Below are 63821 nucleotides of genomic sequence, written 5' to 3'. Positions count from 1 at the left end.
ACATAGAAAGCAGGCCCCGGTGTGAGAAGCAGACCCTCAAATTGCAATTGAAAAATGACCAATTGTCGATATTATTTGAAGTAGACCACGACCAAAGCAAAACCGAGATCAGCTTTTCGGTTCTGCGTTGGTGATACACGTAAGTCTTGTCTGTTTGGTGCTTTGAAATTCCGTGTAAATCAATCAAAAATGAATTAAAATTAGTGCATGGGGTTGCATTGAGTGGATTTTTTTTTCATTTTACGTAAACAAATATTATTTGTGTAAAATATTCATTCCATAATGCATCATTCCCAGAAAAAAAAATAAAATTGGTGCAGAGGATTGCAATGAAATATTATCACTGGATTTTTAAGTTAATATTGTTGCGTAAATTATTTATTTCATGATGTAATATTCCAAGTATGAAATAAATATACAGTAAACCAATCTAAATAAACTATAAATTCTTCTGGGAACTGCATTTAGAGAATTCTCTGAATGATACTTTAACAAATATCATTATGTGTAAAATATTCATTTTTATTGCACCATTTCCAGTATAAAATAAATATACAGTAAACCAATCTAAATAAACTATAAATTCTTCTTGGAACTGCATTTAGAGAATTCTCTGAATGATACTTTAACAAATATCATTATGTGTAAAATATTCATTTTTATTGCACCATTTCCAGCATAAAATAAATATGCAGTAAATCAATCTTGTCAAATACTTCAGAAGAGTGCGATTAAAGAATTCGCTGGACTAAAAGTAAAATACTGTGTTCTCTGTATAAACATCTGTAAATCAATCGGAAAAAACGCATATCGTGCAAATAAAGAAAGATCAGAGTTTTAAACCAATTGATATGCTCCCTTTTTTGTAAAATATTACCACCTATAATTAAAAGATTTCTGTAGGTGGATATTTTGGTTTTTTTTTTAATTTGATGGTTACTAATATAATGAATAGAGGTGGAAAAATTATTAATAGCTTCGTGGTTTATAATGCGTAAACTGTCCTAACCCAGTTTACATATTCATACTGGTATAAAAGAATTTTACAAATGTACCTGTAGTTGTATGTAATTGAAATATTTCAATTATGGAAGGTATATCGTTATTAGAACCATTTCATGGTGTTGAATTGTACATTTTTTTTTAGTTTTTTTTAGCTCTAAACTTTTTCATTATTTGTTAATGCAATTATTTACGAAAACGGTTATGAAAATGTTTACATATAATAATTGTAAAGGTTAACATCATTGAAACTTTACTTAACATCATTGAAACTTTACTTACTTGTTTCTGGTTGTAATGCGCTTTCTAACTAGCTAACAAACCAGAAAAAAAAGATGCCTTTTTCGTAATCACAGTTTTCTACTAGATTATTCAATAATTACCTTTAGTCTGTTTATTGTGTTGTATTTTCAAATTCGTACAAATAAGTTAAGTTCAATTTAAAGAACAGTATTGTATATCTCATGAAATAATTCACCTATACCTTATAGGTGACTGCACCATTACAGAGTGTACCAATAATTCACCTATATCTTTTGTGTTTCACTAGGTTTTACATATTACTAGTATATGCATGCAATAATTGGTGATTTGACGTTAAAAGATTTTTTTTTGGCTTTAAATTTCCAATATATAAAATCCGCTTTTTCTACTCCAGAGAAAAGGAAGTCAATGTAATTAATATAAAACAATGACATAAGGTAATAGCTATAGTGGCTGCTTGATCAAATAAATACATATACAAAGATGTACTTATTGCCTGACGTCATGACGTCAGCATTTACATTCACAATTGATGAAAATGTTATATTGGATGTACTATAACAACAGCGAGCAAGAGTTTTCAAGTAAAAGGGGTGCTCACCATGCAGTGCACGGCTGTAATCCTAATTTAAAAATAGATCACCATTCTACTATATTAGAACGGTGAATAAGGGGGAGGGGGTCATCGCAACAAGTTGTGACATATTGCCTATTACGATTCAATGTAAGTAATAATTGGTGTTGGATTATCATTATTACAAGTGTGTCATCAGTCTGGATTAAAACAAATATATATTTATACAACAAGAATGTTTACTGTAGGAACTAAATCACCAAAGCGGGTTGTGACCCGATTTTTGTTCCGTTGGGCGATTTCATTAATCTTGAACAGGGGTTAAAACTCGCAGGTCTTACTAAATGTACATTACTACATTTAACTACTACTATTCATGTGTGTTTAATAATTCTATAGATCTCCTCCAAAACATCCGATCCAAAGTATAAAATACATGTATGTAGCGGTTATAAAACAAATGTCAAAAATTCATCTGTCCCCCTCCCCATTGATCTCTGCCAATGGATGAGTTCATCAAGATCTCAGCCGTTGCGTGAATGGTGAAGCAGGTCTTCGCGCCATATTGTCTTATTTATAGTTATTGCGCGCCGATTAATGGACGAGTCCGTTGGTATCATGCGAATACCACAGAGCACACCGTGCTCTGTATATATCACAGGCACGTAACATCGGGGGTTGGGGTGGAGGTGGGGGACTGCTTTCCCCCTCCCTACTTTTTTTTGCAGCAGGCACTTTTCTTAACTTTTATATAATAAATTGAAATATCATGGTTTTGCCCCCCCCCCCCTTCACTTTTGTAGGAGCATGTAATAAATGAAACTGCAAATAAGGAATTGAAGTTACGGTAGGTTTTTTTTTCATGAATTTGAGAATTCACCCTTTTTATGGCGTCGAGCGAAGCTCGAAAGCCATCTAGGGACCGTACGTCCACCGGAAGTGTAAGGAGCTGAACAACGCATACTATCGATAAATCCGCGAAAATGAGTGCAAAGTTTTCTTTTGTATTTGAGGAATAAAAGAAGACTTGCTTCCATTTAGAACAGAACTGTACGTCAATATAACAAGTTGGCAGATAAAAAAAAATAGTTGATGTCTTTGACAATGTTCATATTTTATTGTTAACAATATGTCTTGGTTTCAGCGGATGAATATACTTCACACACTTGCGATAGTTAGGCCTACATACTCAATTTGTTTATAAATATACCTGCCTGCAAAACAGATTATTTTGAATCCATATCGAATGTTGACTATGTACAAAATTCATGCTTGATCTTTTAGAAACAAAAAACTTCCTGCACAGAGCTATATCTACAACCAAAAGTGGGTATATCCCTCTAACTATTTTTAGAATCGGTAGGACAACAAAGAAGTGCCTTTAAGCAAAATAGTCCCTATACTTGCAGAGTGTATATACATTTATTGGGACATTTTAAATCAGAATGCGTGACACATGTCAGAAAAGAGGATTTGCAATTTTTAAAACAAGTGTCAAAATTGAATTATCATTTGAAGAAAAGAATTGAAATTGTTTGATGTACACCCTTTCCAAAACTGAGAAATTCCCTACTTTTACTTTCATTTTCAGAGTTTTTCAATACAGACGCATTTTGCCGGAAAACGAATCTGACTTCAAACCAAGAAATTTTAACGGGAAAGAGACAATTTGATGAGCTTTCATTCAAGAGGTCCCTCGTTGCTGAACGAAAATTAGGGCCGGAGCTATGAACCAAAACGTTAACATTACCGCCTATGGAAAATGCATTAGTGGACTATACCCATATTGAGCTCCATGCTGGTAAGGCATATTTCTTGTTTATTTGCAATTATTATGATAAACTTGCATTTTTCTTTTGTACATCTTCTCATTTATGTGAATAAACTAAATTTCCAACAAGTTCAACAAGTTTAATCATTTTAATTGCATATTTTCGAAGAAAATATCCATCACAACACCCCCCCCCCCGGGATTTTCAAAAAACCAATTTAAATTAAAGAAATTGTGATTTTAACTTGAATGTAATTTATTTTGAGTTTTTACATAAAAAAAATGAAAATGTAGGTGTGTTTCTAATTATATGAGTTTAGAAGACATTTTTATAAATTTTGAGACCAAATATCACTTCGGGTTTTTAGTGCGATCATTTCAAGCGAGCAAAAGTGAAAGTAGAAAAGCAGAAAGTTTCCGGTAAGGAAAAATACTTAATGCTAGCAGTGTCCAGCTATCTAAGATTAGTTTGCATTGTAAGGGAATTGTATTGGTGTCCAGTAGGTTCCAATTCTATATTTATGATGATAGATTTGCATTAAATTGGAGTAAATTAATTTGTCATGCATGTGACATGACTATGTACCGAAGATGTAGGTATGCACTCTTTAACATGTAGAAACCTACCTTGTTGGTTAGTACTTAATCCACAAAATCTATCTTTGTTTATCATAATCAAAATTGAATGAAATTATCAGTAATCATTCTAAGTAGATATTTACTAGTGTTTATTTACTCATACTATTTGTTGATATTGAATGTTATGGGGGGGGGGGGTGTTGGTCTTTAGGCTGTATAGATGTGTTGTGCATGAAGATGTAGTTATTGTTGCCTATCTGTTCTCTCTTTCTGTATCTTTCCCCCTCTCTCTAATTCTCTCTGTCTCTCTCTCTCTGTCTGTCTGTCTGTCTCTCTCTCTTTCTCTCTCTCTCAACATATGGCTGCTTTTGATATGGAATTGCAAATGTTGGGAATAGATTTGGATAATGTAGAGTTTAATTCAAAACATTTCATTTTAGATCACATGTAAATTGAAATGGAAGTCTTCTTCAAAGAATAAAACACAACAATGAGCCACACTTGATGTAAGTAAAATTTATTTTTGTAACTTCACTCGTCCAAGTTTAAAAGAAGGAACCTATAAAAACTATATACCCTGCATGGCCAGTATTTTACATGCAGATAATTTAGAATATTATAGATACTGGGAAACTTTACATTGATTATACATATTTCACAGACTTTGTGGGTATTTCTTGTTCTTCTGGATTTTGAACTTTAGTTAAATGTAGACTCTCTTCCACAGGATATGTCTTTTGATAATTTTTGTTAAATTTGGTACCATGGTAACAATATACAAGAGTATAAAAGAAAAAATCCTTATTAGCAAGTTTCATTTCCCTATAACATATATTTAATGAGTTAAGTCATGGTGCATTTGTTCCGAAATTAGGCTTAAATAAAAGTTCAGCAAATATTACACTTATATGAGTAAAATCAACTCATCACTATGACGTCATTATGACGTCATAGGTGAGGTAATCTCAAGCTAGCATCAAAATGGAGCAAAAACTGAATTGAGGGCCTCACATTATAGAGTCATATAACTTTATTATTTATAAACCAATACCTACATGTAATACCTTGATGGGTAGGGAAATTCCTATACTTTTCTATTTTACCTTTTTCGCGGTGTTTGAAAACAATTCTTTTTTGTAATTAAAAAAAAACTCATGATTTTTACGACAACAATTTTATAAAATCAGACATAATTGAGCTTTTTCATAAGAATATGAACAAAATAAATTTGGTAAAATATTGAATGTTTATGTTTTACATGTATTTTAATCCTTGAGATTAAAGTTTCCTCAATTTATGCAATTTGAAGAGCATCGAGTGCCAATGAGCTATATGTTGTTTAGGTAAATTATGACTGGACTGTTTCTTCAAATTTCATGCATGTGTATCAATGCTGCAAAATCCATAGTTATGTATTGAATTTTTCCAAATTTGGAATCATGGTTCTTTATAGTGTCTAGTGTGAATATATAAGCTAAGAATTGTAAATAACCACAATGACTGTTTTATATTGGGTATATCCCTCTAACTATTTTTAGAATCGGTAGGACAACAAAGAAGTGCCTTTAAGCAAAATAGTCCCTATACTTGCAGAGTGTATATACATTTATTGGGACATTTTAAATCAGAATGCTTGACACATGTCAAAAAAGAGGATTTGCAATTTTTAAAACAAGTGTCAAAATTGAATTATCTTTGAAGAAAAGAATTGAAATTGTTTGATGTACACCCTTTCCAAAACTGAGAAATTCCCTACTTTTACTTTCATTTTCAGAGTTTTTCAATACAGACGCATTTTGCCGGAAAACGAATCTGACTTCAAACCACGAAATTTTAACGGGAAAGAGACAATTTGATGAGCTTTCATTCAAGAGGTCCCTCGTTGCTGAACGAAAATTAGGGCCGGAGCTATAAACCAAAACGTTAACATTACCGCCTATGGAAAATGCATTAGTGGACTATACCAAAGTAACTTTAAACCAACTAGCCTACTTTCACTTTTAACTGTAAACGATATGAATGGGTGCCTCTTATATGTACCCCTGATCTTTTCGGTCCGGTCATTTGGACCCATGTGATTTTTAAATCAATTGATAATAAGAGACAGAGTTTTTATCAGCAATGTACAATATATAGAATTAAATACAATCATACTTTTAATACTTATTAATTCTATTTGAATAGAGAAAAAAAAATATCTACAATGTTTTAACTCCAAGGATATTTCTATTAAAATTTTTAAGTAACATTCAAAACTTTTTAGGAATAAGGTGAGTCAATTTGTAATGAATTGAAATTTGATTAATTTTGTGATAAAAACATAATTTTTATTTATCTGAAAGTAGTCGACAGATGTATTTTGTCTAATATATTTGTTTTTGAAAAGGAAGTATAATTGATACAAATTTTTAAATGAATGGTCAATATGAAACCAAATTAAAATGGTTTTTGATATTAAAAGATATCGCAGTTCATTTTGATATTTTTATTATTTTAGTTGACTGCATAAAATCCGTATTAAATTTTTTTGTGTGTTAAATTGACCGCCCGACTCAATTTAATTTAAAAAAAAATTAATCTCCAGCAAAACAATAAGAAAAGTTGGTCTCATGGTATTGTACATACATTTCTTAATAAGAGTTACAGAATCATAATTTGTTTAAGGATTTTTTTAATTAAGTGTATGTGTGATCAATGATGGAATACCATAAATTATTTTGACTTTTTAAAAAAAAAAAGGTTTGTACTCTTCAAATTAACTTCACCTCGACGCCATTGTCGCCCTTCAGGCCTTTGATTTAATTGCTTGTCAAGATGATTTTGATGAAGCTGCCCACACACATTCAGAAACAAAACGTGTTTGTATACTCTTTCATATTTTATATGGCTGGAAAATTTTAAAAACGCCTTTCGTTGATTTTGCATCTTAATATAACAAATACAATTTTAAAAAATGACTATTTAATCTCCAGCTTTCAAGCTGCACTTATATGATATGTGTACATTCCTTAAAAAAATAATTGATAAAACAATTGAATTTCAAGCGATACTAGTGTATATGTAAATGTTCAAGATCGAAAAAAGACTGACATTTCGTCTTAAATTTGCACGTTCCGTTTATAAATTTATGATCAGCGAAAATTAAAATTCATTACTGATAAGATAGCCTAATTGATACATGCATGCTTCCATTGAATAGTTTTGTTTAGTCAGGCAAGATTTTTTGAAAGCTATTACTTGTATAATTCTAAACAAATGTACGACTAAGTGTTAAGGTTGACATTTTTACGTTATCGATTTTTCCTATAATTATTATATCCGCTTGCGTCCAACAGTATACGTTATAAATTTGATTCGTAATGTTATCACAGAAAAGGCACTTGGAAAATGTCAATATTTAAACGTATCAATGTGAATAGGGCAAACATTTACTGACTGATCGGTCCTGAAGGATAAAGGAAGGTATTCCGGGATATAATCAAAGTTTAAGTCAGAATATAGTTGAAACGTGGTTACGTATTAAGGACTTGTAGATGAAAAGAATCTAAAATGAATTTCTGGGCAGCGGTCTTTTATTTACATGGTTTTATGATAGTACATTCTTCTGAACAATTCTTCATTAAACGAGGCCATGTTTTGAAAACTACGGATCTGAGTGTTTTTGCTGTCCACACCCTGGAAATCAAGTCTATTGTAGAATGTGCATTGCATTGTGCCATGAATGTACTTTGTAACGCTTTTGACCTTTGCTTTCTTGACGGTTTGTACACTTGTCGATTCCGCAGTGGACACACAAACCTTTCCAATACCACTACACAATGTGAACATTTTGAAATCAGAGCTGTAAGTATTATTCTCTTATTAAGACCTTAATCTTGGAACAAATATAAATGTAATTGAGATGGAGTTCAATTCACCTCATTATTTGAACGTGGCCTAATATTGTGTATCGAATTATATGTAGACCGTACCTTAAAGACTTCAATTTAAAGACTAAACTTTGACAGCACGGATAAGTTATACCGAGTAAGGATGAATGCCGATGAACTTTAATTCTTTACCTCTAGAAAAAAGACAATCAAGTACTGTTAGTTTGTTTAGAGCGAATTTACTTGTGCTCTGTAAAGAGACATTAAATTATGGTGTTTAAAATAGGGTATTACTATATTCAGTTTCAGATCCGCTCCTGAGTTTTCATGGGATGACGTAAATAAAATTGATTAAGGTCAATTGCATTTTCTTGGGCCTTTCTGGTTTTTTATGACCACCCCAATTCATAAATCAAGAAGGAATATTCATGATAGTCTTATAGTGATATAAATTAAAAAGGAGTATGTTCGCATTTTGAGTTTTGAATTAAATTTAAAATTTGGCTAAAATAAACCACAGAAGAGACAATGAAGGCATGCTATTGTTTGTATTTCATATATATGATAACCAGAGCTACCAATATGAAATGATAAAGTAGTACATGAAAGGCGGTGGAGAACTTATGTAAATGGGCGAGCGATCGGAATAATTTAATTCTGGTTCTTATCAAACTCAGAAATATTCCTACTATACGATCAAATTAATCAGATGAGTGTATGTTGAATGGTTTTTATTAATAAATAGTTTCTATTATATATATATATATATATATATATATATATATATATATATATATATATATATATATATATATATATATATACCATATAAATTAGGGATGTAAATTTAACTCGGTTGGCGTAGTCGCTTAATCGGATCCCTAAGTCGAACGATGGTCGATTACTCGTTAATTTCTTTGAAACTGTTTAATGCTACTATTACATACACCTTATCCTAAACTTGAAAACATTTAAAATAAAGTTACATGAACTAAATGTATTTGATTTAAAATATATTGAAAAATATGTTAGCTAAATAACCGTTAGAAATGTCTTAGCTCTTCTTCTTTTTTCTTGTGACGTTTGCACAAAACTAATCTCCATATCATATTAGACAAATCAAATGGGACCTGTTCCACACGAATTAAGTCATTGCCCCAACTTAATCATAAAGATTAATGATTATACAAACAAACGCTTTGAGATGATTAAAGTGTTTTAATCATACAAACATCTAATCCAATGAAAAACTAATTAGATGAATTGCCAATTGTTCTTTTTAAGTAAATATCTGTCCTAGTACTTCTGTTTAAAATGGTTATTTGATCAACAAAATCGAAAGAGATAGTTGTTAGCCACTTATATAAAAGTCAGAGATACCGATAGAACAGAGTGTTAGTAACGTTACAAAAAGACAACCAGAAAACTGTTGGTTTTTTTCCTCACACGAAAAATGCCACGTTAAGCAGAAAAAAAGTTTGAGATTTTTATACCGTTTTTATACTGTTTTACCCTTGTGTGTCTGTCTGTCTGTCCGTCCGTCCGTAACAAAAATTTCTGTCGCATTTATCTCAGCAACTATTTATCGCAGATGCTTGAAATTACACAGTGTTTGTTAAGGCATGCCATATCGTGGGATATATTTTTGTACCAATCGGACGTCAACTTCCTGTGAAATGACGACTTTGCTTTTTTTTAGCCAAAATTTTCAAACAAATTTTTCTCAAAGATTTCTCAGCAGCTATTTATCGCAGATGCTTGACATTTTAACACACTATTTGTTTAGGCATACCATATTGTGGGATATACTTCTGTACCAATAGGATGCCAGCTTTCTGTTAAATGTCGACTTTGCTTATTTTGCATATTCACATCAGAGCGGGGGTATCACTAGTGAGCATTGGCTCTCAGATATCTTGTTTACTTTATAACGATTAATCGACTTAAAAATTCTCTCTTTCTCTGTCTGTCTCTCTCTTTCTCTCTCAAAATCAGCTTCACCTCATTTGAAATATACAAAATTGTACTGTTAAGTAGAAATAGCTTAAGGATTATGTAATGTGTTTATACAAATGCACCAATCACCTCTTAGGCCATATAGGTACATATGTTGTGAAATGAAAACCCATTAAAATTACATTAGTCGCTGATCGTCTTGACCTAGCGATAGTCTAGTACTCGTTGATATCCCTAATATTATTGTATACAAAGTTTTATGTCGGGAAACATGTAAGGAAAGTCTTTTGTGGCATAGTCTGCAATATTTATTTCAAGAGTGTGTTCAATAATAAAGAACGTAAATTAAAACGATGAAATCATGAAACGATGAAATCAGAATGCTTATTTTTAGGCATTCTGATTTCATCGTTTCATCGTTTTAATTAACAAGGGCCCTTCGTGTGGGGTCAACCCAACAAACCACACACTTGGCATAAAAACATTCTATATTTCCGATTTTGTAGTTCTTTTTATTTTTGAACCCATTGTGCGTTCGTTTCCAGGGAGTATTATTTTTTTCATTGTCACTGGCTTTCCGTTTCAAAGCTTTAGACGACTGAGACGTTTTCTTTTCATTTACTTTAACACATTGACAATAATAAGATTGCTTTAAAAACATAAGCGACAATACGAGCAAATGCTGTTAAAATCATAAATATTTAATCATAACAGTCAATACTGTACATAATCAGCTATACATATTGTGGTATTTCAAACTTTGATCGAGCGAAATTGAAATGGGAAGAATACAAAGAGAAATCATAAGACGTATTTTAGACGCTCAATTCGTAAGTATTACTCGAACATCGCAAAAGTTGGCAGCTCTGTGTGATTTATTAATTCCTAGTTATGTAATCGGAAGTTTCTAAAAGGCTACGATTGGTTTTATAATTATGTATATCGTCCGATGAAATATAGCTTTATTTTATTTTTTCTCTGCTGTGGCTTTAAACTTAAGGGTGATGAAGTTCTTCTTTGCTTCATATTTTTTAATTCTAAATATATCTACTCTGTATCAATTTCTCTCAAAGTCATATAATAAAACAATTATTGTTTGTTGTTTCTATCATTTTGGTGATTTGGCTACACGAAAAGTACATCTCCTTCGCCTCGGTAAATATTGTACGTCTCGGGAATGTATTCCATTTTGTTTAATATCATTACACTCAGTAATGTTAATATATTGAGGTGTTGTAAAAGCACGAGGTGCAGTTCATTTAACGTGGCGTACAAATTAAATTTGTGATGCTGATGAACGTTAAATACTGTCTGCTGTTGATATATGTTACACAACCACACTGATGGAGCTCATATAATAAACTAAAAGGTCCATGTCTTATAAGCAATATCAAACACCCTCGCAGCTGCACTGTTACGGGTATCGGGTTAATGTTTCTTACAGTTAAATACATGTAGTTATCAATTATTTTTTATTATCTTGTGATTTTACTGTTCTAGATTATTTCAATTTCTTTTTAACGACTTTCAATATATTTGAAAATCATAACTAAAATTTCTTTGAGAAAGCTGTAGTAGTTTTGAAAATTTATGCCAAATCCTCATGTTCATAAACAGTGATCATTTATTTTATTTATATTTAAACTACAAATATAATGCATAAAAAGCTTAATATATCATTGCAGAAATTGTATACGTCATTGAATTTTGAAGTAATTTGTCGCAAACTCAGACATTACGGCATTATTAATAGTGCATGTACTTATTGAATAAAGCAGAAGCAACTGTACAGTTCAAGTTGGTATGTTGCAAAAAAAAGTTCTCTTTTTGCAAGATTATTCTTGAATGTCACCCCACATAATCTTAGACTAATGTGTGTCTTTCAGTGTAAAACAGACCGAAAAAAGCAAATTCTCAAAGTAAATACTGTATATTCATTTTTTGTACATGAGTACATGTACATAAAGGGGGCATGGCCACAATTTTGGTCATAAATTGTTATTTCTATTTTAATGTTCATAATGCTCCAGTAAGGCATTTTTAATAGGCAGCCACAATTTGTTGAGTTATAAGCGAGTTATAGAGCTTACAATTCTTCCCTATGTAAACAAATATTTTGTTTAAATTTTGAATATTGAAGGAAAATTCCAGTTTTAGCCCTAAAATGAATGTGTTAATCGTTTATTTATGCTTAAAATGAATAAAAAGAGAGCCGTATCAGCTTGAAAAAGATCTTTACTGGTAAATTGAACCTATGTAAACAAAAAGAGGGCACGAGCCTTGTTTACATGACGAAGAATTGTGAGCCCTGTATCTTGCTTAAAACTTATCGACTGGCACCCAAATTTCATTTGATTGATAAAAATGCATTCCTAAAGCATTGTAAATAATAAAAACCGAAAAATAAAATTTGACCAAAATCGTGACCATGCCCCTTTATTTCTGCGTTTCAAGTTTTGCATCAAATCGCGAGAATATACATTTTCTGAATTTTTATCAAAATTCCAAATATCCAAATAGTTTAAATCTTTTTGAAAAAAAAGTCTTACCCGGTCGCGATGACATTATCAAGTGTTACGCACTTTTTTCAAGTCAGAAGAATACATCAATGAAACTGGTCAAAATATAATTAACAAACAGAATATGCACATAAAAAAGAATAAAATGCATAAATTTTTAAGACCACGAAAGGAATACTACACGTTGGTACAGTTTCAGGTGTGCAATCGGGTGTAACGAAATCGAACGGTTTAAATACAAGGTATCTGTGTGACAGTGGCTATTTACGAGGGGTTTTCAGCTTTAAAGCTGACATGAATTCATAAATACGCATTATTTCCCTTTTATCTCCGACTACCGCCATATTAGTTGTCGATTTCTATTGTTCTGCTCATCGCTACACACCCCCTATATAAGGCCGAGAGCACTATTCATGCTTCACCGCATTCAGGAATTTCATACACCTTGGACGAAAAGACTTGTAAAAACGCGTTTTGAACAAAAATAAAATGACAACCACTGCACTGGCAAGATATATCCAATAAACGACGAAACAAGACAGGCTGAAATCCAGGCGCAGATACTTCGAAAATTCCTCGATAATTGTAGACCGTTTTCCTGTGTATGTTATAACATCGCACATGCGCAAACCACACACTGTGGCAGATCGTGCAATGTCAATTATCGCATGGATTTTATCAACGGGAAGGTTTTGTAGGAACGGATGGAAACGTTGTTACTTTCTTGGATTAACTATCATTTAGCTACTGTGTTGGATGTTGTGTCGCCGGGGTTTTCAAGAAGATGCAGACGTTATGCACTCTGTATGAATTACACACGTGTTCGATGTGCATGCGAAGTAAGACAGCACTGTCTGTGCAAAATGATACGGATACCTTGGACATCCTTTCAAAGAATAAATATATTTTGTATTTCATTGATTGTTGTTTTCTTTATTCTTTATTACTACATTTTACTACAATGTGTAGTTCATGCATTTAGAAGTCCGTGCAACGTGAATGCCTCGATCGGAAAGCAACCGACCGTAACTTTCTCAACCGGTATATATACCCCAGTGGCAGTAGAGCAGCGATCGAAACTAATATGGCGACCAAATGCTTTTATGAATTCATGTCAGCTTTAAGTATTATCAGTTGTAGATGGCTTTCGCGAAACACAATATCATTTAATATGGCTTTATCCAATCGATTTCTAATACTTCATTTTCATGAACTCGTTTGTTAGTCCACTGCCGGTTTCACCGGAGGGGACTATAGCTTTCCTCTACGTCCGTCTGTCTGTCTGTCCCACTTCAGTTTTTCACACTTTTTATTCTTTATGCGTTTGATGAATAAAATGAAATTTGCTGAACAGCTTCAAAATGTCAAACTACAGGTCAAGTTTATACTTTTGTAACGTCTGGTTGACATTTTTCGTTATCGGGTTCAGTGTGTACTGAATGAACGAGGAAAGTATGTAGTCAGTAATAATATCGTGATCTTTTTGTACCATTCCTTTGATTGTTTCTAACAAACAAATAGGTTCAATCTGTAAAATAGTGTCAAACATTGTGTTGTAAATTTAATCGGTGTTTTTTTTTGCATTATTACAATCGGGTTCGCTATCGGGTTAGTCTGTTGATTCAGGGAACAGAAGACGGTAAGAAATGATAATCTGCATTACAGTGCATTGTTTTCACAAATTTTTACCAGCAAATACTTTATCGACTTGGCGAAATTACTGGAGATAAAATAAAGAGTATTATTTATCCCTTTTTTTATTTAATTTCTCTATCAACTATGTAGTTTGAATTTCCTCTGTTCATTTATCTGTGATTAAAGCAATCGCAACTTCTCGGGCCTTTCCGGCAGGCTCGGAAAAACACCTCGAATGTATTAACATCACCGGATGTTAGAATTTCATACAAAATGGAGTCGCTTTCCATTAAAATATATATCGGTTAGACAGCCTTATAAGTCGCTTCTGTGTTATATTTTAGGGTATATTATTTACTTTAATGAAGTCTAGCTTACATCTCAACAGATCGTAAAATGTGTTGTATTTATATCAAGTTTTTTAAAAAGGGGGGTTGTCATGGACACCTAGGCAATACATTCGAGGTGTTTTTCCCATCTTGCCGGAAAGGCCCGAGAAGTTACGATTATGATTAAAGCATAATATCTCGTTTATAATAGTTTTTAAATAGATGTATCGATTAAAAAACAAATTATATGTAGGCAATTCATATCTGGAAAGTTTAGGTAGATCTGACCATCCAGCATCCTTAAAATCTCGTTTCGAATTTTACAGAACAAGGACTGCCCCAATGGATTCTTCTCAAGATCTCGGGGGATATGCAAGAACAGTAGGTTTTTACTTAAAAGATCTACGTTATTTATTTTTTATTTATGGTTAGTACCTCTTGTTCGTTTAATAATAACTTTTTGTTATTCCGTAATTCGAAAGACGACTTTGAGGTAAAGGTGCTTTGTATTTTACTTCTCTCTGATTTTAATATACCGAAAGAAATTTGTATCAAAATCATAAAATTTTTACGCCTTCACCTAGAGCTATTGTTTTCGGGGGGGGGGGGGGGGTTATTTTGAAAGAGAAGACTTAAATCGTTAAAGAAATTGCCCTTATTTCCCCTATTGTACATGGAACATTACAATCAATACTGATGCACGGCAGTTAAAGTTAACATGTATTCATTTAAAGATACTGATGAGTGTTTGTCAAAAATAAGTATTACCCAAAATGATGAAAGAATGGCATTAGCGCCCACTTTTTATACATTGATTCATAAAACAGTCTACCATGATTTAATTTTTTATTCAAATACTCTTTCATGTGATTGTTTCAACTCAGATACAAAGAAAATATTTGAGGGTTCATATATCAACGATTAAAAAATTGCAATAAAAACAAAGATTTCAAGATATATTTTTGTTCATCATCATTCTTTTTACTCTTTAATCATTTTCGTTTCATTTTTTTAAAAATCTTTATTACTTTATAATATGTACACATGTATTAATAAATAAACAAATTACATAACTTACTTTAAGCTCATCTGAGCTGAAAGCCTAAAGGTAGCAAGGGACTGTTTCGAATAAAGTACCCGGTCAATAATTTTGTAAAATTGATTGCTGTACTTGAAGGCTTATGCGTGTTGCTAAAACTCATGAAATGATTTTTAATGATTATCATTAGTTAGAGGAGTGTCTCTTGTTGAAATTGATATGCAATATGTAGGCCCTTTATGTTAGGTACATGAGAATCAGAAGTAAAATGCGAAACCTGCGGCTATGACTGTTATGCTGACTTTACACAGTGAAATTGCAAGTTACAGACGGGAGGTTAAAAAACACGAAAAGTAGGTGGATGGGACATTGTAAACTATACACCGGTAAGTTTGTGACATGTGATAGTGCAACGTGCACGCGGTACGGAAGGTCAACCCTCTGCAGGGAATTAGCTGGGGGAGGTCTAAAAAGCTGAAAAATCATGAAAAATTAGCAAAATATGAAAGGGTCAAAATCTCATAAAACCAGTTTGTTGAGAATTTTACAGGTTTTGATTAGTAATTTTCTTCAGAAATTGGGGATTGGCCTAATAAAGAGTGAATTAAAGGTATTTGTGCTGAATGGGAACTGAGAAAATTCTAGTTACAGAGTTCCGAAGACATGCATTCCTTGGCTACAATGAATTGTATAAAAAAAATGTCCCCTGCCACCTAAGTGAGCTTTTGTTATCACTTTTTGTTATGCTCATTTTCTTGAGTTCTTCTCTAGAACCTCAAAGCTAATCCTTACCAGAGATGTAACAAAGCACTACTGGGTTAAGGGGAATCAATTCTAAACAAAGGTTAACGGCCTATGCAGGGACAATATTAACAATTTGTTAGTATTTTCCGAAAGTTTTCTCCAATCGGCCAAAGAAGCATTCTATGGAATGTATATATTTCTAAATATGTATGTTTGTTCAAATCATGATCCCTGAGGAATTCGTTGTGGTCACGATGAAGAGGGAATCAATTTTTGTCCCCCGCCGCAACGCGGTGCGGGGACATAGAAATGCCGGGCGTCCGTCCGTGTGTCCGTGCGTCCGTCCGTCACACTTTTTTGTAAGCGCTCTCATGCCTACAAATTTTGACGGATTTTCATTAAATTTATACCAAATGTTTATACCACTATTATCTTGGTCAAGTTCGAAAATCAGCATTGGTCGATACTTTTTGTTGGAGTTATGGGACTTTGACCACAATAATGACTCCGTTTAATAAAAAAATTGACCTTGTAAGCGTTCTCATGCCTACAAACTTTGCCGGATTTTCATTAAATTTATACCAAACGTTTATACCACTAATACCTTGGTCAAGTTCGAAAATCAGCATTGGTTGATACTTTTTGTTGGAGTTATGGGACTTTGACCACAATAATGACTCTGTTTTATCCAAAAATTGACCTTGTAAGCGCTCTCATGCCTACAAATTTTGACGGATTTTCATTAAATTTATACCAAATGTTTATACCACTAATACCTTGGTCAAGTTCGAAAATCAGCCTTGGTCGATAGACTCGATACTAGCATACTGCTTGACCGGCGGGGGACCCAGGAATTCTATTCTTGTTTAAATTGAAAATATAGATGAAAAATTTACACATCTATAATAACTTTACATATCTTCCTCCGAAATTAGGCAAAGAAGGTGCAACTTGTTTGCTAAAATTATGATTCCCGGGGATACGATGCCAAAATGGCAGAGACAGTCGATTTTTTTTTTACTTAAGAATAAATTTTATAAACTCAAATATAACCATTTAAAAAAAAATCGTGTTTGTTCTCGACATCTGAAAGAAAGACTGAATTCAAAGTTATACAAATGTAATCAAGGCATTCATTATACCCCCCGCAAACAAAGTTTGGGGGGGTATATAGGAATCACCTTGTCCGTCAGTCCGTCCGTCTGTCTGTCCGTCTGTCTGTGCAATCGTATCCGGTCCATATCTTTCTTATGGAGAAACATTGGAAGTTCTTACTTCACACAAAAATTGCTTATGACCTAAGGGTGTGTCATGACCTTGAACAAGGTCATTCGGGCAAGGTCAAGGTCACTGGCAGAAAAAGTGCAAAATTCGTGTCCGGTCCATATCTTTCTTATGAAGAAACATTGGAAGTTCTTACTTCACACAAAGATTGCTTATGACCTAAGGGTGTGTCATGACCTTGACCCAAGGTCATTCGGGCAAGGTCAAGGGCAGAAAAAGTGCAAAATTCGTGTCCGGTCCATATCTTTCTTATGGGGAAACATTGGAAGTTCTTACTTCACACAAAGATTGCTCATGACCTAAGGGTGTGTCATGACCTTGACCCAAGGTCATTTGGGCAAGGTCAAGGTCACTGGCAGAAAAAATGCAAAATTCGTGTCTGGTCCAAATTTTTCTTATGGGGAAATATTGGAAGTTCTTACTTCACACAAAGATTGCTTATGACCTAAGGGTGTGTCATGACCTTGACCCAAGGTCATTCGGTCAAGGTCAAGGTCACTGGCAGAAAAAGTGCAAAATTCGTGTCCGGTCCATATCTTTCTTGTGGGGGAAACATTGGAAGTTCTTACTTCACACAAAGATTGCTTATGACCTAAGGGTGTGTCATGACCTTGACCCAAGGTCATTTGGGCATGGTCAAGGTCACTGACAGAAAAAATGCAAAATTCGTGTCCGGTCCATATCTTTCTTATGGGGAAACATTGGAAGTTCTTACTTCACACAAAGATTGCTTATGATTAAAGGGCTTGTCATGACCTTGGCCTAAGGTCAATTGAGAAAGTTTAAGGTCATTGTTTCAAAAAAGCTAAATTCTGTCTGTGTGTCATGTCTTGTATTAATGGAAATATTAGAAGCTTAAAATTAACAGTTTTCAAAAATAAAGCAGTTGTTATTTATAGAAAATGGACAGTGAAATAGATTCATCCAATATTTTCTATAATAGCAAAAATACATCCGTTATGATTTTTTTCTTAGCGGGGGGTATCAATTGTGAGCTTGCTCACAGTACCTCTAGTTTACTTTTGTTTTGTTTCATTACAAAGGTCTCTAAATTGACTTTTCTTTCAAGTTTGGTTCATTTTCCTTTCGTTTGATTTCCACTTAATGAATATTTTAGTTTCGTGTACCGTAATTTCTCACATTTTAACATGTCTCAAATCTGATTTTTTACAGACCGGGGGCTACATATCTGTAGCTAGTTTACTCCAGGCTATAGATTGAGGAAAAATTTCAGTAAATAAAACATAACCCGCGAACATTGGTTTTGTATTTTCCAACAATGACAGCGACTTTATTTCCATATTAGATACCAAGGAAAGTAGTTTGTTTAAAAGATACTTTCTTGTTAACATACCTGGACATAGATCATCAACATGAATCATATTAGTTTGAATAACTCAAGATATTTTGGCACCTATGAATATCATTGTACATTTTTTATGTGTACATTTTCAAATCATGACTATAGTTTATACTTTTTCTCTTTAATATACATGTTATTAATATGCACAGAATTTTAACAAATTTCTGGACTTTTATTATAAAATTTTAACACTTTCCATTAAACAATTAAATAAAAAATATATATACACGTTAATGTTTGGGGGATCCGGAATAATTCCTTATCATGTAAAACAAATGAATATAAACATCTAGATGCTGTCATAAGACAGGAATACCCGCACCAAGTTTTTGCCCCTAAATAACACTGGTTTTTTTTTAAAGCACCAGTTTTAGTAAAAATGAAGGCCTCATACAATTTCTAGTATTTTTTAAAAATAATTATTTTTATTAAGGATGAGATTCCATCCAATAATACACACGGGAAGCCTTTTATGTAAGATTTTGGGTTGAACTGTTTGCATGTGAATCATTTTTTTAAGTTAATCATTAATCTTAACATTTCATGCCAAAGAAATTATGTTCTATATAATAATTACAAACAAATACAATAATGCTCCGTCCCTCGGCGGTTGCCGACTTTAGATTAATTTTGCTTACGTGTGCCAACATTGTTGTGTGCATGGATTTAGAGAAGGTGTGGAAGTGATGGATTCAGACCATCTCCCCCCCCCCCCCCCCCTAGAAAATTTCTTTAAATAACATAAATAGTAAAATTACCAAAAATAAACCTCGGACCCTAACCCCTCCTTTCAAACACAATTACATGAATTACTCTGAATCCCCCCACCCCCCCCCACCCACACTCCTCATGGATATAAAGAAAATTACACTGTTGTTATGATCTCGGCCCTGGAATCTGAGCCCGAACGGTTGGTATCGGTCGATACCATCCGAGGGCTGATACAAAATGTACCAGGGACGAGATCAGAACAACAGTGTGATGTTGTTTATATCATATATCTAAAATTAAAGACTTTTATTCAAATTCCAAATAAGGAATATAATTTATTATGAAGAAGCTATAGATTTTTTGTTCGGATTTACAAAACTTGTTCGTTCGTTGTCAGATTTGTCGACAAACCATTTTCGTTTAAAATACAGTAGAAGAGAGTCTATCGTCTGAAATGAAGCACTATCTTCTTGAATTCAAAATTATCGAGAGAGAAACTTCCATCCTTCACAACGTCGTAATGGGTCAAATTCCTTCAATGGGATTTCGTAAGTTTCCTTTAAGATTCCATTCATAAAAATTCCATACTATTATAGCAATTTGTTTGAGAACGTTCCTAAGCGCGTCCATTACTTAAATCACTAAATTTTTACAGTATAATCTCTGGTTTTCTAATATTAAGTATCGTTCCATCCTTCTCTATATCCTCCATAATCAAAATGACGTTTGATATTAAACAAGGGCATCGCTATGCGGAGTATCCCCTCGCGACCTGAGTTATTAGAGAGGTTTAGCGGAGCAACGGGTACGCGTACTTGTACATGTAGGTTACAAGTTTGAACTACGCGTACCAATTCACATTACTTTTCTTGTTTATTAGTTGTAACATGTACCTGTACGTGTAAATGTTTTATGTAATTCTAGATATCCTCTTCTACGTAGCTGAGAAATCTATTCACATTCGAAAATGGAGAATGTGTTAATTTTATTATATATCATTGTTTATATATATATGTATATTTTTGTTTATCACAGATGAATAACATAACAGAGCCATTGCATGTTTCGGAGTAAGAGATAGATGCATAAAATTCCAATAACATATTAATTTGAAATGAAAATTGGTGCATAAAACTCCAATAACATATTAATTTTAAATGAAAATTTATGTTTTTTTCTTATCAATATTCGCATTAAATATTCAGGCTTACGAAAAATAAACATAATGGTTAAAATAAAAAGCCAACAGGGAAACGGAAGCTACAAGTTTGACCTTATGGGTACTTTTGCAATTTACACGTATTTTCATTTGGGAACATACGTGTAGAAATTCGTCATTACACAAACTGATGACGTAATGCACATATTTTCCTTTCTACATGTACACGTACACGTTGGTTTGCTTAACCTCTCTATTGTGTGGGGAATGCATTATTTAGTAAGATGTAGTTATGTAAATGAGGAGATCACATTCTATTAACCCTCCATTACTACAAAAACTACTATTTCTTTACCTGAACTAGATCTAAATCAAAAAAAATCATTTCTTTACATGTACTAGATCTATATAAAAAAATATTGATTTGAACTGCTTACTTTCACTTTGTTTTTACAGAAGTGAAGCGGAAATAGTTATTGTCAAGTCGTACATAAATTTCTGTATAAAACTGTGTTATTTTTACTATATATAAGAAAGTACTGAACTAATTGACTTGAAAATTATCAGGCTTTATCCTTTTACCATGCCAAATACGTATACGAAGTTTGATAATTATCTGTGCAAAAGTTTTTCTTTAAACTTGCTTCAAAGCTGAACGCACACACATACATGCACAGCAGCAATGCTATATCCCCTTCGCAACAAGTTGCGCGAGGGGATAATAACAAACATTCAAACACACATCAAGCTATTAACTCTATTAACTCACCGTAACGTTGTTCTGTCACGCTACTTTCGCTCTAGGTGATTGATAACTCGTATACAAAGTTGTTTATGACATGAATTTAATGAAATAACAATTTGTAATAGTATTAATTGTTTAGAAAGGCACATTCATTTTTTTTTTGTTATTTTACAGAAGTGTGCAATCTATGATAAATATTTTTAGTTTTGAACGATTTTTGTCGTAATGTATGCCCCCTCCTTTACAATGGTATCTAAGTTTGTGCATAAAAATTTGAACATTTAATATGACATATCATTTGTTTTAATCTTTTATAAAAAGGCATATTTGTTCAAAGGTTGAGGAAAATTTATTGGAATTTTTTTTTTAATTTACTAGAAAATTGATTGAAATAGTGCACACACACATACATATAGATACACACATGCACAGTAGCGATGGGATAATAAAGCGTACTATTGTTCTGAATACACAACCGTCTTGTAGGTTACCTCCCTTTGCTTAGATACATATCACTCTTTGGCGTTATGTTTGATGTATTGTTTTTCAATTTTCAGCAATAAATAAAAATATTCAGACGTGTAAGGTGATGCTTTGTATTATTTATTTGTTATTCTATCGTTATTTTACAAACTAGTCTTTATTGAAAGCAAAGATATTTGGGAATTAGCGATTTTTAAATTTGAGGGATATACATCCTCTTGACGACGGGCTGAGACAAAAAAATATTAGCCCGAGGGCAATACAGCCCTAGCTTTCTGTTGCTGTCTCACCTAGTCCAAAACCCGTGTATCAGGGATGATACACTACTAGGTATATGATATAAATAAATATACATCAGAATATTATGATAACTATGGAAGCCTGTACATGTAGTTGTAACAAAGAAGACAGTTATCAGTGCAAAATAAATGACATGTAATTATATTGCTCAATGGTTTTCAATGCAGAACTGCCAGGACAGAAGATATAATTACTGATTTAAGACACATGGTAATATTTATGTAGATAAAAGTGTGTTATAATCATAATTCTGTCATGATGATGTTTTAGAACTTAAATTTTACAATAGATGGTGTGCTTTACATAGTTATTTATCTAATCAAATAGTGCAACAGGTTTTGAGGAATGAATTCATAAAAACACATGCATGTTAAAATAGAACCATTTCAACAAGAGCTTCGACTTTGGGTAGTTGTGTGAAACAGCGATGTGACGTAGGCATGTCTATTTAATTGCTGGCCACTCAGTCATGGCGTTTTGAAATCAACAAGATTTGTCTGGCTTTTGAGCTAAAGACTACGAAGAAGGTGCATATTTCTCTTGAAACCGCGTCATTTATAACTTGTTTTGACGCAAGAAATAGAAGGCTTCGTCCAACCGAAAGTCCAAGGTCTTGTTAAAATAGTTCTAACTCATCTTTGTTTACGTACAAAACGTTAAAATTATTGGTGTCTTTTTCAATAGAAATCTATTAGGAACATTAGTATATAAGAATGTGGAGATTATAAATGAATGAGAGAAAAATCTAAAAATGGTTTAATACTGTGAAATATGGTTGTTTGTTGTGTTCGTTATAATACAATTTTACGTTTTTTGGTCATCAAACTTCATGTTATTTTTATATAATGCTTAATACCACTAGAAATCAGCTTTATTTTTTCTCGAGAGCATTGGGGAGAGGGAAGCACAAGCAGCTGGATGATGTTAAAAATATTGTTTGCGATAATGAGACAATTCTCTGTACAATAATAATTATTATTGTAGTATAGAAAACTATCATATTTCTAAAATAAATATTACAATGTCTGACATCTGTGCCCTGGACTACCATCCACGCGGTGAAATCGTACCCTGCGCATGGATAAGAACTTTGGATAAGTATTCATTGATCATGTAATAAGGTACGGCTTCAAGGCTGAGAGGAAACATAATATTGCATTGTATTTGGTTATCCTGTGCGCATATGTATAGTATTCTCTAAAAAAAAATCATACTTCCTACGAAAGGTTGTTATCCAGAGATGATACGATTTTAGGACTACCTAATATATATTTTTTAATTTATTCCGTCCCCATTCCGGCGATTTCGGCATGTCTTTACCTGCAGCTAGCATTTTCTATCGTTCACGCTACTGTTTTAATATATGGTCATGTCAAAATTCGACAAACTTGTAGATTTTACATTTGTTGATTTGTAACATGTCAGCCGTGCTATTTCGGAAAACTGATATACAAATGCTGAGACTACAGATAGAAAGTGTGTATTATAGTGGCAGGTTACATGTAAATAACAGACAGCATTTACAGCTGCAATTAAGCATTTGTAGGAAAAATTCGATTGAAGGCCTGCGGGGTCAACTCTAAAGTGTTTATTTCTGTGTTTTATAGGTTACACGATCAAAATAACACTCATTCATACTCATGCTCACATACCTACATGATTGCATATACGGATTTACAAGTTTACATGTCTGGATTTTTGAACACGATTACCCTCCATAAAAAAAGATTCATAAATGTTTCACTCTAATGCCAGTAAATTTTAGAATAGATGTTGACATAGTTTGGATGCAAAATAATTTTGTGTGTGTACTTTAATAATGTCTAAAGTCATATTTAATATGAAGTCATTTAAGAAAGTCTCTATAGTCTATAGCTTTATATTTCCAAAGAAATGAAATGAAACAAAATTTTGCAAATCGGCTTCATTTTTGATTAACAAACATTGAAGTCAATACTAGACATTGGCATTTTTCTCTGTATTATTGCCGATAGTTCTGCCGACCTTCGCATTAGTTAAACCTGCCGAACAGTCGTCATCTTACTATTAAATATATATGCCCATTGCGGCAGTTAATGGCATATATATTACATTTAAGTTCAGTTTAATAACAATATCACGGCTATTTCTCTATTGAGTTAATTTTATCCTCATATCCTTACCACGCAAATATTATTATTTATTGTAATATCGTTGACAGTTCTATCGAACCTCGCAATAGATAAACCTGCCACACAGTCAACAACGTATAGAGACTATAACGCCACGAATGCAGTGGATGGCAACAGAGGAACAAACGTTGGTGTAGACAAGTGTGCATACACAGATCATGGCGACAGTAATCCGTGGTGGAGGGTGGATCTGCAGGCTGTGTATAACATCACATCTGTCAGAATACTCAACAGAGGAATAGATCAATACGGAGGTAGGTGTAAACAGTAACAATATTGCAAGTTTTGATTTTGCTTTTTATATCCAAACTTTAAATATGTATAACATCACAACTGTAAGGATACTTAACAAAGAAATAGACATTTAAACAGGTAAGCGTATCTAACAACAACATTACAGAATCGAAGTATAGCAAATGTAGAGGAGAATGTTGTTTAAATTCTAGTTAATTGGTTCATAGCTTCGATCGAATGAAGCCCCCAAAATATTGATTTACTATTTTGTTATATCCAAAACTCTTTAAATTCCTCTTTTATTTTACACAGTATCTATCTTAATCATGATTAGGGTGGCCTATAGATGTGCAATAAGGTTTCGGAAATTTAATTTTCGGCCAAGGGGTTAATTAAATGCTGAAAAGTGACGTTTATTTTGTTTTCAAAAAAATGTGGTGTAAATAAATTAACTAGTTTATGCATAGGCCAAACCAACTCCTGGCATATAATTGGAGGCGTCATGTTGATGTATAAGGTCATTGAAATTTTATTTTAACCCTTGGGGTAAAAAAGGTGGGTCTATTTTTTTTTTTTACAAAAGAAATGGTTCCAAAAACTCCTAGAACTGAATTTTCTTTGGAATTATGAAATGGGATATCGGTTAGATGCACAAAAACCTTCTGAAAAATTGTCATATTGATAAGTAAATGATAGTTGAAATGACATTAGTTCCCCCAAGATAAATTCTCTTTTTCAACACACAAATAAAAACAAGAGGCCCACGGGGCCACATCGCTCACCTGAGTAACAGTGGCTTTATATAGGTGTTCAAAGGATATTGTGCCATATGGCCCCTCGGTAGAAAAACAAAAACAGAATACCATAAAATAAACTGTATCCAAATTTTACACTTATTTTCCTACACTTATTCTAAGACAATGAACCCTTTTTTTTTCTTTTTTCTTTTTTTACCAAAAATAAGATTCTATGCAAGATAGAAAACAACATTTTGGTAGGGGTACACTCTTAACTTCCAATTCTCTTTATTTCAGTTCTGCCCCCTCACTTTATAAAACGATCAAATTATATATGAGAATATGCACATAGGTACATATTCATCTTCAACTAAATTGTACTAGCTAGTTATTGTATTTTATTAAAAAAGATTCCTATATGTGAAAGAGGAAAAGTGTACCTCAAGGTGCTCAATTAAAAACATTGAAATATTCAATTGGTCTTCCACATTATAAACGATTGTTGTTTACAAGGCGTGAACTCGTGCTATGTTTTATAACCTTACTCACTTGATCGATAAATACACTCGAATGAAAAATGTTGTCATGTAATATGTTAAAGAGCTATTACATGTATAATCAATGCATAGGCGTCGGAACTGGGTGGAGGGGTAAGGGGTTCTCCCCCCCCCCCCCTACCCACCCCCACACACTTTGTTTTGCAAAGTTAGACATAGCCACACTCAAATTCTTTTTTTTTTGCTTGTCAAGATTTCTGATAAGGTCTAACCCCCCCCCCCCCTCAATGAGCCTCAGACTGCAATGTATTGACAGGCATATCGCTTTATTTAACTAAGGCCCACACTTTATTTTCATCTTTATTCAAGATTACATTAAAAAATGGCCACAAATCAAGATGATTTTCCGCTGTAATTTTTTCTTAAGAATAGCGATAATAGATTTATCCCCGTAACAGAAATGTTTTAAACTGTTTTAAAGAGATCGTTTTAATTTAATTGTGTCTGAATAACCACAAACGTTGGTGTAGATTCATCGCATAAGAAGGTGGCCCCAAAAAGTTGTAATAGCATATTATCCTTTTAATTTTTTCTGTACAAGTATTTAACGTTTAGTGAGACATTTCTAGTGATAAATCAAAATTTCAGTGTCAATCGTAGAATTATAACCAAGATACAGAACTCACAATTCTGTTTGGTTTGAGTCAATTTTTTGTTCACATGAGTTAATTACATTCAACTTAAGATTTTTAAACTTGGTATTTCCTATTCAGAATGAACAAAAGCATGACCTCAGTTCTGGGAGCAAAGCTCTGTATCTTGCTTAAAATTCGAAACTTGACTCAGCTGAAAATAAGTAAAGAGAAAATTGTAAATAAACAATTAAAACAGAAGAAACATGCACTTAACAAAGAAAGAGCACAATTCATTTTTCATAATATATATATATATATATATATATATATATATATATATATATATATATATATATATATATATATATATATATATATACCTATATATTTCTAGCAGCAAAAACAATCTCCGTTTAGACTAAAAATGCAGAGCATCTTAACAAAACACGTTGTATTATAATCAACCATAACGTAGAGATCGTACCGAATTACCAATAAAATGTATAGTATTTATAATATGATATGCTGTTAGTGCATCAAATTATGCTAGTTTTGCGCAGGTTAAATATTAACTGTCTAATTTACCGAAGTCTATATTTGATTTAATACATAAAATCCCAAAATACAGGCACTATTTCCTCTCAAGTCAAAAAGCATAAACGAAATTCAAAACAACGTAAAACCACGGTCATGAGTGAAATGGTCAACGCATCGAAAGATTGAATCTCAATTGACTTCACTAAATTGGCACAAATATATTTAGCTTGTTTCACGTATTCCTTCGCATGTAAACTGTTGCACAACAAGCAAATACATCTTTGTCAGTTTGACCCGTTTACGATGCGTCAACATTCAAACTTGGCTGCCTTACACAATGAACTTTCGTTTTCGATATGGAATACCGAACCCGAAGTTATAAACTGATTGACAGCGATTATCTCTTTATTTTTATTTTCGTTAATTACTCAAAATTGAAACAGAGTTCGCCAATAATTTTTTGCAATTTATGATTTCCTTTCCATAAGGCTTTTTTTTTCCAAAATTACGTTGAATTTGCTTCAATAGTTCTTGAGAAGAAGATTTTTTTAAAATGCACCCCCTTTTTCTACAGTTTCGAGGTTTTCTCCGTTTTAAATAAAGATCGGTCTTTCATTTCTGCAATTTATAATCACCTTTCTAAAGGGATGCTTTGTGCCAACTTTGGTTACATGTATAATTGACGAAGTGGTTTTAAAGAAGAAGTTTAAAATGTGAAAAGACGGACGGACGGACAGACGGACGACGGACAAAGGTCATTAGAAAAGCTCACTTGAGCCTTCAGCTCAGGTGAGCTAAAAACAAGAAAAAAACAACAACAAAAAATCCGAACATTCATAATTAACATAATGGTCAAAATTCTAATGAAATATAAATGGTGGTTTTAATATTAACTGGTAAAAATAACAATTTTTCTTTTAAAAAAATATAAACAATATCAATTTTTCTGACTTTAAAGAATTTATAAACGATTTATCCAGATACGATTGTTGGTGTCTGTTAGAGTTCCCGAATTTTTTAAGGGGGGATCAATAACATATACTCAAGTTAAATTTATTGACTATATACGGTTAGAATGATACACCTTTATTCCCATCCTACAGTATCGATCAGACCAAACCAAACAGAAGGTAAACCCCAACTAAACCCTGGGTTTACTTTCTGGGATTACTCCGGGTTTATTAGAGTAAACCAAAAGTAAACCCATAGTGGACACAAAAAGTAAACCCCGATCAGAAAGCAGACGGTACATGTGTATTCAAAATATACATGTACAAGGGGCGGGAATTACAGGCAGTAGGATAGTAAGATAAATCAAAGTACTGACGGGAGTTGATTTTATCGATTATCATTTATCTTAAAATTAACTTATCTTGCGTGGCAATTAGTTTCTAGTTTTTTTTAAAATTACGCACTTTTTTTATAATTAGACTTTTCAGACAAGAATTAAGAGAAACCCCATATGAATCATGTTGTGTAATATTTAAAGATAGATTTTAAACTATGTATTAACAATCGAAACAATTCTAAAAAGTGTATGGATCAAAGCAATATTGATATTGAACTCCAGTCTCGTTCAACCAGACGCTTAGCTGTCTCCGTTAATCTCCGACAAGCAAGAGAGCCTCTCTGTTTGTCGAAGATTTACGGAGACAGCCGAGCTTTTGGTTGAACGAAGTTAAACTTTGGCGTAGGAATACAAGAGAGTACATGGATATCTAAATTGTTCGTATTATATAAAATCTTACTATTTTCAAAGTGTTTATATACAAGTACCACTGACGAAATCCATGATCATCTTTACGAAGTCTTGTTGCATCTTCTATTTGCAAACATGTCCCGCTATTGTAAATATCATTTTACCAAAAAGTGTCATCTTTTAATTGGACCAATAACGTTGTGGATTTTATGTAATGTTTTATTTTTCCTCTAATATCGGCGTTGTTTTCTACATTTTGTACCGTTAATAATACCCGGTACTTAGTGAAATTAGTATTTTAAGCAGTGCAATTTTTTAATACGTTTGCATTACTTGACAGTTGTTCATTCCTGCAGCTATATACATAAGATCTGAATATAGAGATCTAGACGTTGCCTGGTTTGATTTTCCGTTTATGAATTGGGACTATGGTGTGCTGATCCCAAAATATTAATAGTTATACAACACATTTGGACGATTTTTAAAAACAAAATATACATACCTGTGAAAGATGCAATTAATTCAGATGAAACGGGAAATACCCAAGAAAACTTCATTGACACATTATCATTTTTTTAATCGAAAAAATTCAGAGGATCGAAAACAGATTTCTTACGGAGATTTATAATGGGAAATGTTGACATCTTTTCTCCATTCGTAGGTCACTCAGAATACCTCGCACAATTTTTCAACGTTATCATTCGGGTCAGTTGAAATGCAAAACCCTGTAGACTTCTTTATTTTCAGCTGTGTATTGAAGCTAATGAGCTAGAAAGGACGTTTTAAAGAAGAAATCATGAAAAATGTTCATGCTTCTGAGAGAACATCGCTTGAACCCTGAGGTACATAAAAATATCGAGCTATTAAGCAAAATGTGAATCGATGATATTTTAGGACAGGGTATGGTGGTCAATGCATGTACTGTTGATTTTGGGGAAATAATTATTCTTGAATAAATAATCTCGGATTGATAATCTTTCAAAAAAAATAAATATTAGACAAAGGATATCTGTTTTAGCATGATACACAAATCTATAAAGTAAATAACATTAGATAAGATTTTCCGTTTTCTGTTCTGTTCCGCTCTCCGTTCCGTTTTCCGTTCCGCGTTTTAGCAACACCCCGTTTAGTTGACCCCAATCGCAAATCCCGAGTAAACCCAAAGTGGACACAAATTCTTAAGAAGTAAACCTATAGTTAATCCAAGGAAAACCTCAAATGTTAGCCCAGGGTTCAGATGGTGTTTACTCTGGTGTTAGGTTGGGTATAATCAATACTGTAGGGTTTTTTTCTTCAAAAACAAAATATATTTCAGTTGCAAAACCATCTCTTGGAATAGGATTGGAATTGTCATACCCCCGCTTCAAATGAGATTGGGAGTATACGTCATATACTCGTCTGTCTGTGTGTTTGAATGTATTTGTGTTTGTCTGTCTATAACACATTAATGTTCCATTTTCCCCGGAATTTAATGCTTGACATTTTAATTTTTTGATTAGGTATGTCATGTGGTGGGATTCATTTTTATCATTGTCAATCTGAAGAATCAATATTGAAATAGGAGTAAAAATAGATTAATAGACATGTGGATCTTCATAATCATTAAAATATTTTATCATTTTCTATTTGGCAACTCCTCGGGATTACACCATTTGATGCCCCCGACATAAAAACACATGAATATATATGGCTACAGTGTAGGCGGTAAGATGAATCTCAACTGTTTTCAAGATAGTCAGCCTTTTTTCCGTTTCATGAGGGTCAAAACCATTCAAAGGATCATGATATACATAGTATTTGATATGCCATAAAACATAAAAACAGAAAAAAAAATATAATTGATGAAGAATGCATGTTTTCAAGATACTTAGTCTTTTTGAGTTTGTTGGAGTGTGGGGTGAAGGGTGAGGTGATGACCCCAGGTTTAGGGGCTATGTCTGAATTGCGTCTTGACATGATCAACGGGAATATATATGGGTAAGGGATATCAAAAAGTTATATGGTTAAGGGATAAGGATTAAACCATATACAAGACATTTCAATAATTTGTAAATAGTTGATAAAGAGGGGGTGGATATAGCCCCTGAGCTTTGATAAATGTTATAAACATAAATCAATTTCAAGTCAGTTCCACAGCCTTTTTATTTGGCAATATTTGGAGGGGAGTTATCCATAACTGTTTGTTCTGCAGACAGTTTACACATTTGTATACAGAAATTACTATTGCGCGATTGTTTAGTGTAAAGTTACTGATAAAAAATTTATTGGCTACTACGCAATGCAAGTAAAAAAAGTTAAAATTTCTCAGTAGAATTTCAACACATTGTCATAATATATAAGAACTTTTAAATGGCGGTGGGTTTGTAGCAAACATACAGTTAGATTCATAAAGTAGAAATAATATCAGGTTTAGCACGATATCTTAATTTATAAAATCCTGTGCAATTATATGCTATTAGTTATAGGTTATAAGGCTGTTATTACAAAGTAGTTATAATAATGTGAGCTATTCAGATCTTTGTTTTTGTAAATTATTGAAATATAAAAGCGTTACGTCTAGGTTGTTTCCTACGATTGTCATAGAAAACATTACATACAATATCTAAAATATCAAAAATCTTTTAAGAGAACTTTGCCTTGACCTTAACCCTTGACTTTAGCAATCCAGTCCATGCATTTCGTTTCTTTGTAATAAACATGGATTATTTATTTGTGTAGTATACAGGAATTAAGTCAAAGAGGAGAAAAAAAGTCAAGACGAGGATTATGCAGTGAGCTTTCACATAGAAACTTGACGTAAAGTCACCGCAGAGAATATGATAGAGTGATTACTATAGGGCAAATGCATAGTGGGGCCTCAATTAGACTGCTTAGAGTAACAAAAGTCTACGACATAATAATGTTTCCCGTAGTTATCAAGATAGTTGAAAGTAGCACGTAATATCAAGGATTTACAACGATAATAATATATTTACATCCGCCAAGTATTTTTCCCTATATTAAAACTAATAGTAAATTAATAACTCTATAGAAACAACAATACTGAAATTTACACGCACATGTTCATTGATTGGTCGAAACCTACATGTACAGCGACCTTCATAATACATTGTACAACGGACTGCACAAAGCAATCAAGATGATGTCAGACTCAAATTCCAATAGGAGACGATCTGGCTGTTACTTTTAGATAACGTACTGATGTACATAATGTACATTTACAGCACTTAAGTGGATTTTACCAACTTTTTACAATCAATTTTTTAATTTGTTAAAAGATAGATGTAAATATGTATGTGTCATAATATAAAATCTTTTTTGAGATTCATGCAGGTTCTTAAGGTAGCCATCATTGCAGAAAAAAACTTAACCCGCTAAAGAAAATGAATTAGCATACTTATTCCTGCCACATTCTACAATTAATCTGCTTAACATATATTAACTTTCAACAAATGTATTTGTCAATATTAGGTACATTCATTGTAATTATGACCCGTAACAATATTAGAATTGCCAAAGCAAGATCTCGTCAAACTTAAATCATTCTTATTGATCACATTTTTCTTTATTATCACAGAAAATTTCAACCTTTTCTTTTTACGTTAAAAACAAAATAATCATATTTTGCTTCTTATGAGCCTTTTTGTATGGGTTAATCATGCAAAACAATAAAAATTAAAACAAGTACAGGAAAGTGTAATCTAGGGAAAACACTTCGGCAAGGCTTTTGCTGTGATATATTAATATATAATTATATTGTGCATATTATTATGATCATTAGGCCTACAAGACAAAAGATAACAGCATTTAGTTTACACATGTTATTTGACTTTTATTTAGATGTGTCACACTGGCTGCATGATGTTACCGTCACTGTAGGGCTGACAGAATCTGATGTCAACACTCCCTGTGGTTACTTTGATGGTCCCGGTACCGCGTCACAACTGGTCGTCATCGACTGTCTGACGTCACCACAGGGGAGATTCGTCAAGATCTCCAAGACAACTGATTTTCTCACTCTTTGTGAGGTTGACGTGTTTGGCGTCCCCGTCTAACATTCATTAAAGCCGATGGCTAAGCTGAAATGTTGCCGACTTCTGATATATGTATATGTTTGCGCATCCTGAGGATTTGATTATCTGTTCTTATTTAATGTGACTTTTCAAATCGCTTCAAGTTAAAATTCTACAGGTGTTGCCCTATTATACCTCTATATGTTTTTGCTTTTAATGTTACATGTCTGGCTTATTTATGGTAATTATTTACACAACAAAATAATATATTATATGGGCGCAATTATATAATTTTTTTCTAATGGAGTCTTTTAGATTTGAAATCATTGAAGACATTTTGAAACCAGAACTTATTTTGATTGCCCCGTGCAGATAATATAACATTTAAAATTGTGTAAACTAAAAATATAACCAATTTTGAATTCGGTACAAACCGTCGCTAACCTGAAGCTTTTTAAAGCTGAACACCGCTAGTAAACAGGCACTTTCTGCCATATTTCTTTTTCATCACTGTTGTCCATACAACCCCTGTACTGTTTTATCCTTTATTTTAGCAGAAACCTCTCGGAAGAGAGTAAAAAAATACAAATAAGATAACACATATTTAGACAAAATCAATACACAATTTCACAATAAAATACTGACAATATTGACAAGTCTTATTAAAGCTGTAGTTAGGAATCGTTAACAGACTTTTAGGATAAAAACAGTGACACATTACTCTTAACCATTTGCTGCGTTTATACATAAAAATGACTGAAATTCTCCGCCATATTTACGATGAACCAGTTACAAATAAAACTGATAGAAATGCCGAAATATGCAAAATATACAGAATGTTTACAAACTACACACAGCGTACATAATATTTAAAGAGTATTCGATCATTTAATACACAAAAAGAAGACATGGCAACAGAACTTACTCCATGATGGGACAAAACACGCCAACTGTAAAAATAACGTTGTGCGGATAGACTGGGCGGAAACAAACAAAAAAAAAAAACTAAAATTAAAACCGGGGACGGATATTTCCGGACACTACAGTAGCAGCCGCGAAGCTTCGCGTCGATATTAAATTAAAAATTAAAACTAAATCTGCATGGAAAAAACAAATTTTTATACATTACAAACCTTTATGAACATGCATATGTAGCTTAATCCACAAAATATCTATTTAATGAGTCGTACCAAGGCATTTTGTAAAAATACACGTTTGAATTTGCCTGCCATTTTGTCGGAAATCGCACTCGGAATGTCTCGGATTGTATCATAAACATGGTGACCATAAACAGCGAATTTTCAAACGTGATGTTAAAAGTGGCAGTAATTTCGTTGCAAAAAACAGTTAATGTGGTAAAATGGGATTATAAAAGAGCAACATTGTATGTATATAAGACAGTGCGATATAATTTTTGGGAGTTTATTTTAATCAACTCTCCTATGCAGTTACTCAGACAAACCGAAAGTGAAACAGTGTTTGGACCTCAGTACAAATAATTGCTTCTCACAAGACTTAGTTCTTGAAAATAATTAATGAATTCGATGTAATGTATGCTAAAGCATTGTTTTTCAAGGAAACTTATTTATAAATACCTTGAAAATAGTCAGATTTTAAATGGTACGAACAATTTAAATATTTTTTGTATGTATTCCTACGCCAGAGTTCAATATAGTCTCATTCAACTCGACGCTCGGCTGTCTCCGTAAAGCCTTGTCGGAGTTTTACGGTGTCAGCCGAGCGTTTGGTTGAACGAGACTAGAGTTCAATATTGCTTCGATCCATACATTTTCGAGAAATATTTCTATTACTGATACATAGTCTGATTGAATTAATTTTATCTTTAAACATTATTTAACGTGATTGATATGGGGGTTTCTCGACATTCTTGTCGAAAAAGTCAAAAAATTCATATTATAAAAATGTGCGTAATTCAAATTAGAAACTACATGTACTTGTCATGCAAAATAACACATCTTTGATTTTAAAATAAATCAACAAAATCAACTCCCGTCAGTTCTTCAGTACTTTGATTTTATTTGCTACGAAGCGAGTATAAGGGACGAATTCTATCGTAAAACCGGGTAGGTAGGGCATCTGTCATTTTAACGATAGAACATTCTATTTATATTGACAAATGAACAGTGGAATGGTGATTGATTAGAACTCGGATAAAACACCAGATAAAATGATTGATATACATGTTACAATGATATAACGGTTGATATAACAATGTAGTACGAATGGAGCTGAGTATATTGCAAGAAGATTGTAAAGGAAAACAGATTACTGGTCAACAGGAAAAAAAAAGTAAAATGGCCATGATTAAAAAAAAAAAATCAAAATGTGTTTTTGCGATTGTAGACGTTCCAAATCTTAGGATCATCCACTAATTTTCGTTTATTCTTTGAAATGAAAATGCAGATGAAACAAGAGATGTTTGTGAAACACATATGCCCCCTCCACAAAGAAAATGAGCGTAAACTGCAAATATTTTGAATATTTTAATTCCAATGGGCATAACTCTGTCGAAAATTGCTTTATCATAATCAAAATCAAACCTTGACCTAGATATTATTTAGATGAACCTGTATACTAAATTTCATATCAATATGGGCACTCTCTGCTAAAAAAATGAGCGGAAACTGCAAATGACTTAAATTTCTCTACGTCCAAGGGCCATTAATTGTGTCGAAAATCGCTCTGTCGTACCCAGTATCGAACTTGACCTAGATATTGTGATAAACCTGTATTTTTTATATTTCAATATGTCGATCCTTTGCGACAAAAATGAGCGGAAACTGTTGGTAGACCGACCGACAGACAGCAGCAGAGCATAATACCCTCCCTTCTTTAAATAGGGACATAATAGCAAACCGTCATATGATTTAATTTGACACGGTACTAAATGTTACATGTAAATTAATTACAACTCTTTTGTTAATATACGTGAAAGAGAGAAAGCTGCTTGGCAATAAATGCATGGATTATTTTGTTAAACCTGGACAATTTATCATTTTTTGCTTGTTTGTCCAAGATGTATTAAAGCAGAGCATTCCAATTTTCCGGTTTTTGCCAAAAAAAAACTGCTTAAAGCCGTTCCGGGGAAAATTACTCCGTCGATTTGTTTGTACCAAGAGAACTTAACAAAGGCGTCTCGAGAAATGTATTTAAATTCATTCATTTGGTTTTCAAAACCTGCAGTGTATTTAATTGCCTTAAAATATGATATAATATCATGTAATACTCAGTTTACAGAAAGTATCTTAACGTCCGACATGAGCCTATCAACAGATTCTTTTTAACTTGCAATTTAAATCGCAAACGTGGAACACAATAAAGTCATTCAAACAAATCAAATTTTGGGTAAACAGTACTGTCAAACATGGGCGAAAGAAGAGAAATTTGGAAGAAGATAGAATACCTTTCTATAGACATGCTCAAAGTACGTTGACAAAATGTTAACCAATCGCAACTTTTCGGGCCTTTCCGGCAAGCTCGAAAAAAACACCTTGAATGTATTACCTAGGGGTCCATGACAACCCCCCTTTTTATAAAACTTGATATAAATACAACACATTTTACAATCTGTTGAGATGTGAGCAAGACTTGGAATTTTTAGCAATGTCTTCAGTACACTTAGAGGGTTCTTCAATCTATTCATACCGAAAGGATCTGAGCGCCCTTTCTAGTAGTTATTGCCCCTGAAAGTATTTACATTTCTATAAAATCACTTTCAACGTTTTTATTTTTTGTCATAGAGACTTCGGACCACTTGGGATTGAAGCGTCTACCTTGGCCGAACAAAATAACATAAAGGTCAAAGGTCAAGGTCATCTGGAAATCTCTTAGTTAATGAGTTTTCAGATCTCTTTTGTTTAGGGTGGTAGAGAAAAACTTTTTCATGGATGTAGTAGGACATCATAAGACATTTCAAATATTACCCTTTGACCCTTACCATATAACAATTATAGAGTTGTTGCCCCTATTGTACAAAATGCTTGTTATCGCTACTCCTCATTAACCGTTAGAGATAAAGACTTGAAACTTTTGCTAATGTATTCAGTACACTTAGACGCTCCTTCAATCTATTCATACCGAAAGGGTCCAAAGTCCCTTTCTAGCAGTTATTGCCCCTGAAAGTTTCGAACATTCAATAAAAACACAAATAACTTTTGAATCAATAATCATAGATACATCGGATCACTTGGTTTTGAAGCGTCTACATTGACAGATCAAAATGACATAAAAGTCAAAGGACAAGGTCAAGCAATAAAAAAATTGCAAACTTAATCGTTTGACACTTTTTTATGAAGTAACGCGGGAAAAATACTTTATTCCATTAAATCAATCTTATTTCAAACATAAAAAACAATGAGGTGGAAAGACCTCTAATTGTTCGAGAACAATTAGTCTACTAGTTTTATTTGATATTATTTTAGTAACTGAAGCTTATAACATGGGTGTGGCGGCGCTCACCCTTGTAGCGGTAATGGTTTTGGGGTGCGCACTGCGCGCACTCCTCAGGCACTACAATGTCGGGCGCCAGTGAGGAGGCGTCCGCGCTCCAAGGATAAGTGTTAGTTGGAGGAGGGGTCCCGGTCCCGGATCTCTCCCGCCCTCAGCGGAGGTGGTCTGAAGGTAAATGATATTTTAATTAAAATTCATTAGATAGTTATATATCCTACTTGATCATACATTATGTAAATATCAGTAGAAATGGTACATGTAATATTTATGGTTATAAAACACAGAATATATGATAGAATATTGTTTTAGATCGAAGAGGTGGAAATGACCACCAAAGAAAGAAGTGGGCAACCAAGCGATGCGGAGGAAACGGACAACTCCCCTCCTAGCGCAAACACGCGCTCCGGGTCCTCAAAAAGTAAGTTCTCTAAACCATTAATATTACATCTTATAATTTAGTGTCTAAGTTAGTTTTGTTGGGGTATTTTTTTCAATTTTTTTTTTTTGGGGGGGGGGGGGCATATAGGACCTTCGCTTAAAATTATTATTCTGATTTTATTTCATTTGATGCTTTCACTATACTATTATTCTGATTAAATTTTTCAATTTTCTTTTTCAGATGACCAGGGATATGTGCTGTGTTTATAACATTTGAAATAGATCACAAAATTTTGAAAAAAAATTCTTGTTTTGTTTTCATTTAGGAATATTTAAAGGAAACCTTTAAGTGTAAAAATAAGGTCGGATGTTTCAATGATAAAGCTTACTGGTGTGTAAACAGGTTTTAACATGTGTCAAAGACACCATCTCTTCATACGTTAGATCAGATGGATTCGTCAATGAATACCAGGGTGGTATACATTAAATACGGATATGACAGATTAATGGGGATCACTGCTGCGTATAGGTTTTTTTTTTTAAACCAAACAGAGAAATGAGTTGTAAACCGTTCGCCTCATCCCCTAGTCTTACCTAAGTACACGGTTGAAAGATTTATTTAAAAAGCCATTAATGGATTCACGGGACTATTTGGAATCCGGTGCAGACAGCGTAAACAGTTTAATGTGATATTGTATAACTTTTATTGCAAATTGTTTAAATGACCGTTTTGAATTAGAATCCACGATGAATGAATAGGTAACATTGTATCTGAGTGGATCTATCGCCCATAATAATTTTGTTTCAACGGTGATGAAAACAATATAGTTATTTTTATACACCTTTTCAATAGTCATTGCTTGATTGACTCTGAAATGCTTCGATGAATGACCTTGTCTGCTTTGATCTTCGATCCATTGCATATGATCTTCGATACACATTTCAATGTCAAAATTTTGAGGGGGTTTGAAGAATAGGTTATTTTTTAAATACATTATTACCTCTTATCTTCGATCTATTGATTAGCATAACAATATGATCTTCGATCCATTGAATATTATTACCTTTGATCTTCGATCTATTGATTCGTAAATGATCATTGATCCCTTTGATCTTCGATCCCTTAATTAACATAACAATAGACATACCCCCATTAAGTAGGTCAAGTTTGACTTCCATTGTTCTCGAGAACAATAGTTCTATTGTTTTGTCCCCCTATACAGCCCCTATACTACTTAAATCATACTTCAAAGTGTGCTTATTTAAGTAACATTTTATGCGGAAGATATCGTTTTATTAAAAAATACTGGAAAGTTAGAATATCACACCTCTCTGTTTCCATGGTAACTACTCAAAAACTAATATGCACAACTGAAGTGTCTCTAGAAATGTATAGCGTACTATTTCTTCTTGATTATCCTAAACAAGTTTCAAAAAATAAAAGAAACATTTTCAAATTGACAAAAACTTCAAAATTTGGCAAATAGGATGAGTTGCTAAGCAACAAAAATTTACAGTGTCTCCCTGTTTACCATATAAAATATATTATCTGTGAAAACATATATGATAAGGCAACTTGTGTAACAGGTTAGTTTTATCTATTTTGATTTTCTGTAATAACTATAGATGATAAAAGCCAAGTTTGCATAATATTTTTGGAAAAAAAATATGTTGTTTTTACTCTTTCCCCAGCCCATGCGCGAAATGTTACCATGGCAACCCAATTTTTATGCCATGCATAATATCTTGACATCAATACAATCGTTTTCATTTATGATAAATATATTTTTAGATGTTCATAACTCATTCAGAACATTTTAAAAACCTTGTTATAGCCCTAACAATTTGTTTCAAAAATGCCCAAATGTTAAAGGGTTAAGGTCTTCCGTTTCCAACGGAAGACCTTCTTGTTATTGCTTTGTTTCTTTTTCCCTATTATTAAGGTCTTCCGTTGGAAACGGAAGACCTTATTGTTTTTGCTTTGTTTCTTTTCCTCTATTATTAAGGTCTTCCGTTTCCAACGGAAGACCTTATTGTTATTGCTTTGTTTCTTTTCCTCTATTATTAAGGTCTTCCGTTGGAAACGGAAGACCTTATTGTTTTTGCTTTGTTTCTTTTCCTCTATTATTATTATTATTATTAATTTTTTTTTCTGTCACGTTTTCTCAAAACGCTTCAGCCGATTTTAATGAAACTTTCAGATCTTATTCATGACAAAATTTGTAAGAATATTACACGAGATTTTTTTGGTCGTCACTTCCGGTACCGAGATATTAAAGATTTTATGTTTTTGCTTGTTCACGATTTTTCTCAAAAAGTATTCAAGATAGGACTTTCAAATTTTCAGAGAAGGTAGAGAGTGAACGGCCGCAGTGCCCTTCGCATATCCGAACGTCCACCGTCACTTCCGGTCGTCACCGGAAGGAAATGAAAAACCTTAATTTTTCAATTTTTTGGATTTGAATTTTTTTTATTTTTTCATTCGATAGAAACGCTCTGAAAACTTCTGAATATGAAATTCGTTTTAAAATCGATCCACGCATTCTTCAGATTTTGGACTCCAAAATTCTGAAGCGAGGGTTTGCGTAGCTCAGTCGTTAGAGTGGTGGACTTGTGGCCAGGCGACCCGGGTTCAGTCCCTGAGTGCCGAATCTTTTTTCTTTCTTATTTGTGATTGATTAATGGTTTTATCTTTGAAATAATGGATTTGAATGTGTTCCGTTTTATGTGTGTCATAAATTAAAAAAAATAGCGGCTTTTTTTAGTACAAATATAGAGCTTTTTTCTGTCAGCAGCTCTCTAAATTCCGACGCTCGTCGCATCGCCGACATCAAAGACATGCCGCCGAAGTGCCCCTACAGTTCGACCGCATTAGAGTTCGCTGGGTCGCTTTGCCGGCATCAAAGAAATGCCGCCATCTCAATGACTGTATGCACACAATATTGAGCACTGCACCCACGTTTTTCTACTCGGCTTAAAAAGGAGGACTGCTTAGTATTTAATCCCATATATTGATACACACATGCATGTATACATGCGATTATTGACCTAGGTTTCTTATATATTGATTTCCTGAACATTATAAAACACTATGTAATCTCTCTCTCTCTCTCTCTCTCTCTCTCTCTCTCTCTCTCTAAAGTACAAATGTTTTAGCATTTGAATAAGAACTAGTACAGGTAACATGGAGTAAAGTGGATAGAAGCTAAATGAACATTGGCGTCCAAAAATTAAACATATTTTATATCAAGTTACGGGATAATGTCTATGGATTCAAATAATTTTAAATGCATTGTTTAATGATTGTCTTCTTACTGATTGGAAGTCAACGCTAAAAAGTCATTTTTATTACAGATGGTGTACTTTTTCCCTTTTTTGTGCATGTCTATATACTGATACAAATCTGTTGCCTGTCGGGATTATGAAAAACCTCCGCAGTTTATACACGTAACTATACAAACGAACGGGTGACTGCGACAAGGTTTAAAAACTGACCACCCGTTTATGAGTGTTTGAGCCTAAGAATAAATAGATTTAAAAAAAAATCAATAGTTACATCTTTCAAACAACGCTTCTATATTGTTCTAACATATGTATTTTATTTAGAAATTGTGTAATATGTGATATTTAAAATTTAATATTCTACGTTTAATATAGAAGTCACCGACCGACCCCCCCCCTCCCAATTCATAAAATCATATTGTTTTTCTGGCCCGATTTTACTTGATCTTTGATCTTGGGCCTTTAATTTCAACTAATTACCATTCTAGATTACTGTACTAATTACCAGACCAATTCGTTCATTAATAACAGAGTTATGAAGTTTTTGGCATTTGAGTTTCAATTGTCGTGTTTGACATGTACTATAAAAAAATTCTAACTCCCAAGCCCTTCACTTAATCCTAATGAAAATTCGTGAAAATGAACCTCAGACCCCATTCTTATTGTCTGTGAAATATGCAGCGGATTGAACAATTAAAACGAAATTCCTGAGATTAAACAGCGCTTATTGCCTATACGTGGAAATTAAATTTACTCAGTACACCCACCGACCCCCCCTCCCCCCCCCCTTCCTATTCACAAAATCATTTAGTTTTCCTGGCCTGATTTTACTGGATTTGTCATCTTGAACCTTTATTTTCAACCTAGTTCAAGTCTAGATTACTGTACTAATGACCAGACCTATTCGTTCATTTTTAAAAGAGATATGAATTTTTGGGCATTCGAATTTCGATTGGCGTGCTTGACATGTACTGTGGAAAAAATTCTAACTCCCGAGCCCCTCACTCAATCCTAATGATATTTTGTGTAAATGTACCTCGGACCCCATTCGTATTGTCTGCCAAATATGCAGCGGATTGAACAAGTAAGAAGAAATTCCTGAGATCAAACGTCAAGTATAGCCTGTACGGGGACTTAAAATCTACACAGTACAAGGGATGTAAGCAGCCGCGTAATAGTTCTGTTCCATGTATATTTCTTGTTTTCCGTTTAGTCTGTATCTACGATAGCGTGTGAACTACTTATGAATGTTAGAACTGTGGAAATTACCGTCATCAAATTTTTACCGAATAAATTTACGTGTTACTGATTTCGTTATTTCTACATTTATAAAGATTTTATCAATCCTGCTGAAAAAAAACAGTCAAACATTATATAAATAGTGCCTGTTTGGGAGGGGTAACAGTTGAAATTGACACCCGAGTGTCAATTTCAACTGTTATCCTCCCAAACAGGCACTATTTATTTTGTTATACTGAATGTCTTAATTTTTAAGAAAATTTTACTGCTTTTATATAGGAATAACGTGAATTCTACAGCGAACCGTACGCGCATAATGTTCGCGCATGTAACATTTTTTAATGTTACCCATTGCTAAGTGCGTTGCTTACGCTGAGGGTAATAGAAAATATTATTAACTGCGTCTTAACCAATCAGATTTCAGTATTTAACATGAAAGTATAACATAATAGTACGAACAAATATTCTCAACACTGAAATACATGTACATGGGTAAAATGTATCAGTCATTGTTTACGGACTTCCCCTAATTGTTGTTAACCGAATCCGAGATCCACACCTCAAAATTCTATTTTCGATTTATTTAAGACGAAAATCAAGCTCAGGTCTTTTCACCCCCCTCCAGACACAAACACGCATCAATATTTCAAATGACCTCGCACTGTTACCAAACCTGAATAGTCAGACATCTTACAGGTTGTTTTTCATCTCATACAAAAACTCAGCTCCTCTCCTGGGCGGAAAAGCCCCAAATTCAAAGACAAATAAGGGAATTATTTCGCGTCAGCCAGGTTTTAAGACACCTGCAAAGGATGTGTGTTCTAATCTCGCCTGAGCCAAGATTTGTTCTTTCTCTCTATTTCTTTCTCTCCTTTTTATTTAATTTTCTAACTAAAATATTCAACATAAAAGGGTTGTTGGACTGTAGTGCAAGTTGAAAAACACTCTTCAATTAAGATTTAGACAAATACAGTCTTTTATTATTAGGGTCTTCCGTCTTCAGCGGAAGACCCTTCTATTCTTATTGTTATTAGGGTCTTCCGTTTACAAAGGCAGACCCTCTTTTTTTTCTTTTTATTACAGGCCATTAGACCTGTTATTAGGTCAAAAGACCTCTTATTTAATATGAAATAAAATGGGGCTGGTCCTTTAAATAAGGGATCAAACGGGGTGTATAATCCTTCATCCATCGCTCTTTTACATCATATCTGCATTTCCTGATATGTTTCGTTGATGAAGATAAAAGGCAAGGTCATTTCCTCTTCTAAAATCGGACGGAAGACCTCCTCGGTGCTCGCAACGAGATCGTGTCTAGTTATTATTCTTTTTTTTTTCTCCCACGTTTTCTCAAAAACGCTTCAGCCGATTTTGATAAAACTTTCAGATCTTGTTTATGACAAAATTTGTAAGAAAAGTACATGGGATTTTTATGGTCGTCACTTCCGGTCCCGAGATATTAAAGATTTTGTTTTTGCTTGTTCACGAGTTTTCTCCAAAAGTATTTAAGATAGAATTTTTAAATTTTCAGGGAAGATAGAAAGTGTCCAGCCACAGTGTACTACGGATATCCGAACGTCCGCCGTCACTTCCGGTCGTCACCGGAAGGAAATGAAAAACCTTAATTTTTCAATTTTTTGGATTTGCATTTTTTTTATTATTTCATTCGATAGAGACGCCCTCAAAACTTCTAAATATGAAATTTGTTTTAAAATCGATCCACGCATTCTTGAGATTTTGGGCCCCAAAATTCTGAAGCGAAGGTCCGCGTAGCTCAGTCGTTAGAGTGTTGGACTTGTGCCCAGACGACCCGGGTTCAGTCCCTGAGTGCCGAATGTTTTTTCTCTCTTATTTGTGTTTTGATTAATGATTTCGTCTTTAAAATGATGGATTTGAATGTTTTTCGTTTTATTTTTGTCATAATTAAAAATAATAGCGGCTTTTTTCAGTACAAATATGGAGCTCTTTTCTGTCAGCAGCTCTTTAAATTTAGACGCTCGTCGCATTGCCGGTATCAAAAACATGCCGAATGATGGTTTTTTCTTAATTTTGTTTTGTTTAACGATTTTATCTTTAAAATGATGGATTTTAATGTTTTCCGTTTTATATTTATTATATATAGAAATAATAGCGGCTTTTTTAAATTACAAATAGATAGCTTGTTTCTGTCATCAGTTCGCTAAATTCAAACGCTCGTCGCATCGCAGACATCAAAGACGTGCCGCCAAAGTACCCCTGCAGTACGCTGGGTCGCTTTGCCGGCATCAAAGAAATGCCGCCATCTCAATGACACAATATTTAGCAATGCACCCACGTTTAAATAAGTATTCAACATTACCTTAAAAGGAGGACTGATTAGTATTTATTCACATATATAGATACACGCATGCATGTATATAAATGTGTTTATTGACATACGTTACTAATATACTGATTCCCTAAACACTATAAAAAAATATCTCTCTCTCTCTCCTCTCTCTCTCTCTCTCTCTCTCTCTCTCTCTCTCTCAAAGTACAAATGTTTTAGCATTTAAATAAGAACTAGTACAGGTAACATGCATTAAATTGGATAGAGGCTTAATGTACATTGGCGTCCAAAAATTATACATGTATTTATTTCAAGTTACGGGATAATGTCTATGGATTCAAATAATTTGAAATTCATTGTTTAATGATTGTCTTCATACTGATTGGAAGTAAACGCTAAAAAGTCATTTTTATTAAAGACGGTGTACTTTTTCCTTTTTTCGTGCATGTCTATATACTGATACAAATATGTTGCCTGTCTGGGATTAAGAAAAACCTCCAAAGTTTATACACGTAACTATACAAACGAACGGGTGACTGCGACAAGGTTTGAAAACTGACCATCCGTTTATGAGTGTTTGAGCCTAAGATAAACAGATGTTAAAAAATCAATAGTTACATCTTTCAAACAACGCTTATACATTGTTCTAACATATGTATTTTGTTTAGAAATTGTGTTATTTGTGATACTAAGAATTTAATATTCTACGTTTAATATAGAAGTCACCGACCGACACCCCCCCCCCCCCCTTCATAAAATCATTAAGTTTTTCTGGCCCGATTTTCTTTGATCTTTGATCTTGGGCCTTTAATTTCAACTAAGTACAATTCTAGATTACTGTACTAATTACCAGACCAATTCGTTCATTAATAAAAGAGTTATGAAGTTTTTGGCATTTGAGTTTCAATTGTCGTGATTGACATGTACTGCAAAAATATCATAACTCCCAAGCCCTTCATTCAATCCTAATGAAAATTCGTGAAAATGAACCTCGGACACCATTCTCATTTTCTGCAAAATATGCAGCGAATTGAACAATCAAGACGAAATTCCTGAGATTAAACGGCGCTTATTGCCTATACTGGGAAATTAATATTACACAGTACACGCACCGACCCTCCCCCCCTCCTCCTATTCACAAAATCATTTAGTTTTTCTGACCTGATTTTACTGGATCTTTCATCTTGAACCTTTATTTTCAACCTAGTTCAATTCTAGATTACTGTACTACATGTAATGACTGAATCCGAGATCCACACCTCAAAATTCTATTTTCGATTTATTTACGACGAAAATCAAGCTCAGGTCTTTTCACCCCCCTCCAGACACAAACACGCATCAATATTTCAAATGACATCGCACTGTTACCAAACCTGAATAGTCAGACATCTCACACGTTGTTTTTCATCTCATACAAAAACTCAGCTCTTCTCCCGGGCGGAAACGCCCCAAATTCAAAGACAAATTCGGGAATTATTTTGCGTCAGCCCCCCCCCCCCCCACTTTTTTTTGCAAAGTTATACATAACCATTAGAAACATAGCATGATAGAGGGTTCAGCCCCCCCCCCCCCCCCACTTTTTCTCGCAGGAAGATTATTGTTCCTAAATTTACCTTGAAAGATTGGGAAGTTTGATTCAGGAACATACAAGCCCCCCCCCCCCCCCCCCCCCCCCCCCACGGATTAGGAATTTCATGATTTTGAGAAAAAAAAATTGGGTAAGTAAGTTTTTTTTTCTTTTGGAAGTACATACACTACTCCCCCCTCCCCCCCCCCCCCGCCCCCCCCCCCCCCCCCCCCCCCGGATTAGGATTTCCATGATTTTGGGAAATACTTTTTTCTCAATATTTCTAAGGATTAGTCTAGCCCCCCCACTTTCAATTTGCTTCCGACGCCAGTGTATCTTACATCAACAATGATTCTTAAAATATCAATATGTGTATCTGTTTTATTGGATGGTCACGCGTCTCAATTTTTTTAAAACTTGTTGTCGACAGCAATAGAAATTACATCGATAGGTGCATGCCCCTCAGACATCGGGCCACACCTTAATGTGGCTGAACCTGTCAATCAAACTATGTGTATCCGTTTTCTATTGGTCATGCGTCTCATTTTTTTTTTAAATATATGACACAAGTTCTTGCATCTTACGAGGTCTTTACCATTAATATGGAAAAATTGTTTAAAAAAAACAACAAAAAACAACAACAAAAACTTACAACTGTTATCGATAAATAATATTTTAGTCACAAATTATATATGTCATATAATTTATATTCAATAAAATAAAAATAAAACATGAAAATCCTTGAAATTTTATTTTAATTCTGCTTGAGCCGAGATGTCTTTTGCTTGAGCCGGGGTGTCTCAAAATTTGGGCCGACCCGTCTTGGCCGAGGAGTCCTGGGGCCGAGGTGTCCTGGGGCCGAGGTGTCGTTGGGCCGAGGTGTCTGACATTCTTTTGAGACATCTGCAGAGGCTGTGTGTTCTAATCTCGCCGGAGCCAAGATTTCTTCTTTCTCTCTATTTCTTTCTCTCCTTTTTATTTAATTTTCTAACTAAAATATTCAACATAAAAGGGTTGTTGGACTAAAATTCAAGTTGAAAAACACTCTTCAATTAAGATTTAGACAAAAACAGTCTTTTATAATTAGGGTCTTCCGTCTTCAGCGGAAGACCCTTCTATTCTTATTGTTATTAGGGTCTTCCGTCTACAAAGGGTGACCCTCTTTTGTTTTCTTCGGTTTCTTTTTATTACAGGTTATTAAGGTCTTCCGTTGGAAACGGAAGACCTTATTGTTTTTGCTTTGTTTCTTTTCCTCTATTATTATTATTATTATTTTTTTTTTTCTGTCACGTTTTCTCAAAAACGCTTCAACCGATTTTCATGAAACTTTCAAATCTTATTCATGACAAAATTTGTAAGAAAATTACACGAGATTTTTTTAGTCGTCACTTCCGGTACCGAGATATTAAAGATTTTATGTTTTTGCTTGTTCACAATTTTTCTCAAAAATTATTCAAGATAGGACTTTCAAATTTTCAGAGAAGGTAGAGAGTGAACGGCCGCAGTGCTCTTTGCATATCCGAACGTCCGTCGTGACTTCCAGTCGTCACCGGAAGGAAATGAAAAACCTTAATTTTTTAATTTTTTGGATTTGAATTTTTTTTATTTTTTCATTCGATAGAGACGCTCTGAAAACTTCAGAATATGAAATTTGTTTTAAAATCAATCCATGCATTCTTCAGATTTTGGACTCCAAAGTTCTGAAGCGAGGGTCCGCGTAGCTCAGTCGTTAGAGTGGTGGACTTGTGCCCAGGCGACCCGGGTTCAGTCCCTGAGTGCCGAATCTTTTTTCTCTCTCATTTGTGTTTTGATTAATGGGTTTATCTTTAAAATGATGGATTTGAATGGTTTTTTTTAACTTTTGTCATAAATAAAAAAAATAGCGGCTTTTTTTAGTACAAATATAGAGCTCTTTTCTGTTAGCAGCTCTCTAAATTACGTCGCATTGCTGACATCAAAGACATGCCGCCGAAGTGCCCCTGCAGTTCGACCGCATTAGAGTTCGCTGGGTCGCTTTGCCGGCATCAAAGAAATGCCGCCATCTCAATGACTGTATGCACACAACATTTAGCAATGCACCCACGTAATTCTACTCGGCTTAAAAAGGAGGACTGCTTAGTATTTAATCCCATATATAGATACACACATGCATGTATACATGAGTTTATTGACATAGGTTGCTTATATATTGATTTCCTGAACATTATAAAACGCTGTGTAATCGCTCTCCACTACTGGCTCTAAAAAGTACTGAAAGTGCCATTTTTTACTGATAATTTCTGATATTTACTGATATTGTACTGTTAGTGCTGAGAATTGCTGATATTTACTGATAATTTTACTGCTGTTACTGATAATTGCTGTTGGTTCTGGTATTTACTGATATTTACTGATGCTTTTGCTGTGAGCTCTGATAATTACTGATATTTACTGAGATTTACTGTTGGTACTGAGAATTGCTAATAATTACTGAGAATATTTTAAGGCCCAAAACATTGTCTTTTAATTATTAAATAACACATATTTCAGATTTAACACAATTTATTAAATTATATATTCTTAAGTTTTATTTATTTGATATTTAGCTTCTTTTGAACTTCGGAAACTCACAGATCACATTTTAGACAATATTAGAAAGCCGGTCAAAAATTGGTACTTAAACTTAAGGCAGACTCCACAAAAATTTTAATTTCTAAATGCAGTGGACTTTTTTTTTGAACAATGAAAAACCCCATAATTCTTAACATGATTATTTTTCTTTTCAAAATAGAGTGATACCCGGTCAGGACTTTGTAATGTCTTTGATGTTTTACTTCACAGAAAGATTAGCGAGGCAGTATCTGTGTATAGTATACATACTTTCAGCAGATCAAGAGGTTTGAATGTCGCAATTCAACCTTGTAAATTGTCAGTCTGGCACCTTGTGTATGACATTACGTAATATCCGTATACAGGAATCCGTGATCTTGAGAATATTTATTCAAAGAGAAAAGTATTATTTTTATTGACAACAATATAAATAACGTATTAGAATGATTTTCATATTCATCATCTTATTTGTTCCGCATTCAATTGATTAAAAAAAGTTGGATAAATAATCTCTCTCTCTCTCTCTCTCTCTCTCTCTCTCTCTCTCTCTCTCCTACCATTTGCTGAAATCAAAATAGGTAACAATCGGCGAAGAATAATTTTTATTGTCCGACCTTTCACTCTTTCTCTTTTAATACATATGTAATATATCTTCTGTTGCACGGCTAAGTAATGTTGTCATGATCTAGTTCTCTTATTGTAAATCTGCCCACCCTGCTCTCTCTCTCTCTCTCTCTCTCTCTCTCTCTCTCTCTCTCTTGCTCGCATATATTATCTAGTTAAGGTCTTCCGTTGGAAACGGAAGACCTTCTTGTTATTGCTTTGTTTCTTTTCCTCTATTATTAAGGTCTTCCGTTGGAAACGTAATATTTCTGTTGCATGTATATTTCTTTTTTTCCGTTTAGTCTGAATCTACGATAGCGTGTGAACTACTTATGAATGTTAGAACTGTGGAAATTACTGCATCAAATTTTTACCGAATAAATTTACGTGTTACTGATTTCGTTATTTCTACATTTATAAAGATTCTATCAATCCTGCTGAAATAAAACAGTCAAACATAATAGTAAACGACACGAACAAAAATTCTCAACACTGAAATACATGGGTAAACTGCATCAGACATTGTTTTAGGACTTCCTCTAATAGTTGTTACACGAATCCGAGATCCACACCTCAAAATTCTATTTTCGATTTATTTACGACGAAAATCAAGCTCGGGTCTTTTCACCCCCCTCCAGACAAAAACACGCGTCAATATTTCAAATGACCTCGCACTGTTACCAAACCTAAATAGTCAGACATCTTACACTTTGTTTTTCATCTCATACAAAAACTCAGCTCTTCTCCCGGGCGAAAACGCCCCAAATTATTTCGCGTCAGCCATGTTTTGAGACACCTGCAAAGGCTGTGTGTTCTAATCTCGCCGGAGCCAAGATTTGTTCTTTCTCTCTATTTCTTTCTCTGCTTTTTATTTAATTTTCTAACTAAAATAATCAACATAAAAGGGTTTTTGGACTGTAGTACAAGTTGAAAAACACTCTTCAATTAAGATTTAGACAAATACAGTCTTTTATTATTAGGGTCTTCCGTCTTCAGCGGAAGACCCTTCTATTCTTATTGTTATTAGGGTCTTCCGTTTACAAAGGAAGGCCCTCTTTTTTTTTCTTCGGTTTCTTTTTATTACAGGTTATTAGACCTGTTATTAAGTCAAAAGACCACTTATTTAATATGAAATAAAATGGGTCTGGTCCTTAAAATTAAGGATCCTACAGGTGTATAATCCTTCATCCATCGCTCTTTTAGATCACATCTGCATTTCCTGATATGTTTCGTTGATGAAGATAAAAGGCAAGGTCATTTCCTGTTCTAAAAATCGGACGGAAGACCTCCTCGTTGCTCGCAACGAGATCGTGTCTAGTTAGATGTGTTATTAGGTCAAAAGGCCTCTTATTTAAAATGAAATAAAATGAGGCTGGTCCTTCAAATAAGGGATCCAACGGGGTGTATAATTCCTTATCCATCGCTCTTTAATATCACATCTGCATTTCCTGATATGTTTCGTTAATGAAGATAAAAGGAAAGGTCATTTCCTCTTCTAAAAATCAGACGGAAGACCTCCTCGTTGCTCGCAACGAGATCGTGTCTAGTTAAGGTCTTCCGTTTCCAACGGAAGACCTTATTGTTATTGCTTTGTTTCTTTTTCACTATTATTTTTATTGTTTTTTTTTTCTGTCACGTTTTCTCAAAAATGCTTCAGCCAATTTTCATGAAATTTTCAGATCTTATTCATGACAAAATTTGTAAGAAAAGTACACGGGCTTTTTTTGATCGTCACTTCCGGTACCGAGATATTAAAGATTTTACGTTTTTGCTTGTTCACGATTTCTCTCAAAAAGTATTTACGATAGAAACTTCAAATCTTCAGAGAAGGTAGAGAGTGAACGGCCGCAGTGCCCTTCGCATATCCGAACGTCCGCCGTCACTTCCGGTCGTCACCGGAAGGAAATAAAAACCTTAATTTTTCAAATTTTTAGATTTGAATTTTATTTATGTTTTTATTCGATAGAGACGCTTAAAACACTTCAGAATATGAAATTCGTGTTAAAATCGATCCAGGCATTCCCGAGATTTTGAGTTCAAAAGTTCTGAAGCGAGAGTCCGCGTAGCTCAGTCGTTAGAGTGTTGGACTTGTGCCCAGGCGACCCGGGTTCCATCCCCGAGTGCCGATTATTTGTTCTTCTCTAATTTTCTTTTGTTTAACGATTTTACCTTTAAAATGATGGTTTTTATTGTTTTCCGTTTTATTTTTATCATAAATAAAAATAATAACAGCTTTTTTAGTACAAATATAGAGCTCGTTTTTGTCAGCAGTTCGCATCGCCGCCATCAAAGACATGCCGCCGAAGCGCCCCTGCAGTACGACCGCATTAGAGTTCACTGGGTCGCTTTGCCGGCATCAAAGAAATGCCGCCATCTCAATGACTGTATGCACACAACATTTAGCAATGCACCAACGTTATTCTACATGACCTTAAAAGGAGGACTGATTAGTATTTGTTCACATATATAGATACACGCTTGCATGTATGCATGCGTTTATTGACATTCGTTGCTGATATACTGATTCCCTAAACACTATAAAAACCTAGAAAATCTCTCTCTCTCTCTCTCTCTCTCTCTCTCTCTCTCTCTCTCTCTCTCTCTCTCTCTCTAAAGTACTTGTACAGGTAACATGCAGTAAATTGGACAGAGGCTAAATGTACATTGGCGTCCAAAAAGTATACATGTATTTATTTCAAGTTACGGGATAATGTCTATGGATTCAAATAATTTGAAATTCATTGCTTAATGATTGTCTTCATACTGATTGGAAGTCAACGCTAAAATTAAAGATGGTGGACTTTTTCCTTTTTTGTGCATGTCTATATACTGATACAAATCTGTTGCCTGTCTGGGATTAAGAAAAACCTCCAAAGTTTATACACGTAACTATACAAACGAACGGGTGACTGCGACAAGGTTTGAAAACTGACCAGCCGTTTATGAGTGTTTGAGCCTAAGGTTAACAGATGTTAAAAAATCAATAGTTACATCTTTCAAACAACGCTTATACATTGTTCTAACATATGTATATTGTTTAGAAATTGTGTAATTTGTGATATTTAGAATTTAATAGTCTACGTTTAATATAGAAGTCACCGACCGACCCCCCCCCCATTCATAAAATCATTTAGTTTTTCTGGCCCGATTTTCCTTGATCTTTGATCTTGGGCCTTTAACTTCAACTAATTACCATTCTAGATTACTGTACTAATTACCAGACCAATTCGTTCATTATTAACAGAGTTATGAAGTTTTTGGCATTTGAGTTTCAATTGTCGTGATTGACATGTACTGTAAAAAAAATCATAACTCCCAAGCCCTTCACTCAATCCTAATGAAAATTCGTGAAAATGAACCTCGGACACCATTCTTATTGTCTGCCAAATATGCAGCGGATTGAACAATCAAGTCGAAATTCCTGAGATTAAACGGCGCTTATTGCCTATACCGGAAAATTAAATTTACACAGTACACGCACCGACCCCCCCCCCCCCCCTCCTATTCAGAAAATCATTTAGTTTTTTTGGCCTGATTTTACTGGATCTTTCATCTTGAACCTTTATTTTCAACCTAGTTCAATTATAGATTACTGTACTACATGTAATGACCGAATCCGAGATCCACACCTCAAAATTCTATTTTCGATTTATTTACGACGAAAATCAAGCTCAGGTTTTTTCAACCCCCCCCCCCCCTCCAGACACCCCTGCGAATGTTATTGTCATTCAAATTTTAGACCACGTGGTTTTATTTTACCCTTTCAGTTTCGCAGTAAAAATCGTACCTCGTGTATAGTCTATTTCACAGTACATGTATCTAGGTTCTTAATATAGGTAGTCAAATATAAAATCTAGAGGTTTATTGATTTTAAACTTTATCTTCATTAATTGGTGAATAAAATGTGTTCTAGAAATAAATGTGACTATACAAAAATTAGTTTTTGTTTGCTGTTGCAACAACTAACATGTTTAAAAGAGATCCCTCCTGAGGATTAATTTTTGATCCGCGCCTGACATAGTAATAACATCAATAGTGAAACAGACTATACCATTTTATGCAGAATGTTCCTTGAAAATGGCTCGATATACTAAGTTTTAATGCAAAACAGACACCCACTATTTTTTTTTAAAACATGGTATTGCACACCACAAGCATCAAACATGGCTATGATTTTATTAAGCAACCCAATGGTTATATTTTCAACCACTCTACACGTGTTTGAACACGAACGATAACTCTGTTCTGAATATTATCGTTTAATATAAATAACTGCTAGATGGTAAAATAAGAAATACATCTTGAAAGCTTTTCCTGTTTTAACATAAATCATAGTAGGATGTGATATGAAAAACGACCAGTACTTACGTATTTTGAGAATATTATCCGAACACTTATACTTCCGCTCGAAATTTCACAGGAAGTGAACAAATATCGGTGAAGTCTCGTGAAGTTTCATTCGAGCACCTCTGGATTTATTACCTACTTGGCAACGATAAAGAAAACATTCCGAACACATTCGCAGGGGTGCAGACACAAACACGCATAAATATTTCAAATGACCTCGCACTGTTACCAAACCTGAATAGTCAGACATCATACACGTTGTTTTTCATCTCATACAAAAACTCAGCTCTTCTCCCGGGCGGAAACGCCCCAAATTCAAAGACAAATTCGGGAATTATTTCGCGTCAGCCATGATTTGAGACATCTGCAAAGGCTGTGTGTTCTAATCTCGCCGGAGCCAAGATTTGTTCTTTCTCTCTATTTCTTTCTCTCCTTTTTATTTAATTTCTAACTAAAATATTCAACATAAAAGGGTTGTTGGACTAAAGTTCAAGTTGAAAAACACTCTTCAATTTAAGATTCAGACAAAAACAGTCTTTTATTATTAGGGTCTTCCGTCTTCAGCGGAAGACCCTTCTATTCTTATTGTTATTAGGGTCTTCCGTTTACAGGTTATTAGACGTGTTATTAGGTCAAAAGACCTCTTATCTAATATGAAATATATGGGGCTGGTCCTTCAAATTAGGGATCCAACGGGGTGTATAATCCTTCATCCATCGCTCTTTAAGATCACATCTGCATTTCCTGATATGTTTCGTTGATGAAGATAAAAGTCAAGGTCATTTCCTCTTCTAAAATTCGGACGGAAGACCTCCTCGTTGCTCGCAACGAGATCGTGTCTAGTTATTATTCTTTTTTTTTTCTCCCACGTTTTCTCAAAAACCCTTCAGCCGATTTTGATAAAACTTTCAAATCTTGTTTATGACAGAATTTGTAAGAAAAGTACGTGGGTTTTTTTTGGTCGTCACTTCCGGTCCCGAGATATTAAAGATTTTATGTTTTTGCTTGTTCACGAGTTTTCTCCAAAAGAATTTAAGATAGAACTTTAAAATTTTTAGGGATTGTAGAAAGTGTCCAGCCGCAATGTACTACGCATATCCGAACGTCCGCCGTCACTTCCGGTCGTCACCGGAAGGAAACGAAAAAAAGTCATTTTTTAACTTTTTTGGTTTGAAAATATTTTTTGTTGCTATTCGATAGAGACATATAAATAACTTCAGAATATGAAATCCGTTTTAAAATCGATCCACGCATTCTCGAGATTTTAGGCTTCAAAGTCTTGAATCGAGAGTCCGCGTAGCTCAGTCGCTAAAGTGATGGACTTGTGCCCAGGCGACCCGGGTTCAGTCCCCGAGTGTCGAACGTTTTTTTCTTTCTTAATTGAGGTTTGTTTAACGATTTTATCTTTAAAATGATGGATTTTAATGTTTTCCGTTTTATATGTATTTATTAGCAGCTTTTTTTTCCATTACAAATAGATAGCTTGTTTCTGTCAGCAGTTTGTTAAATTCAAACGCTCGTCGCATCGCCGGCATCAAAGACATGCCGCCGACGTACCCCTGCAGTACGCTGGGTTATTTGTCGGCATCAAAGAAATGCCGCCATCTCAATGACACACACACAATATTTAGCAATGCACCCACGTTTAAGTAAGTATTCTACATGACCTTAAAAAGAGGACTGATTAGTATTTATTCACATATATAGATACACGCATGCATGTATATGAATTTGTTTATTGTCATACGTTGCTGATATACTGATTCCCTAAACACTATAAAAACTAGAAAATCTCTCTCTCTCTCTCTCTCTCTCTCTCTCTCTCTCTCTCTCTCTCTCTCTCTCTCTATTTAAATTACAAATGTTTTAGCACTTAAATAAGAACTAGTTCAGGTAACATGCAGTCAACTGGATATAGGCTAAATGTACATTGGCGTCAAAAAATTATACATGTATTTATTTCAAGTTACGGGATAATGTCTATGAATTCAAATAATTTGAAATTCATTGTTTAATGATTGTCTTCATACTGATTGGAAGTCAACGCTAAAAAGTCATTTTTATTAAAGATGGTGTACTTTTTCCTTTTTTTGTGCATGTCTATATACCGATACAAATCTGTTGCCTGGCTGGGATTAAGAAAAACCTCCGAAGTTTATACACGTAACTATACAAACGAACGGGTGACTGCGAAAAGGTTTGAAAACTGACCATCCGTTTATGAGTGTATGAGCATAAGAATAAACAAATGTAAAAAAAAAATCAATAGTTAAATCTTTCAAACAACGCTTATACATTGTTCTAACATATGTATTTTATTTAGAAATTGTGTAATATGTGATATTAAGAATTTAATATTCTACGTTTAACATAGAAGTCACCGACCGACCCCCCCCCCCCCCAATTCATAAAATCATTTAGTTTTTCTGGCCCGATTTTACTTGATCTTTGATCTTGGGCCTTTAATTTCAACTAATTACCATTCTAGATTACTGTACTAATTACCAGACCAATTCGTTCATTAATAAAAGAGTTATGAAGTTTTGGGCATTTGAGTTTCAATTGTCGTGTTTGACATGAACTATAAACAAAATTCTAACTTCCAAGCCCTTTACTCAATCCTAATGAAAATTCGTGAAAATGAACCTCGGACCCCATTCTTATTGTTTGTGAAATATGCAGCGGATTGAACAATTAAGACGAAATTCCTGAGATTAAACGGCGCTTATTGCCTATTCGTGGAAATTAAATTTACACAGTACACGCACCGACTCCCCCCCCCCCCCCCCCTTCCTATTCACAAAATCATTAAGTTTTTCTGGCCTGATTTTACTGGATCTTTCATCTTGAACCTTTTTTCAAGCTAGTTCAAGTCTAGATTACTGTACTAATGACCAGACCTATTCGTTCATTTTTAAGAGGGATATGAATTTTTGGGCATTCTAGTTTCGATTGGCGTGCTTGACATGTACTGTAGAAAAGAATTCTGTAGATAGTCTGTATCTACGATAGCGTGTGAACTACTTGTGAATGTTAGGACTGTGGAAATTACTGTCATCAAATTTTTACCGAATAAATTTACGTGTTACTGATTTCGTTATTTCTACATTTATAACCTGAATAGGCAGACATCTTACAGGTTGTTTATCATCTCATACAAAAACCCAGCTCCTCGTCCGGGCGGAAACGCCCCAAATTCAAAGACAAATTCGGGAATTATTTGCGTCAGCCATGTTTTGAGACACCTGCAAAGGCTGTATGTTCTAATCTCGCCGGAGCCAAGATTTGTTCTTTCTCTCCTTTTTATTTAATTTTCTAACTAAAATATTCAACATAAAAGGGTCGTTGGACTTTAGTACAAGTTGAAAAACATTCTTCAATTAAAATTTAGACAAAAACAGTCTTTTATTATTAGGGTCTTTCGTCTTCAGCGGACGACCCTTCTATTCTTTTTGTTATTAGGGTCTTCCGTTTACAAAGGCAGACCCTCCTTTTTTCTTTGGTTTCTTTTTATTACAGGTCATTAGATATGAAATAAAATGGAGCTTGTCCTTTAAATTAGGGATCCAACGGGGTGTATAATCCTTCATCCATCGCTCTTTTAGGTCACATCTGCATTTCCTGATATGTTTCATTGATGGAGATAAAAGGTAAGGTCATTTCCTCTTCTAAAAATCGGACGGAAGACCTCTTCGTTGCTCGCAACGAGATCGTGTCTAGTTATTATTATTATTGAATTTTTTTTTCTGTCACGTTTTCTCAAAAATGCTTCAGCCGATTTTCATGAAACTTGCAGACTTTATTAATGACAAAATTTGTAAGAAAATTACGAGAGCTTTTTTTGGTCGTCTCTTCCGGTACCGAAGTATTAAAGATTTTATGTTTTTGCTTGTTCACGATTTTTCTAAAAAAGTATTTAAGATAGAACCTTCAAATTTTCAGAGATGGTAGAGAGTTAACGGCCGCAGTGCCCTTCGCACATCCGAACGTCCGCCGTTACTTCCGGTTGTCACCGGAAGGAAATGAAAAACCTAAATTTTTCAATTTTTTAAACTTGAATTTTATTTATGTTTTTAGTCGATAGAGACGCTTGAAACACTTCAGAATATGAAACTTGTTTTAAAATCGATCCAAGCATTCCCGAGATTTTTAGCTCCAAAGTTCTTAAGCGCGAGTCCGCGTAGCTCAGTCGTTAGAGTGTTGGACTTGTGCCCAGGCGACCCGGGTTCCGTCCCCGAGTGACGATTATTTTTTATTCCCTAATTTTGTTTTCTTTAACGATTTTATCTTTAAAAAGATGTTTTTTATTGTTTTCCGTATTATTTATTATAAATAAAAATAATAACAGCTTTTTTAGTATAAATATAGAGCTCGTTTATGTCAGCAGTTTGCCGGCATCAAAGAAATGCCGCCATCTCCATGACTGTATGCACACAACATTAAGCAATGCATCAACGATATTCTACATGGCTATAAAAGGAGGACTGATTAGTATTTATTAACATAATTATATAGATACACGCATGCATGTATATATGCGTTTATTGACATATGTTGCTTACATATTGATTTCCTGAACACTATAAACACTACATGTATGAAATAACTCTTTCTCTCTCTCTCTCTCTCAAGTACCAATGTCTTAGCATTTGAATAAGAACTAGTACAGGTAACATGGAGTAAATTGGATTGAAGCTAAATGTATATTGGCGTCAAAAAATTATACATATTTTATATCAAGTTACGGGATAATGTCTATGGATTCAAATAATTTGAAATTCATTGTTTAATGATTGTCTTCTTACTGATTAGAAGTCAACGCAAAAAAGTCATTTTTATTAAAGGGTATATGCAATGCAAACTCGTTTTATATTTTGTTGCACTCAAAGAGATAAGACGATAGAAAAAAACTGCATCGAAATCCGTTCGATATTAACGGAGTTACAGCGCTTCAAATTCGTCTATTTTTACCTGAACCGGAAATCCAATTAAGCCAAATACGAAACTTTTTGCTTGGGAAACACAATGCTGTATTGCAGATTCCCTTCTCTGGTGGGTGCCTGGGCTTTTTCCGAGTTTTCATTATAATGGAGAGCAGCTAGTGTTAGGCTACAATAAACATAAAGCCAGTTAACATGAATATAAATCAACTAATTTTCTTGGAAAAAGGAAATATTAACAAATGTTTATAAAAGAGCAAAAAGATTACATACCGACTCTGCATTCCAAAGTATGAAAACTTGTACATCTTTGGGGCGAACTGGTTTATGATGGAGTGGTAAGCTTCTAAACTTGATGTTTGAAATGATGGTGAAAGCATTTGGATATCTCTCTCCATTTGTCGGCTGTTCACTATAAGTTCCAACTTTTCCATCACCTTTGTTCCTGAAATATTGATTAGCTTAAGTTTAGCTTAATTCAAAGTGAAATTTTTTCGTGACAAGTGAATAGTAAGATTAAAGCTAAATACAAACAAATGATTGGATCTAACCTGGTCTAAGCCATCTTTTTCGCCTAGTAGTTGGGTCTAGATCCCCATGTTCACACTGCTGAAACTGTTCCCCATGACCATCATGTATGTTCTGGCTGAAAAGTTTAGAGAAAATTTCATATCCTTACGTTCAAAAATTGAATGGCCACCACATTCACCTGATCTCAACCCTATAGATTTCTTATTATGGGGTTAATTAAGGTCTTCCGTTTCCAGCGGAAGACCTTATTGTTTTCGTACTGTTTCTTATTATTTTTTTTTTCCAAATTTTGTGCACGAGATTTCTCGAAATCTATTTGACCGATCTCAACCATTTTTTCACAGATGGTTGGGCGTGATCTAAACTTCATACATTATTCTTAATTTTTTCGTAGTCACTTCCGGTACCGAATTGTCGGCCATTTTGTAATTTTTGACGACCCATTTTGTGCAGCTATAAACTCGGAAACCATAAGAGATATGAATATGAAATTTTCAGGATAGGTAGACTATAGTTTGAAGTTGTGCAGCATGTAGTTGTTTAATGCCTGTTGCGCCATTTCTTGGAGCTCGCCTGGGCACGAAAATTGGGCACGAATTTTCATTCAAAATTTTCACACGTTTTGATTTATATCTTTTTATCAGTTGATATTTTGTTTAGACATATATAACAAAAGTGGTAGAGAATCAAAAGTTCTTTCCAACAAAATCAATAAAAAGGGCACTCTTAAACTCCATTACAAATAACTTAAAAACGATAAAGATTTTGTAATGCAATATTGAAGCAAAGTTGTTGATCGTACCAATATCTATTAGAAAAAATTATTGCCACGCCCATTTATTACGTAATTAGGGATTTTTAGGGGCCAAAGTACTTAAACTTTGACGCAACATAACTAGAGAAGTAGACATATTTTGTTAGACATGATAGAAGAGAAAATGTTTGAATTTATGATTTAAATCGATTCCACTTATCAAAACACGAATTCCTGTCCCCATTAAGGATCTAGAGGGCTGGCCCCTAAAATATTCATACATTTGTATCTCAAAAATGATCAACAATTTTAGATGGGTGTAAGAACAAAAATTGTTAATATTCTTGAGACCTTTTCAAAGAAATTAAGAAAAAGGGGCTTGCCCCTTTTTTGGGGGGGGGGGGGGGGGGGCAAGAAACTCGTAAATCTATTACAAATTACATAAAAACGATTAAGATTTCGTAATGCATTATAAAAGCAAAATTGTTAATTGTAGCAATATCTATCTGGAAAACTCATTGCAACACCCATTTATTACGTAATTAGGGATTTGTATACATTATCTGAAAGTGTGTGTGTGTGTGGGGGGGGGGGGGGTAATTCTAAAATTATATCGATTATTCATGGTATGATTTAAAACAGAAATCGCAAGGAAGACCTACTCGTTACTCGTAACGAGATCGTATCTAGTTAAAGGACTATGTTTATTCACACCCAAACAAGACACGAGTGCTCTGAAAATGTATATACGAAGAGAAATACGACGTATAACCGTAGACTCTTGTAAAATTTTATCAGGAACTTCTGAGATAGAATGAGACGTGACTGAGAAACAAGGCGGACATTTGAAGCACGTGCTAAAATGACGTTAAATCGAGTACTGTGCGTCTAAGTTGACATAGTTTTAAAATGCCTGTCGGCAATTACATGATTCAGCTTTATTAAAACTTTTGATTTGATAAAATTTTACGCAATTGCTCATAACATTTTTGCAAAATTTCAGTTCATACATGAAGCATAACTTTTATTCTAAAACTGTAAAGTTGGGACACGTTTGCTGAAACACCCTGTACTATATCACATTGAAGAAACCGTGGCTATAGACAGTATTTTTGCATAGCAACAATCCATTATTATACCTAAAATAAGAAAACGGTTTTGGGACAAGAACACTTGAGGTCACCTTAGTTTGCATAGCAACAGTTAAAGGAAGATACTAAACAAATTACCGGTATCCTTTTTGCTTTAAAAAGGCCTAGTTTTGAGACCCTGTCTACAACCATCACATGCAATTAAAAGATTCAAGTCAACTGAGTTAGTAAATATTGTTTTATTATCATTTTATCACAAAATATGAACACAAGCTTGCGGATATTTCAGAGACATAAGTTGTACATGTATCAATTAACAAGTCTAAATTAACATATTAATGTATAAACTAGAGCTAATTTTTGTGATTCAACGGTAATGACGGTATTAAAAAAATTTCATAAAGTCCTGAATATAATTAGCTATCATCGAAGTTTGTAACAAGTCCATTCGGATACTGTCCACAAGCTCATTAAGGGCGTTCAGTTCCTCTTTAAGAGGAAACTGGGTGGATATTTTACAAAACCCTGGTGCTTCGATCTTCGGGAGTCCCGACGTTTGAGTTCGGGTGGTTAGAGGGATGTCCAGTGGAGATACTGGGCTGTAATCCGGCAGTGTTTGGGTGGGCAGAGAGATGTGCAGTGGAGATGCTAGGCTGTAAACCGGCATGGAATGGGTTGGTGCTTATGTCTCTTGACACATCGTGGTAGATGTGCGTTTCTATGTCAATGAAGATTCTTGGAAAATGACGTTCGCTTTTCCAATCTATTGTATTTTGTAGGGTTTTCCTCTCTGTTTCAAAGAAAGTACATGTAATGGTATCTATATAAACAACCATATCATAGAATTTAACTTTTTAATATATTAACAAGGAAAACAAGAATAGAATTCCTGGGTCCCCCGCCGGTCAAGCAATATACTAGTATCAAGTCTATCGACCAAGGCTGATTTAGGAACTTGACCATGGTATTAGTGGTATAAACATTTGGTACAAATTTAATGAAAATCCATCAAAATTTGTAGGCATGAGAGCGCTTACAAGGTCAATTTTTGGATAAAACGGAGTCACTATTGTGGTCAAAGTCCCAAAACTCCAACAAAAAGTATCGACCAATGCTGATTTACGAACTTGACCAAGGTATTAGTGGTATAAACATTTGGTATAAATTTAATAAAAAATCCGTCAAAATTTGTAAGCATTAGAGCGCTTACAAGGTTAATTTTTGGATAAAACGGAGTCATTATTGTGGTCATAGTCCCATAACTCCAACAAATAGTATCGACCAATGCCGATTTTCGAACTTGACCAAGGTATTAGTGGTATACACATTTGGTATAAATTTAATGAAAATCCGTCAAAAATTGTAGGCATGAGAGCGCTTACAAGGTCAATTTTTGAACAAAACGGAGTCATTATTATGGTCATAGTCCCATAACTCCAACAAAAAGTATCGACCAATGCTGATTTTCGAACTTGACCAAGGTATTAGTGGTATGAACATTTGGTATAAATTTAATGAAAATCCGTCAAAGTTTGTAGGCATGAGAGTGCTTACAAAAAAGTGTGACGGACGGACGCACCTCGTTGCGGCGGGGGACAATAATAAAAAAAAAATATAAGGGTGTACATTTAATGTGTTAAGATTTTCAGCTACATTTAATCTGCTCAAGACACTGAATTTATTTTGCATAAAAAGCTCTACATTTGTACATAGATCCAATACCTTAACTGCTTCAACTTTGGTTCCTCTTGTTTTACCTGTTGTGTGAACATCCCTGCTGTAATACAAGTACTTTTCCCATATTTTATCTTATTTAAGATAAGAGAATCTTCAGTATCCTCAATATTCCTCTTTTTAGATAAAGTCGGTGAATATTAAAAACTAATTTTCTTTGGTCAAAAATATATAACAAGTGAAAAGCTGTCAATGTGACAGCAAACCGGGTTTTCTTTTATGTAAACTGTATCCATAATCCATGTCAACCCGTATCCAGTGAAATGGAGTACCCTACATGTTTATGCAACATTTTGCCAAAAAATGACTAAGTTCAAAAGCTAGTATTTTTTTCATAAATAATCGGAAATCAAAATCCTAGCAATATGCACACCTCTAATATATGTACAATTGGTCTGCAAAAGAACAACTTCCTATCTTGAAAACTCTAGGAGGAGTTATCCGTACAATGAGGGTACCCTATATGCAATATTTTGTCAAAAAATGACTAAGTTCAAAAGTTCGTATTTTTTTCATAAATTATCGGAAATCAAAATCCTAGCAATATGCACACCTCTGATATATGTACAATTGATCTGGGAAAGAACAACTTCCTATCTTGAGAACTGTAGGAGGAGTTATCCGTACAATGAGGGTACCCTATATGCAACATTTTGTTAAAAAATGACGAAGTTCAATAGCTGGTATTTTTTCAATAAATTATCGGAAATCAAAATCCTAGCAATATGCACACCTCTGATATATGTACAATTGATCTGCAAAAGAACAACTTCCTATCTTGAGAACTGTAGGAGGAGTTATCCGTACAATGAGGGTACCCTATATGCAACATTTTGTTAAAAAATGACGAAGTTCAATAGCTGGTATTTTTTCAATAAATTATCGGAAATCAAAACCCTAGCAATATGCACACCTCTGATATATGTACAATTGATCTGCAGAAGAACAACTTCCTATCTTGAGAACTGTAGGAGGAGTTATCCGTACAATGAGGGTACCCTATATGCAACATTTTGCCAAAAAATGACTAAGTTCAAAAGCTGGTATTTTTTCGATAAATTATCGGAAATCAAAATCCTAGCAGTATGCACACCTCTGATATATGTACAATTGATCTGCAAAAGAACAACTTCCTATCTTGA

The 63821-nt window shown here is 34.0% G+C and overlaps 1 protein-coding gene and 1 long non-coding RNA gene across 2 annotated transcripts; both read left to right on the top strand.

Annotated features, from left to right (window-relative positions):
• Nucleotides 1-3176: 3176 nt before the first annotated feature.
• LOC128173607 (uncharacterized) lies at nucleotides 3177-6118 on the top strand. Its single transcript, XR_008242529.1, has 3 exons — nucleotides 3177-3641; nucleotides 4631-4696; nucleotides 5965-6118. It is a non-coding gene; the product is annotated as an uncharacterized LOC128173607 (long non-coding RNA).
• A 1789-nt stretch (nucleotides 6119-7907) lies between these two features.
• Nucleotides 7908-32891, top strand: LOC128173565 (fucolectin-like). Its single transcript, XM_052839268.1, has 4 exons — nucleotides 7908-8033; nucleotides 14825-14879; nucleotides 24521-24757; nucleotides 32677-32891. The coding sequence occupies exons 1-4, from the start codon at nucleotides 7908-7910 to the stop codon at nucleotides 32889-32891; spliced, it is 633 nt and encodes a 210-aa protein (XP_052695228.1).
• Nucleotides 32892-63821: the final 30930 nt, after the last annotated feature.

The sequence above is a fragment of the Crassostrea angulata genome, chromosome 2, assembly GCF_025612915.1.
Source record: "Crassostrea angulata isolate pt1a10 chromosome 2, ASM2561291v2, whole genome shotgun sequence".
NCBI classification, from domain to species: Eukaryota; Metazoa; Mollusca; class Bivalvia; order Ostreida; family Ostreidae; genus Magallana; species Magallana angulata.
This window is presented reverse-complemented; position numbering and strand designations above follow the sequence as displayed.

What these genes read in the sequence shown, in the direction of transcription:
- LOC128173565 (XM_052839268.1), top strand. Translation starts at nt 7,908, where the DNA reads ATGAATGTACTTTGTAACGCTTTTGACCTTTGCTTTCTTGACGGTTTG. An exon ending in AACATTTTGAAATCAGAGCT is followed by an intron (nt 8,034 to 14,824) that starts GTAAGTATTATT and finishes CGAATTTTACAG; the next exon opens with AACAAGGACTGCCCCAATGG. An exon ending in AGATCAATACGGAGGTAGGT is followed by an intron (nt 24,758 to 32,676) that starts GTAAACAGTAAC and finishes ACTTTTATTTAG; the next exon opens with ATGTGTCACACTGGCTGCAT.